The 72,089-nt window shown below is 45.8% G+C and overlaps 5 protein-coding genes across 12 annotated transcripts in view; 2 read left to right on the forward strand and 3 right to left on the reverse strand.

The window, feature by feature from the left end:
- The window catches only part of rcan3 (regulator of calcineurin 3), a 39,272-nt gene extending 37,083 nt beyond the window's left edge, over positions 1–2,189 (forward strand). Inside the window, exon 4 of the mRNA XM_076978792.1 lies at positions 416–2,189. Within this exon, the coding sequence (XP_076834907.1) occupies positions 416–567 (152 nt within the window). The 3' untranslated portion in view covers positions 568–2,189. The remainder of the gene's footprint in view (positions 1–415) is intronic.
- Positions 2,190–19,467: 17,278 nt separating this feature from the next.
- Positions 19,468–32,286, forward strand: ncmap (non-compact myelin associated protein). Of its 2 annotated transcripts, none has more exons than XM_076979011.1 (4): positions 19,468–19,733; positions 28,044–28,148; positions 29,168–29,252; positions 31,684–32,286. In XM_076979011.1, exons 2-4 carry the CDS (start codon positions 28,055–28,057, stop codon positions 31,925–31,927), a joined length of 423 nt encoding a protein of 140 aa, XP_076835126.1. In that variant the 5' UTR covers positions 19,468–19,733; positions 28,044–28,054; the 3' UTR covers positions 31,928–32,286. The 2 variants fall into 2 exon arrangements, with proteins under 2 accessions (XP_076835126.1, XP_076835127.1); XM_076979012.1 differs by having other exon boundaries at positions 28,047–28,148.
- A 596-nt stretch (positions 32,287–32,882) lies between these two features.
- jade1 (jade family PHD finger 1) lies at positions 32,883–47,301 on the reverse strand. 7 transcript variants are annotated; one of them, XM_076978100.1, is made up of 11 exons: positions 47,145–47,301; positions 45,488–45,569; positions 41,215–41,279; positions 40,898–41,055; positions 40,438–40,628; positions 39,834–40,045; positions 39,570–39,737; positions 37,917–38,033; positions 37,078–37,572; positions 35,729–35,846; positions 32,883–35,523 (listed from the first exon to the last, which is right to left on the reverse strand). In XM_076978100.1, exons 2-11 carry the CDS (start codon positions 45,534–45,536, stop codon positions 34,619–34,621), a joined length of 2,478 nt encoding a protein of 825 aa, XP_076834215.1. In that variant the 5' UTR covers positions 45,537–45,569; positions 47,145–47,301; the 3' UTR covers positions 32,883–34,618. The 7 variants fall into 7 exon arrangements, with proteins under 7 accessions (XP_076834215.1, XP_076834219.1, XP_076834218.1 ...); XM_076978104.1 differs by having other exon boundaries at positions 45,488–45,553; positions 47,145–47,268; XM_076978103.1 differs by lacking the exon at positions 47,145–47,301 and adding an exon at positions 46,958–47,096.
- Positions 47,302–59,434: 12,133 nt separating this feature from the next.
- Positions 59,435–64,495, reverse strand: asmt2 (acetylserotonin O-methyltransferase 2). Its single transcript, XM_076977874.1, is given in 8 exon segments — positions 59,435–59,640; positions 61,615–61,703; positions 61,705–61,735; positions 62,068–62,239; positions 62,668–62,792; positions 63,667–63,784; positions 63,786–63,845; positions 64,421–64,495. Coding segments are annotated over 8 exon segments (876 nt in total).
- Positions 64,496–70,782: 6,287 nt separating this feature from the next.
- Positions 70,783–72,089, reverse strand: part of pgrmc2 (progesterone receptor membrane component 2) — a 7,639-nt gene continuing 6,332 nt past the window's right edge. The window contains exon 3 of the mRNA XM_076978199.1: positions 70,783–71,991. Within this exon, the coding sequence (XP_076834314.1) occupies positions 71,894–71,991 (98 nt within the window). The 3' untranslated portion in view covers positions 70,783–71,893. The remainder of the gene's footprint in view (positions 71,992–72,089) is intronic.

Consider the following 72,089-nt stretch of genomic DNA (forward strand, 5'->3'; position numbering starts at 1 on the left):
GTGTACATCACACGTACGTCTCAACCTACACACAACTCCCTACACACACCTCCCCTACACACAACTCCCTACACACACACCTCCCCTACACACACTCCCCTACACACACCATCCCTACACACACCTCCCTACACACACTCCCCTACGCACACCTCCCCACACACACTCCCCTACACACACCTATTCCTATTCCATTGCTATGACAATGGATGTATCTACCAGCCTGAAGTGAATGAAACACAGTTACCCAGTAAGTCCACCAGGTGTCGCTTTAGCACAGTTCTTCCCAGCACCATTTACCTCTAATTCACTTCTTCTTTAATTTTCTCTAAATTCTAAAGTTTTTACTCTGAAACAGAGTAGATGGTTACAGATTGTAACTGAGTTTATTCCCGTTTGCTGTCTCCCCCTACAGGTGAGAAGTATGAAGTACATGCAGGCACAGACTCCACTCCGAGTGTAGTTGTGCATGTGTGTGAGAACGAGACAGAGGAAGAGGAGGCTCGACCCAAGATGAAGATCATCCAGACCCGACGTCCAGACAGTCCCCCAAAAGTCTACAACTAAACCGCTCGTCCCCACCACGCATGTCCTATGTCTCGATCTTGTCTCTTTCTCACTTGAGGGGGGGGAAAGGCCCCCTTCATTTCAGCACTAATAAAAAATAATAAAACACAAACAATTTAAAAGCAAGTTCCCAGGATGCCAGAGGTGCGGCTGAGGGGCGGAGCCACTCGCTTGTGTGGCTGAAGACTGGACTGAGTAGGTCTGGAAGTTCTGACACACGGACGCATCACTGTCTCATGGACCAGTGGATGTGCTGGGGGTGGCAGTGAAGTACCAGGACCCCCCCCCCCCCCCCCCCATTACTCCAAACACGTTCTCCTGCACTCCAGCATCTAGTTATTCCCAGTAGTCAAACACTATGAGCTTTTGTAATGTATTTGTGTGCACCAGTAGGGTTAGAGTAGTGAATGATTACTAGACATGGTTCCTGCTTTTCCCTGACTCGCTGAAGAATCAGACACAGGAATCAGACATTCTCCATTTCCCCATTACCACATATCAGAATGACGTTTGAACGCCGTGGGTCTGGACGTGTGTTGGAGAGAATGCGTCAGCAAACACACTGGCGTACGCACAGAGACGTGAGCGTACCGATGGCTTCATCGCAAACAGAACCCCGCAGGGCAGTGTGAGGTGGACACCTGGAAAACCCCTCCCCTTTTGAACTTGTATAGACGCGTGGAGATGTTTACTACACTAGATGTGTGTTGTTGTGATCGTTAGTAATACTATTCTAACCCTGTGTTTGATACCACTGACTGTCTGCATGCTTTCTGCAGTAGCTAATGAGCAGGTGTGTTTCCTACAGCCAGCTGAAACAGAGTGAATCTGGAGTGAATCTTGAAGTGTTGTATTTACTGAATGAGGGTGAATCTGGAGTGAATCTTGAAGTGTTGTATTTACTGAATGAGGGTGAATCTGGAGTGAATCTTGAAGTGTTGTATTTACTGAATCAGAGGATCTGGCGTGAATCTTGAATTGTTTTATCTTCTTCTTTTTCCTGCACTGTGCTTCCTGTATTCTGTTCCCGCCTGTCGTGCGGGGGCGGAGTCAGGCCCTCCCACACTCGTGCATGCGTTGCCTCAGCAGCCTTGAATGAGCATTCTGATTGGTTAACAGAACTGTGACTTTGCAGAAGTCCTTGCGGGGTGCTGGAGTGACACTCCCGTCTGCATGCTGACCCCTGACCCCTATCCTCCCCCATCCCGACATGAAGCTCAGACACCAGCAACAGCAGCAGTGGGAAACATCACACTGGAGACTCTCAAAACAAACGGATTCATACCAGCGCTCTATGTGTCCTGTGGAGAGGCCACCACGGCCGTGTCCAGCTGTCTGCGCTGCGTCTGCTCTCTGTCCTGTGTGTGAAGTTCAGTTCCTCTGCACCTATGAATTGTGTTCCTCCAGTTATGTAGTACCTACCTTAAAAAGCTTGAATCATCTCCACATATGAACAAATCATGTGTCAATCTTTCCTGACATGCTAAGTGGAGAGCGCATGTTATTTTAAACATCTCATGGGAATGAGATGCTGTAAGCATGTTGCATGAGCTTTCGCAAGACAAAAAAAAAAAGACAATACAGCTGCCGTTGCACAGAGAAAGTGAAGAGAGTCGGGACTGTGGCGGGACTGTGGTTTGTGACATGCCTCAGACGGCTGCTTCCGGCTCTCTGTGGCTGTCGTCTGCTGCTGCGTAGCCGTGTGTGTGGTGCGATGCAGATGGAGTGTGTGTGTGTGTGGAGTGTGTGTGTGTGAGGAAGCCCACCACCCAGACACAGTGAAGTGTCGCCGTAGCAGCAGACACACGCTGGAGAGACACCGCCAGATCTGTCTGCACCAGCTTTACGTCACAAATCCTTTAATGTTATTTGTTTGAGAAAAGCACCTGAGGTACCTTCTCACCAGCAGAGTAGTGGCCCCCACCAGTAGAGTAGTGGTCCCCCCCAGTAGAGTAATGGTCCCCCCCAGTAGAGTAGTGGCCCCCACCAGTAGAGTAGTGGCCCCCACCAGTAGAGTAATGGTCCCCCCCAGTAGAGTAATGCCCCCCCCCCAGTAGAGTAATGGTCCCCACCAGTAGAGTAATGGGCCCCCCCAGTAGAGTAATGTCCCCCCCAGTAGAGTAACGGTCCCCCCCAGTAGAGTAATGGTCCCCACCAGTAGAGTAATGGTCCCCCCCAGTAGAGTAATGGTCCCCCCCAGTAGAGTAGTGGCCCCCACCAGTAGAGTAGTGGTCCCCCCCAGTAGAGTAATGGTCCCCCCCAGTAGAGTAGTGGCCCCCACCAGTAGAGTAGTGGCCCCCACCAGTAGAGTAATGGTCCCCCCCAGTAGAGTAATGCCCCCCCCCAGTAGAGTAATGGTCCCCACCAGTAGAGTAATGGGCCCCCCCAGTAGAGTAATGTCCCCCCCAGTAGAGTAACGGTCCCCCCCAGTAGAGTAATGGTCCCCACCAGTAGAGTAATGGTCCCCACCAGTAGAGTAACGGTCCCCACCAGTAGAGTAATGGTCCCCCCCAGTAGAGTAGTGGTCCCCCCCAGTAGAGTAATGCCCCCCCCCCCAGTAGAGTAGTGGTTTCAATACACTGCATTACTCAGTGTTGCTGTTTCTTAGGTATCTTCTGGAAGTGGGGATTACTGATGAAGTGGTTGTATTTGATGATGAAGAATGTGTTTGCATGTATGTGAGACTGTTTGCTGTTGAAAGTTCACTTTCAGATGTGAAAGAAAGAATCAAGATTAATGGAGTGAATGCTTCACCAAACAGGAATCTGGTTCAGGGGTCGATGGTCCTGCCTCTGTAACACTGTAACTCCTCTGACAGTTACATGGTAGTTATGATGATGGTGGTAGTTATGACGACGGTGGAAGTTACGGTGATGATGGTAGTTATGATGGTGGTAGTTACGGTGATGATGGTAGTTATGATGGTGGTAGTTACGGTGATGATGGTAGTTATGATGGTGGTAGTTACGGTGATGATGTTGCATGAATGTTCTTCTGTTTGTTTTTTACTGGCTGTGCTGTTGAAAATCGGATATGTTTTCAGTGGTTACGGCTTTACAACTCTTTAATTAACACAGAAAACATTGGACTTTGTATTGTGTTAAAAATGAACTAAAACCTCTTTGTTTTCTGAGATGCCTCAACGGTCAGATCTGTGACTGTGTGTCGTGTCTGCTGAGATATAATCATCGTCTTGTCCATGTAGGTAGTAAGTGAAAAGAAATTGAAGCAATAATTCTGTCATATATCAGCGTCTCTCCTGATATGTTTATCTGAGTCGTATCTCTGTCCACTTGCTTATATTTGTGTAGGTATCACACAAATGTCATTTGTTTCACATAGATATATACATATATATGCGTATAAAAATAATAATTCCTAAAAATGTCTTGTTGGACTGTACTTCTTTGTAAAAGTCTATCGTAAAAGTTGTTTTATGGAGCACTTGCAAGAAATTAATTTTCATTGTATTTCTAAAACATTTACATTTATGGCATTTAGCAGACGCTCTTATCCAGAGTGACTTACAAAGTGCTTTGCATCTGATCACAGAATACATCCTAGGAAATAGTACGGATAGGCCAGAATTCAAGATACCATTGAGTCAGACTACTACTAAACTACAGGAGTCATTGCACACACACACACACACACACACACACACACACACACACACACACACACACACACACACACACACTGGAAGCCCAGAGGGAGGGAACATTCCACAGCAGGTGAGTGTGGGAAGGTAAAACCCCAGAGCAGCAGAAGCTCCCGCAGGCGTGGACAGGGACGGGACGTTTCAGGATGGAAGCTGATCTCAGTGTGTCCTTGTGTGTGTGAGTGTGTGTGTGTGTGTGTGAGAGAGAGAGAGAGAGAGTGTGTGTGTGTGTGTGTGTGTGTGAGTGTGTGTGTGTGTGTGTGTGTGTGTGTGTGTGTGTGTGTGTGTGTGTGTGTGTGTGAGGGAGGGAGAGTGTGAGTGTGTGTGAGTGTGTGTGTGTGTGTGTGTGTGTGTGTGAGGGAGGGAGAGAGACAGAGGGACTCTGTGTTTGTCTGAGACTAAGAAAGACAGACTGTGAGTGTGGGGGGGGGGTGTGTTTGTCTGTGTGTAAGACAACACTACAATAGCTTTCAGGTTTATTTAATTCTTCCTCATACCAGCATGGACTAGCATGCTGGGAAAAACGTTTGAGTTTTCTTTTGAAAAAAACCTTTTTGAGCTTTGTTTTGATGTCTCTCTCTCTCTCACTCACACACACACACTCACACACACACACACATACACACACACATCATTTCTCTTATTGTCTTATAGAAGGCTTTCATTTCTAATCTCAAGCACTCATTTGTCAGTACAGGTGTGTTTTCATTTGTCAGTACAGGTGTGTTTTCATTTGTCAGTACAGGTGTGTTTTCTCCAGATCTTTCTACAGACTGTCCATGCACCTGGAACCACAGCAGCAGGGATTTTAGGGCCTCTCATTTTACCTCACTTATGCTTCAGCAGGGAGGAGCTAAATCCACCTTATGCTTCAGCAGGGAGGAGCTAACTCCACCTTGTGCTTCAGCAGGGAGCAGGTAACTCCACCTTATGCTTCAGCAGGGAGGAGCTAACTCCACCTTGTGCTTCAGCAGGGAGCAGGTAACTCCACCTTGTGCTTCAGCAAGGAGGAGCTTGCTCTGTGGCAGTAGTGCCCGTCCCTTCTGGGGAGCACCTCTACAGTAAACACATTAATTTAATTACCGCCAATTGAACCGGACTCAGGTCTGTTTACCTATCCTGTCCCTTGCACAGAGAATCATGGGAGATCTTCCTCGGCAGCTCTGTGGCCCATGGCTTTCTGTGCTCAGTCACTGAACATGGCAGAGGAAGAACTTCATTTTCACAACCCTACTGAGCTTCTTCACGACTGACCTACCTGAGTGAAAGTGGAGGAGGAGTGCAGGAGGAGTAGATAGCAGTGAGACGTACAGGAGCAGGAGGAGACAGCAGTGAGATATACAAGAGCAGGAGGAGGAGACAGCAGTGAGATGTACAGGAGGAGACAGCAGTGAGATATACAAGAGCAGGAGGAGGAGACAGCAGTGAGACATACAGAAGCAGCAGCAGGACACAGCAGTGAGATGTGCAGGAACAGGAGACTGCATTGAGCTCTCCCTCCCTCTCTACCCCTCCCTCTCTCTCTTTCCCTCTCTCTCTCTCTCTCCTTCCCTCCCTCTCTCCCTTTCCCTCTCTCTCCCTCTCTCTCTCCCTCTTTCCCTCTCTCTCTCTCCCTCCTTCCCTCTCTCCCTCTCTTTCCCTCTCTCTCTCTACCCCTCCCTCCCTCCCCCTTTCCCTCCTTCACTCCCTTTCTCTCTCTACCTCTTCCTCTCTCTCATTCATCACTCTCACTCTCTCCCTCTCCTTTTGCCCTCTCTCACTCCATTTCTCATCCCCTCTCTTTCTTTCTCTCTTCTCTCTCTTTTCCTCTCTCACTTTCTCTGTTTGCTGTACCACAGGAAAAGATAAACATGGACCTCTGTAAACACTTCTGATCTAGCAGCCGGATGTTTGAATGCACAAAGGTTCCTCCGATTAGCAAGACATGCATGTGTGTGGGTGTGCAGGTGCGGCCCTGAAACGTGCTCCAGGTGTGTGGGTGTGCAGGTGCGGCCCTGAAACAGGCTCCAGGTGTGTGGGTGTGCAGGTGCGGCCCTGAAACGGGCTCCAGGTATGTGGGTGTGCAGGTGCGGCCCTGAAACATACTGCCGGTGGGACGGCACCAGCGATAGTTATCAGACAATTCAGAGAATACCAGCTGATAGACATCAGATAGGTCAAAGAGTACCAGACACCAGACATCAACACCAACCTAAAAGACAAGCAAAAACTATGAAACAACTTTTAAAAGTTTTCCCTTCTCAAACACACCTACGTGGTATGTGTAACCAGGTAATGTACTGATGTCAGGTGTTTTTGAGTTAATCACCAAGATGGCCTCTGACCTTTGCCTTTCAGACTGGATGCCTGGAGTTCAATCGTAACTCTAGACTGGGAGGCTCCTGCCTAAAATGCAGGTTTGTTTAATCGGCTTCCTTATTCATTCAGCTGAATCAGTTGAACTGGATGATATGAGTCATTTGTAAGTCTGTCCTGAGCACTCAGTGTTTGAGGCAGCTGAGCTACACCCCCTGGAACACTGAGCCGGATCTGTGAGGAAAAGCCTTATGTAACTGTAGATGTCAATAACAGGAGCTCTCAGGAGCAGGATGTAAAACACCCAGCACACACACACACACACTCACACACACACACACACTCACACTCTCTCTCTCACACACACACACAAACACACACAATTGCCCTAGACAGGGGAAGTGGGCACAAGTTTCACTTATTTTAGTCAGGCAGAAAGAAACAGCCACTGAGAATGTGACAGTGTGAGGAATGGAGAGAGATAGAGAGAGAGGGAGAGAGAGAGAGAGAGAGAGAGAGAAAGAAAGAGAGAGGGGGAAAGAGAGAGAGAGAGAGAGAGAAAGAGAGGGAGAGAGAGAGAGAGAGAGGTAATGTGACTCCATTGTGGAGACTGCAGGGTGTCCTCTGTGTCCTGTGTCTGAGAAACTTCCTCTCTTTTTTCTTTATCTCTCACACTACAAGCTGTGTGTGTGTGTGTGTGTGTGTGTGTGTGTGTGTGTGTGTGTGTGTGTGTGTGTGTGTGTGTGTGTGTGTGTGTGTGTTCATTTGTCCTGTTCTGTAAGAAACTGTAATAATAGAACACAATAAACTAATAAACTATCTGCAGTCAAACCCTGGATGTGTCAGTGCTATAGGGAGAGAACACCCCCACCTTAACATTCTGCAGGAAATTCACATTTAATTATCAATATATTGTCTAACTGACAATATATTTTGTCTATGTGCAAAATATACATATTTTGTCTAACAAAATACTCATTCTCCCCTGATTTAAGACTCTAAAAAGACTAAAGATTAAACCCAGAACTAGTTGAAGATTAAACCAATTTCCTGTAATGGAAGAAGTTGGTCTCTTCTCCTCCTCTTCTTATGCCCACCCTACTCTGAGGTCACACTCAAGACCCGCCCCACGTGACCCATCCCACGTGACCTGCCCCACGCGACCCGCCTCACGTAAGTGTACATTCATCCTTTTTGGCCTGGGGTCAAGGGGTTCACAGCAACTTCAGAGTGCACAGACTGGCCTAGAACCTGAGTCTATTGTACTGGTATAGTAATGATATGGTAATTATATGGTAATGATGGGAACACTGGGTCCATTCTGAGCAATGCTGTATTAGGTGGAGCACTAACTGTGGTGTTTTTAGAGGAGATTTGACCTCAACATCAGAATACACTCTGGTGTGAGTGGAAAAACATTCTGGCACAGTGCTGCAGTTATTAGAGGAAACCGTGAAACCAAGAAGATGGTTATAATCTAAAGACAGTTGTGTATTTGTGTGTTACTGCTGCAAATATGTATTTGAACACCTGTGAAAATCAATGTTAATATTTGGTACAGTAGCCTTTGTTTGCAATTACAGAGGTCAAACGTTTCCTGTAGTTTTTTCACCAGGTTTGAACACACTTGTAACGTACTAACTGGGAATGGACACAAATGCTGAGATGAGGTGGTTTTATTTTGCTTTTGAGGAAGTTGCTCCTCTGACAAAGGACAAAGAGGTTTCCAACAGTAATGCAGGAGACACGCTTACGAGACCGACGTGGCATATTCCAATCTGGACTACAACCGAAGTCGAGTAAATAAAACAAAAGACAATGTTACGGACGTGCACAAGAGTAAAGTAAAACAAACTCAATTACAACCTTACAACATTAATCCAGGATTACATAAACGCCAAACTAACAAAAGATACGAACGACTACTAACATCCAAATTAAACCAACGGCGAAAGTATCAAAAACTACAACACTTACAGAGACCAAGCGACAGCAGAGTTCACAGAAAAGGAAGAAACACACCGAATAGACCAACTTAGAATATTGAAAAGAACAATTAGGGAAAGAAGCAAACCACTATACTTAACGGCAGAATGAGGAGTAAGCGAGACTAGGGAATAATTCAAAACGTAACCACGAGAGATGAGTGAAACAATGTTCGACAAAGACTCAGGAAAAATTAGGTGTTTAAGTACATAGGGAATTAGGTACAAACAAGACACAGGTGAGACTCATTAGAAACGAGAGACAGAACTTGGGCAGGGAATAAAGTAAACAAAATAAAGACAAGAAGTACGAAATGAAAAACTAAAGTATAATAGATAACACAAGGGAAAGCATGATCGTTACAACACTGCAGTAGGGATTTTGGCCCATTCCTCCATAGATCTTCTCCAGATCAGCCTGGTTTGGGCTGTCGCTGAGAAACACGGAGTTTGAGCTCCCTCCAAAGATTTTCTATAGGGTTTAGGTCTGGAGACTGGCTAGGCCACTCCAGAACCTTGATATGGTTCTTACGGAGCCACTCCTTGGTTATCCTGGCTGTGTGCTTTGGGTCATTGTCATGTTGAAAGACCCAGCCACGACCCATCTTCAATGCTCTAACTGAGGGAAGGAGGTTGTTCCCCGATATCTCCCAATACATGGCCCCGGTCATCCTCTCCTTAATACAGTGCAGTCGTCCTGTCCCATGTGAGGAAAAACACCCCCAAAGCACGATGCTTCCACCCCCATGATTCACAGTAGGGATGGTGTTTTTGGGATGGTACTCATCATTCTTTGTCCTCCAAACACGGTGAGTGGAATTAAGACCAAAAAGTTCTATTTTGGTCTCATCTGACCACAGAACTTTCTCCCATGACTCCTCTGGATCATCTAAATGGTCATGGGTGAACTTAAGACAGGCCTGGACGTGTGCTGATTTAAGCAGGAGAACCTTCTGTGTCATACGCAGCCCCGTCGACAGGGAGGGACAACCGGGTCTGTTGTCCCAGGCCCCAGGGCCACGGGGGCCCATCAAAGAGCCCAGCAATTTATTTTTTATTTAAAGTCTATAATTTTAAATATAATCTTGAAATATTTCATTAATATAAAATTCTGTACTCAAAATAAGCTCAGTGGCTAAAATATATGTTTTTTACATATCTGCATATTTTCCATTAAGTGCATACACCCCTGCCTCCCACTGAAAAATGGTTTGATCCAGCACCGACTGTAGCCGGCTGGTACCTGCCCAACAGCGGGAAATACAGTGGTGGATAGTTAAAGTAAATACAGAAATCTGGAGCGCAGAAAAGAAAGGAAAAACATTTACCTGATGAATTTTAATGTTGCTTTGTGTTCCAGGTTTGACAAGGAATTTTGGCTAAAGTACTTGAAAATACTTGAAATTGTAACTATTCATTTCACAACAAATAACTGTCTGACTGAACAGTTCTCTTGTATTACGTTAACAAATACGAGCCTCTTGTTATTCCAGGACGAAACATGAGAGAATGTGAAGACGTTAAGATTGGGCGTTTTGAAAATAAAGAACCATTAAATAATGTGATAAAAAGCGAATTATTTCAAATCATTTTGAGTATATGTATAAATATTTAACTTTATTAAGTTTAACGTGCTGGGAAATATTGAAATGGACCTTTAAAGTGACGTATAAGTGCTTTAATACCACCTTATAAAGGTGTATGAACCCTGCAAACATGACTTTGTTCATTGTGCTGAGGCGCAGCGCGCACGAAGTTACAAAATTCGAGAGGTGCACGACCTCGCGAATCAACAGCGCGCGAGACCCTCGCGCACGGGCGGAGCCACTGCGATTACGTCATTTTCGCCGCGCGAGCCCTCGTGCCGCTCACGACGCGTCAAGTATAAACCAGTCAGCTATCAGAAACAGCTTTGATATGTGGCTATATTATATACTATATGACCTAACAACAAGGATTGTCTGCTACAGAGGAAATTCAAACGACGTAAGCCGGGGGGGGGACATGAAACCTTCTTGTCCCAGGCCACAGCAAGACTGTCAATGGGCCTGGTCATACATGTTAGTAGTTGGAGTCATACTGATTGTGTGGGGTGGACAGGTCTTTACGCGGTTAACGACCTCAAACAGGTGCTTCTAATTTAGTATAATAAGTGGAGTGGAGGTGGACTTTTTAGGGGTGGACTAACAGGTCTTTGAGGGCCAGAATTTTTGCTGATTTGCAGGTGTTCTGATACTTACTTAATATTTATTTGCAGCAGTAGCATACAAATACAAATACAAATCATAAATTGTGATTTCCAGATTTTTATTTTTTTACATGTCTCTCACAGTGGACATGCACCTAAAATGAAAATTTTAGACCCCTCCATGATTTATAAGTGGGAGAACTTGCAAAGTCGTAAGGTGTTCAAATACTTATGTTCCTCACTGTACAGTATTATCATATGTAGGTTGTACTGTATATTATCATAAGTATGTTATATATTTTTATATGATATACACGTAGGGACAAATTAATTAATTAATTAACTCTGTGGTGCTGGAGGAAGCAGGAGGCACGACACGCGTCTTGCAGTGAACACAGAACATTTATTTCCTCTTAACGACGTGAAGCTCCGGGTGGAGCGCGAGCAGCACAAACTCAACACTCACGCTGACACGGAACTTTAGACAAAGACGAGCACACGACACCGCGCGAACGCACATTAAATAGGTGAATTACACAGACTCACGTGACCTCGAGACAAGGCACAGGTGTAACAAACGAACACGCTCACAAACAACCCACACCCACGGAACTACTAACATGGACATAACTGCACGCAGACGACATAATGACACGCTCACAGGGAAGGGTTCCGGAGCTGTTCCGTAACAGAACCCCCCGCCAGGGGCTCGCTACTCCCGGAGCGTCCCGCGCAGCTGGAAAGCCCCGAACCAACACCGACGGGCAGGTCCGGAGCCGCCGGGATCACGAGCCTCCGAGAGCCGTCACCTCCGACGGCGGGAACCGCCGCGAACCGCTCTAGCACACCCTCCCTGGGAAGACAGGGGAAAATACATTAAACAAAGGCACAAGCACAACCACGCACACAGGAACACTGAACATAAAGGGCACAAAAGGGAACAGGGGGTTCGGGAGAAACACGGGGGCTGACAAACAAACAGGGACAGGCAGCCATGACAAGGGTTGAACCGCCTGCCCAAGCGCTAGTGGTGGCGCTATCCCTCCAGGGAATGCAGAAGGAGCGGGCGTAGCGGACGGAACCGGCGGCGGAGTCCCTCCAGTCCTCGGCGCCGCGCCTCCAGCGCGCGTTGCACCCCTCGGTGCGCTCTTGGTCTTTGCGCCCGGGGGTTTCTCCCGAGGAGCGGCGACCCTCTCCTTGGGCTTCGTCGGAACCGGGACTTGGCACCGCGTGCCGGCGGGCTTTCGCAGCATCTCCCTAGGCGCACCGAAGACCCACCTTGGCCCACTGACCGTGCCGTGTCCCTTTGGCGGTACCGGGATCACCGACGCGTCAGCCCTCGACGTCTCCATCGGCTCCACCTCTTCCTCTGAGACACTCCGGTCCAGGGACATGGGCTCCTCCGATGCGGGGTAGCACGACCAGCTCATGCTGCTCCTCACCGACGGGGAACGTGAGACCTCCACGCCCAGCGGACACCCCTTCTCCTTCAGCACGGTGTCCGCTGAGCCCACCGAGGCGCTGTCCTCTCCCTCACTCCTGCTGTTGAATCCGGACGGGGTCGAGCGGATGGACAGAGGTGGACTGGCGCTTTCCCTCCCCCTGTAACACACCGTCGTCTCGGAGTACAGGGACGGAGGGGGACTGATGTTCTCCCCCTCTCCGTAGTACACCGTAGACTCGGAGTGTACGGATGGGGGAGGGCTGACATCATCTGCCTTCTCGGGGTGCTCTTCAGCGTCGGAGCAGCCCGGTGGAGTGGGGCTGGTCTCTTGCTCCTCGTCAGACGTCTGGGGAGCCACTGACCTGGGAGAAGGGCAGCTGGCCTCACCCTCACTCTCCTCGTCGGAAAACACGGAGGGGGGGGGGGGGGGACACTCTCTTCCTCTCCGGACTCCTCGCTGCCGATCTCGCACTCGGGAGGGGTGAGGGCAAAGGCGCCTACACCCACCATGAATGGCTCACTGGTCTCCTCCTCCTCAGGGAAAACCATGAGCAGTGCGCTTGCTTCCTCTGTTGCGCTGCTGCCCACAGCCATGGGTGGCAGCTCCAGGGACGCGTGGGGGTGTCTCTCCTCCCAGACGCGAATCGCGGAGTGGCGAAAGTAGTCCGCCCTCTCTGCATCCTCCGTCTCGCGAGCGGCGCAGAGCAGGTAAGTGCAGACGGGGTCCTGCTTCATCTGCTGCTCGGTGACGAGGACTTCTTGGCGCCGGACTGGGGAAGAGCCGTGGCAACGCCGGCTCTTTCTCTTCCCCTTCGGTGCCCGGGTAGCGTATCCTGGCATACGTTGTTTTTGTTGGCTCGTCTTTATGTGACGCTGTGGTGCTGGAGGAAGCAGGAGGCACGACACGCGTCTTGCAGTGAACACAGAACATTTATTTCCTCTTAACGACGTGAAGCTCCGGGTGGAGCGCGAGCAGCACAAACTCAACACTCACGCTGACACGGAACTTTAGACAAAGACGAGCACACGACACCGCGTGAACGCACATTAAATAGGTGAATTACACAGACCCACGTGACCTCGAGACAAGGCACAGGTGTAACAAACGAACACGCTCACAAACAACCCACACCCACGGAACTACTAACATGGACATAACTGCACGCAGACGACATAATGACACGCCCACAGGGAAGGGTCCGGAGCTGTTCCGTAACAATTAGCCCCCCTATAAAAAATTCATCAAAAAAAATCCCTATGTTAAATAGAATAAATAACCCTTAACACAGCTTTTCCAAACATCCCAGTTTTATTTTGAATGATTACATTATTTTATTTTGCCCAGTGAAATGAAATTATTTCACAAAAAACAAAAACTAACATGATCAAAATTATTAGCCACCGTGATGCTAATAGTCAATTGTGTGTCCTTTTTGCTTGATAACTGTAACGCGAAGGGAGGGAGGCACGACGAGGCAATTGCATCGGAACACAAACATGTTTATTGACACACACTTTTACGTTAGCGCGAATAGCGCACATTAACTCACACATTGAAAATCAAACGTAGCAAATAGCTTCAAACAAAGACAAACACGGGACGCTGCGTGAACGCACATTAAATAGACGAACTACATAAGCCCTGAGTGATCATGAGACGAGCCACAGGTGAGACCGATGAACACGCACACTTACAACCCACACCCACGGAAATACATACACGGGCATAACTAGACGTAGACAACATGAACACACGTCCCAGGTCCGGAGCTGTTCCGTGACAATAACAGCATGCAGTCGTTTGCTGTAGTTGTCAACAAGTCTCTCACACATTTCCTGAAGAATCTCAGCCTCTTGTTTTTTGCTAATCTTTCAAGCTCCTCTAGATGTAAGGGTCTTCTGGCATGAACATTCTTCTTTAGTTCTCCCCATAGATCTTCAATGGGATTCAAGTAGGGTTGCCACCTAGGTCTGACAAAAAACAAGGACACTGTCATACTGACACAGGGTGGCGAGTGTAATCTGTTGACGGGGGGGGGGGGGCGGCGAACGTAAGTTGTTAAGCGGGAAGGGGGGGGTGGCGAACGTAAAATGTTACCGGAGGGGTTTAAAATGGACACAGCAAGAAAAAAAACAGATTTAAAGTTTGCAGAAACAGTCTGAATCGTGGTTTGAACTAACCTAGTTTTTTTTTGCCGGGACCGAATATTAAAAAGAAGAAAAACCGGGACAAACCAAAGCTTCACTTTGGTCTTTTGAAGGTAGTTCTTCACTAGAATGTTTTGGGTCATCGTCTTGTTGGAAGAGAAAGCAACAACCCACACCAAGTTTTGCTGCTGACTGCTTAAGGCAGTGGTTCCCAAAGTGGGGGGCGCGCCCCCTAGGTGGGGCGCGGAGCTATTGCAGGGGGGGCGCGGAGCTTGAAAGTAAAACGTGCACATGTGTCAATATTAGGGATGCACCGATTCCGATATTAATATCTGAAAAAATTCTAGATCGGGTATCGGGGACAATGTGACCGATCCATAAAAACAGATCTATTCACTCTAATTATATGCTTGTATTGCTTGCTTTTCGGAGTTAGTTCAACCCTAATACTCGCGCTGGTGGTATTCCACTTAGTCCGTTTATTTGCTGGTTGACCAAAATAAACCTGGGCTCCAGCAATACTTCACTGTTCATACATGAACTGGTGAGTTGTCCAAAGCTCATTTAATGCGTTACTTACAGAAATAAATTAAAGAGCAGTGGTCTGACTCGGTCTACGGCGGAAAGTTAAAAAAACAATATTCCATACGCACGCTCAACTCGCTCCCTTAAAGAGACAGTACACATATTTCTGGCCGTTACATGCTTTGTGCTCTGCGTGATGTCTGCGCTTGCAAACTAGCCGCATATGTATTGCTGTTTCTCTTATTTCATCTCCTTATTTATTTTAAATTACATTTAGAATTCTTGAACCATTTAAAATGTTTCTTGCAGTTAATTTTTTTCATGTTTGACCAAAGTTGTGAACCTATTGTTTTTGTAAGTTTTCAACACATCCCTAGTCAATATGGGGGGGGGGGGGGGGGTGTAGGGGGGGCGCAAAAATATTCTCATCTACTAAAGGGGGGCACGGCAGAAAAAGTTTGGGAACCACTGGCTTAAGGACACACACATGCTGACATACGCTAAGGACAACCTGAGAAATGCATACTGGAAGCACATCCTTTGGTAGATGAGTCAAAACTAGAGCTCTTTGGACATAGAGACATCGCTTATGTTTTGTAATTAATTATTCTTTTTCTGAAATCTAAACTGATATATTTTGTTTTTGGCATGATGCTTTCTCAAGTGACAGTTGAAAAGCTTAGCGAACAAGACCAAGTGATGATGGGATGAGCCACATGTGAGACAGATGACCACACGCACATAGAACCACACCCAAGGAAATACACATATGGACATAACCAGACATCAAGCACACACCCTCCCTGGGAAGACGGGGAAAAACGAGGCCACTTGAATCACGGAAGTCATAAGAGGGAACAAGGGATTAGGAGAGACACTGGGACAGACAAAAACACAGGCACAGAGAAAAACGGGAGGATATTCCCCGGATGCCCCCCTTGTAGCGTGGTGACCAGTACTGCAGGGGGTGCTGTAGGGGACTTCCCTCCGGAGCTCGGGTCACCCCGGCGCTCCTGGAGAGCGCGCTGGTGTTTGCCGCTGCGGGAGCGCGTGCAGTCCTCTTAGATGCCGTTGGGGAACGCGTACTGGTGCTAGACACAGTGGGAGTGCACACAGTCCTCCTAGGAGCCACTAGGGGGCACACACCAACGTTGGGCTCCGTAAGTGCGCTTGAAGTCCTCCAAGGCGCCACTGGGAGATGCAGAGGCAAAAACACGAGTATGGAAGGACTTCAGTGAGGTTATAGAACATGATGTTCAGTTGGGGAAGATTCTGGGAAACCGCCAGGCAACACAAGAGGTAAGCGGTTCCTGATCAACACAGACAGGACGGGGAGCGACTGGGATGTCATTAGGTGGTAGAAGGAATACTTTGAGGATCTTCTCAATCCCACCAGCACACGTTCCATAGAGGAAGCAGAACCAGGGGACTCGGCTGAGGGTTTGAGCACGAACACCGATGACCGCTAAAAACAGTCAGGATGTGAGTCAGCACCTCTAAAATCAGACCATGGTGCTCAATTGTGGAGTGCCCTCTCCAGGTCGGGGGTGAGTGTTTGTCTCAAGTGGAGGAGGTCAAGTATCTTGGTTCTTGTTCACGAGTGAGGGAAGGATGGAACAGAAGGTTGACGGGTGGATCTGTGTGGCAGCCCCAGGGTTGCGGACGCTGTACCAGGCCGTTGTGTTGAAGAGGGAGCTGAGCCAAAAGCCAAAGCTCTCGATTTACTGGTCAATCTACATTCCAACTCTCAGCAATGGTCACAAGCTCTGGGTAGTGATCTTAAAAATTAGATTGCAGTTACAAGTTGATGAAACGAGTTTCCTCCGCAGGGAGCTGGGCGCTCCCTTAGAGATAAGGTACAGAGTACAGTTATCCGGGAGAGACTCCGAGTGGAGTTGCTGCTCCTCCATGTAGAAAGGACCCAGTTGAGGTGGTTCGGGCATCTGGTCCGGACGCCACCTGGGCGCCTCCCTAGTGAGATGTTCCAGTCATGTCCAACTGGGAGGAGACCCCAGGGACGACCCAGGACACGCTGGAGAGATCTCTCACCTGCCTTGGGAACACCTCGGTATCCTCCCAGAAATGCTGGAAGAGGCTTTACTAAATATTTTCTTATGTTAAAAAACATTTTATAAAGCATTTAATGTTTATTTAACTCAATTTGTACTGTATTATAACTGTTCTCTTAAAAAAATAAAAAACAACATGCCTATATAACCTCTAACTTTCATATATTAGCGAGTCAACTGGCTGGGAACCATCCATTCCATCCATTATCTGAACCGCTTAGTCCCGCTAGTCGGGGTCACGGGGGGGCTGGAGCCAATCCCAACATCTCCGGGCGAAGGCAGGGTACACCATGGGCAGGTCGCCAGTCCACCGCATGGCCAACACACACGCACTCACACCTACGGGCAATGTAGCATGATCAATCAACCTAACACGCATGTCTTTGGACTGTGGGAGGAAACCCACACAGACACAGGGAGAACATGCAAACTCCACACAGAACAGCCCAGACCGAGAATCGAACCCAGACCGCCTTGCTGTGAGGCGACAGTGCTAACCACCACACCACCGTGCCGCCCGGCTGGGAACCAATTATTTCTATTTTATTTATTTCTTATGGGAAAAATTGTTTCGGATAGCGACCAACTTTTCAGAACGGATTGTGGTTGTTAACTGAGGTTCCACTGTACTTCTGATGGTCATAGTAATATTGAATGTTTCCATTCCAAGTATGACTTTCAAATCTACAAAGTTATCTGGCTGAAATTATTTGTAACACTGTCTTTTCTTTAGCTTTTGGAAGTCTGTACAAAGATATCTTTAGTTCAGCAGTCTGTACAAAGATACAATAGAACTCGACCACCTCAGTACTCGACATATTCAGAGTTCAACACAAAATTTCGAGAAAACAGTAAGAATAACAATAGAGTTGAAAAAGGCAATCATAGAGAAGTATGAAAAAGGCATTTGTGTGACAGACTTAGCATTGGAATTCAACTTGATGGTTGAGAACAGATTAATCCATTTTCAGTTATTTCTTGTGGGGAAATTTGATTCGGAACTGCATCACTTCTCGACTCTCCTTCCGGAACCAATTTGAGTCAAGTTCCGGGGTTCTACTGTATGTCTGATTCAGTTGTCTGTACATAGATAGGTCTGATTCCTGCTGCAGCTGTTTGTACAGTGTGCATTTCCACAGCTTTCATACTAAACACCAACACTGCCACTCAGTGGGCATAACCATGGTAACCACAGGGATCTGAATATCCCTGGATCCTTCACAGGGATCTGAATATCTCCGGATCCATCACAGGGATCTGAATATCTCCGGATCCATCACAGGGATCTGAATATCTCCGGATCCATCACAGGGATCTGAATATCTCTGGATCCATCTCAGGGATCTGAATATCTCTGAATCCTTCACAGGGATCTGAATATCTCTGGATCCATCTCAGGGATCTGAATATCTCTGAATCCTTCACAGGGATCTGAATATCTCCGGATCCATCACAGGGATCTGAATATCTCCGGATCCATCACAGGGATCTGAATATCTCCGGATCCATCACAGGGATCTGAATATCTCCGGATCCATCACAGGGATCTGAATATCTCTGGATCCATCTCAGGGATCTGAATATCTCTGAATCCTTCACAGGGATCTGAATATCTCCGGATCCTTCACAGGGATCTGAATATCCCTGGATCCATCACAGGGATCTGAATATCTCCGGATCCTTCACAGGGATCTGTATATCCCTGGATCCTTCACAGGGATCTGAGTATCTCCAGATCCATCACAGGGATCTGAATATCCCCAGATCCTTCACAGGGATCTGAATATCCCTGGATCCTTCACAGGGATCTGAGTATCTCCAGATCCATCACAGGGATCTGAATATCCCCAGATCCTTCACAGGGATCTGAATATCCCTGGATCCTTCACAGGGATCTGAATATCTCCAGATCCTTCACAGGGATCTGAATATCTCCAGATCCTCCACAGGGATCTGAATATCCCTGGATCCTTCACAGGGATCTGAGTATCTCCAGATCCATCACAGGGATCTGAATATCTCCGGATCCTTCACAGGGATCTGAATATCCCGGGATCCATCACAGGGATCTGAATATCCCTGGATCCTTCACAGGGATCTGAATATCTCTGGATCCTTCACAGGGATCTGAATATCTCTGGATCCAGATCTGAATATCTCCTTCCTGCCCACTAGTTAGATCACCTTACCCTTAAGTGTTCCGTTACCTCATCTCTTACATGTTAAGCACTGCAGGTGACAAAAGTGTGTGTGTGTGTTTGTATTGTGTGTGTATTATTCTGTGTGTGCATGTGTGTGTTCTGTGTGTGTGTATGTGTATTGTGTGTATGCCTTCTGTGTGTGTTGTGTATATGAGTATTGTGTGTGTATGTATTCTGTGTGTGTGTATGCTTTCTGTGTGTGTGTGTGTCTATTCTCTCTCTGTGTGTGTGTGTGTGTGTGTGTGTGTGTGTGTGTGTGTGTGTGTGTGTGTGTGTGTGTGTGTGTGTGTATTGTGCTTGGAGTGCGGCACGCCTTGTGGGCCAGGCTAGACCTGAAAAACCTGCCTCCTCTTCCCCCTCCTTCTCTCAGTCACTGCAGTCTCTGTATTCACCGGCTCGTCTCTGTGTTCACCTGCTTGTCTCCGTGGTCACCTGCTCGTCTCTGTGGTCACTGCCCCACACAGGTGAACTGCACTTCTGGACAGTGAGTGTAGTGACAGAGGACCTGTGCTTCTGTCCTTTGGAGTTATTTTTACCATCACAGACCCACCCTTTGGTGTGTGTGTGTGGACTATGTCCTCCCCCAGGGACTGAGCACGGAGGGGGGGACTAAACACTCCTGGGAGGATCAGACAGCTGTGATAAGACAGGTGAGTTGCAGCAACTCAGATTCACTTTCTTTACTTTGTCTGTTATCTGTATTGTGTGTGTGTGTGTGTGTGTGTGTGTGTGTGTGTGTGTGTGTGTGTGTGTGTGTTCATAGCTTTGATCAGCGGTGGTCCTGATAGGACTGTCCAGCTACGTGACGTATGTGTGTATGACAATGTGTGAAAATGTGTGTTGGTTCAAGAGCCAGCACTCCCTGTCAATAACACAGGCTGGTTTGAGTTCAGAGATTCTCACCTGATTGGCCAGATGAGTGACATCTCTGTGATTTTTTGTCTGATGCAACACGAGGTACAGAGTGTGCCAAATCCCCTCTGAACTGAACACACTGCCCAGATGCCATCGCATTCTCTGGCAGCGTGGTGGTGGTTAACACTGCGGTCTTGTTAGTGTGTCCATCTCTCCCCCGGGTGGGAAGTCACTTGCAGGGGCCGGTCGGTACCTCCGTCCTGGGGCCCTTAGCCGGTTCTTTATTATGTATAATTATGTAAAAAGTCACATGACCCAGAGTTACTCTGGTGGTGGTGAGATTGCTGGTAAATTTCTCAGTGGCCCTGGACTTTGGAGCAGTTTGAAAAAAGTCAGTCTGGTAAACAGTAATATCTGCTTTAGGTTTGAACTGCAGATAAATCCTAGTGTCACCCAAGAGCATCAAAACCTACAGTACAGGCCAAAAGTTTGGACACACCTTCTCATTCAATGCGCTTTCTTTATTTCCATGACTATTTACATTGTAGATTCACTGAAGGCATCAAAACTATCAATTAATACATTTATGTACTTAACAAAAAAAAGTGAAATAACTGAAAACATGTTTTATATTCTAGTTTCTTCAAAACAGCCACCCTTTACTCTGATTACTGCATTGGACACTCTTGGAATCCTCCCAGTGAGCTTCAAGAGGTCGTCACCTGAAATGGGCTTCAGGTTTGCTTTAACAGGGAGAATGAGAGAGAATGCCAAGAGTGTGCAAAGCAGTAATCCGAACAAAGGATGGCTATATTGAATAAACTAGAATATAAAACATGTTTTCAGTTATTTCACCTTTTTTTGTTAAGTACATTACTCCACGTGTGTTCATTCATAGTTTTGATGCCTTCAGTAAATCTACAATGTAAATAGTCATGGAAATAAACACATTGAATGGGAGGGTGTGTCCAAACATTTGGCCTGTGCTGTAAATCCTCACTCGGGGAGTATTCCAGAACAAGATTCTGCTCTGTCTGTTTCACATATCCGATCCTGTCTATAACCTTGTCTCAATTGTGTCTGCACATGTGTCTTCTGATCAGGAGTAAATGTGAATGTGCCATATTTTGTCAATTGTGATTTTTTACACCCCAATCGAAATTTGTCCTCCGCTTTTAACCCATCTGTGCAGTTAGAACACACACACACACACACTAGTGATTACTAGGGGGCTGTGCATCACACGTGCCCAGAGTGGTGGGCAGCCCTAGCCCGGCACCCGGGTTAGGTGCCTTGCTCAAGGGCACCTCAGTCATGGCCTTAGGTCTGGGAATCGAACCCACGACCCTCCGGTCACAAGACCAGTTACCTACCACCAGGCCATAACTGCCCCCAAAGTGAATTACACCGTCATGAAATTCTAGTGTGTTTGTCATTTTGAACACTGAAATTTAACCATACTAACATTAATACTAACACTACTGCAAATTCTGTTACCACTATTGTCACTACTCCAGATTCTATTACTACAACTGCTACTATTACACTATAATAGTACTATAATTATATTACCACTACTACTACTACTACTACTACTACTATTACAGATACTATTACTAGCTATTACTACTGCTACTACTATTATTACTACTACTGCTATTACTACTGCTACTACTACAACTATTACTACTGCTACTGCTACTACTATTACTGCTACTACAACTACTATTACTACTACTACTACTACTACTACAACTACTACTATTACTACTACTACTACAACTACTAATGCTACTCCTACAACTATTACTACCGCTGCTACTACCACTACTACTATTACTACCGCTGCTACTACTACTACTACTACAACTACAACTATTACTACTGCTACTACTATTACTGCTACTACTACTATTACTACTACTACTACTACTAATATTACTACTGCTACTACAACTACAACTATTACTACTAATGCTACTACTACAACTATTACTGCCACTGATACTACTACTACTACTACAACTATTACTATCGCTGCTACTACTACTACAACTACAACTATTACTACGGCAACTATTACTACTGCTACTACTACTACAACTATTACTACTGCTACTACAGCTATTAATACTGCTACTACTATTACTACTACTAAACTACTACTGAAACTAGCTTGAGAATGTTCTTTATGCTGGAGCTGTTTGAGAGCTCTGCTCAACTGGGCTATTGTTTCAGCCAGTACAGCTGCAGTGGGGTCAGCTTGTGGGCTGCTAGGGGTCTGTTAGGGGGGTACTTGGAGGGCAACTGATGGCTGTTGTTGCACTGTGAGCTAAAGTGATGACATTTGACACTTCTGTCCGATGTCCCGCTCACAATAAGGGGATGATGTGATATGAAAAGAAAGTATTTTTCTATAACTTTTGCACACAGCACCTGGATAACAGACTCTTATTGTTCTCTGCTTATTTTGAGTCCCAGTTGAGTGGAGAGTCATTAGGGAGTTTCAAGTCAAGTCTGAAGTGTTTTTGTACGAGATTTAAGTGTAACTTGAACTCAAGTTGCTCACTCAAGTGCCCATCTCTTGTGTGTGTGTGTGTGTGTGTGTGTGTGTGTGTTGGTTTCTACCACTATGTTTAAATATAATCAACCCTTCACACATTTGTGTGTGTGTGTGAGTGTGTGTGTGTGTGTGTGCCTACACCTTGTGCCAGCAACAAATCACCAATCTAAAGGAAGTAATGTAAAGCAAAAAAAAAAATAAACAATGTGATAAATAACATGAAAACAACATAATGTTAATACGATCACACGTGCCTACATTACATACCGGTCTCCCTCATTCTCAGCTCTGTTCAGTCAGAAACAATTAGATTATAGTACAAGTTTACTTTTTTGCCATATAGCTATATTACCAAATTATATTACTATACTGTAAAGCCTTTCATTCTGTCAATGTGAGTGAATATGACTTAAAGGATTAACGTGTGTACTGGGCAGTGTAGTGGGCAGTGTATTGGGCAGTGTAGTGGGTAGTGTAGTGGGAAATGTAGTGTAGTGAGTAGTGTAATGAGCAGTGTAATGGGCAGTGGGCAGTGTAGTGAGTAGAGTAGTGAGCAGTGTAGTGGGCAGTGTACTGAGCAGTGTAGTGGGTAGTGTAGTGAGTAGTGTAGTGGGGAATGTACTGGGCAGTGTAGTGGGTAGTGTAGTGGGAAATGTAGTGTAGTGAGTAGTGTAATGAGCAGTGTAATGGGCAGTGGGCAGTGTAGTGAGTAGAGTAGTGGGCAGTGTAGTGGGCAGTGTACTGAGCAGTGTAGTGAGTAGAGTAGTGAGTAGTGTAGTTGGCAGTGTAATGGGCAGTGGGCAGTGTAGTGAGTAGTGTAATGGGTAGTGTAGTGAGTACTGGGCAGTGTATTGGGAAATGTAGTGGGCAGTGTAGTGAGTGTAGTGGCGTGTGTGTGTGTATGTGTGTGTGTGTGTGTGTGTGTGTGTGTGTGTGTGTGTGTGTGTGAGCATGTATGTCATCAAGACTGCACAGCTTTGCCCATGATGGATTACTAAACTTCTCTTCTCTGTACAGTAAGCAGGTGTGTTTAATTTAACCTTGTTAAGATGTCATTAATCATTTATTAAAGGTCATAACAAATATGCCTCACCAGTTAAGAGCCGTCCCCTTAGCACACATTAAATATGAATTAATCACTCACACACACACATACAGACATGTGTTTTTTGAGTTGTAGCTCTGTCAGAAAATTTCTATCAAAATTGCAGTGTGAATAAGAAGGTCAAAAGTGAAAACTAGTGTAAAATCCCCCGAGGAGAGGACGTCAGGGGGTGATGTGAAATTCAGGTGGCAACTACAAATACAACTACAGCTACAAATACAGCTACAAATCCTAGCCTTGACATGTAAAAGAAGCATGTGGCAGTTGAAATATGAGTTTCTCAAGTAATAATACTGTCACGATTATACTGAGGGCTAATTATTGTTTTCTGGACTTCTGCTGGAATCTGTAGGACTTGTTGCTGACGTACACTGAATGTGGTCACTTCCTTTAGTCGCACATCGTCCTTGCCTGACTAAAAACATGATATGGCAGTTGGACAGAATTCAAAATGTTTGTAGTATCTTTTCGGGCCGTCTGACTTGTAACTGTCTTACTAGACCTCTGAATTCCCACAGTGTTAACCTAGTTTATAATGCAGTGGCAGACTCGGCAGAAACAAGCTCTTTGAACTGAAGAGTTTGTGCTAACTTTTTCAGACGAATCAGTGTTTTTTTGCCTGTTAACAGAAGCTGTAAATTAAGCAGGAGATGCTAAGGTACAGGACAGACAGCCATCTGGACCCAGGGTCTTTATGACTGTTGGCTTTTCTACCTATGAACAAATCACTTCCCCAAAATGTCCTAGCTGATGGAGAAGGACTCCATGACCCTTCCTTGTCTAACTTCTGACTTTTAATAAACGGCTAGACACACTTAGTGATTTCATAATTTCCAACACACGTCATACTATGAAATGTCATGCTATGATATAAACGCCATAACTAATATGCAAACGTAATATACTATGAGAATAACTCATGTCGTACTATGGAATGTCATATGTTATGACAAACATCATGAAGAGACTGAAAGAGGCTGATCGAGTTACTAAATCTGGATCTCCGTCAGTACTCCACATACCTGAGTGGCTGACGTACATAGAGTGACTGGGAGGCTTGTGGGTGTGGGGCAGACATTAAAAAGTAGGAGCTGAATGACAGGCTATCGTCCATTTGCACTGACGGTTGCCTTTTGATTAACATACAGGGTAGCCAATCTGACCTCTGAACTTCTGATCACCTACACATGCATGTTAAACCGCGCTAACTTGTTACTTTACTGCGTAGCTAGCCTCCAATTTGTTTAAACTACCGGTAAATACAAAGGGTATAAAAATAAGTGCCATAGCTGGTCAGAGTAAGAAGCCTAAAACCAACCACTTCATACAGAATGGGAGGATTTATTTTCACTATGTCATATTCACTATATTTCACTATGTCATATTCACTATATTTCACTATGTCGTATTCACTATATTTCACTGTCGTATTCACTATATTTCACTATGTCGTATTCACTATGTTTCACTATGTCGTATTCACTATGTTTCACTCTGTCGTATTCACTATATTTCACTATGTCGTATTCACTGTTTCACTCTGTCGTATTCACTATATTTCACTATGTCGTATTCACTCTATTTCACTATGTTGTATTCACTATGTTTCACTCTGTCGTATTCACTCTATTTCACTATGTCGTATTCACTGTTTCACTCTGTCGTATTCACTATATTTCACTATGTCGTATTCACTATATTTCACTATGTCGTATTCACTATATTTCACTATGTCATATTCACTATATTTCACTATGTCGTATTCACTATATTTCACTGTCGTATTCACTATATTTCACTATGTCGTATTCACTATGTTTCACTATGTCGTATTCACTATGTTTCACTCTGTCGTATTCACTATATTTCACTATGTCGTATTCACTGTTTCACTCTGTCGTATTCACTATATTTCACTATGTCGTATTCACTCTATTTCACTATGTTGTATTCACTATGTTTCACTCTGTCGTATTCACTCTATTTCACTATGTCGTATTCACTGTTTCACTCTGTCGTATTCACTATATTTCACTATGTCGTATTCACTATATTTCACTATGTCGTATTCACTATATTTCACTATTTCGTATTCACTATATTTCACTATGTCATATTCACTATATTTCACTATGTCGTATTCACTATATTTCTCTATGTCGTATTCACTATATTTCACTATGTCGTATTCACTATGTTTCACTATGTCGTATTCACTATATTTCACTATGTCGTATTCACTATATTTCACTATGTCGTATTCACTATATTTCGCTATGTCATATTCACTATATTTCACTGTGTCATATTCTAAGTGTGTTTGCCTCATCTGTCAATGTGCCGTTGTTATTCCAAACAAGGGAAACGTGGAGCGGCATTTTCGGACTGTTCATAAAAACTATGACATTGACTTTCCTCCGAAAAGCGAGCTGAGACAGAAAAAGGTGAAAGAACTAAAATCCCAGTTGTCCGCACACCAGTCACACCAAGACGGAGAGATGATAAAAGAGGCATTTGTTGAATCCTCTGATTCCTTGTTCCAAGACATTAAAAACAAATCTGAAATATTATCTTCAGTCAAAACTCTCCAGCTATCGAGGAATACTGTCACACGGCACTCTGAAGCCATGACAGAGGATTTGACCCAGAGACTTTGGAAGGATATTGCGGACTGCGAGTGTTTCTCGCTACAATTAGCGATACTTTATAAATATAAATAAATAAAATAATTTATTTATCCTAAAAGGAAAAGGAAAGAAGGAATACACTATATTAAATAGTAATAATAATAAATAATTATAATATAGAAGATACATTTGTTTTGCATTTTTATTGTAGGTAGATCATTTTGACTTGGTTATCTTATGAGTAGCTCGCAAGCTGAAAAAGTGTGGGCACCCCTGTGTTACAGTGAGCTCTCTCTGGTGTTAGTGTGCTCTCTCCTCTGGTCTTACAGTGAGCTCTCTCCTCTGGTGTTACAGTGTGCTCTCTCCTCTGGTCTTACAGTGAGCTTTGTCCTATGTGGTGTTACAGTGAGCTCTCTCCTCTGATGTTACAGTGTGCTCTCTCCTCTGGTCTTACAGTGAGCTTTCTCCTCTGTGGTGTTACAGTGAACTCTCTCCTCTGTGGTGTTACAGTGAGCTCTCTCCTCTGGTGTTACAGTGTGCTCTCTCCTCTGGTCTTACAGTGAGCCTTGTCCTCTGTGGTGTTACAGTGAGCTCTCTCCTCTGATGTTACAATGTGCTCTCTCCTCTGGTCTTACAGTGAGCTTTCTCCTCTGTGGTGTTACAGTGAACTCTCTCCTCTGTGGTGTTACAGTGAGCTCTCTCCTCTGTAGTGTTACAGTGAGCTCTCTCCTCTGTGGTGTTACAGTGAGCTCTCTCCTCTGTGGTGTTACAGTGAGCTCTCTCCTCTGTGATGTTACAGTGAGCTCTCTCCTCTGTGGTGTTACAGTGAGCTCTCTCCTCTGTGGTGTTACAGTGAGCTCTCTCCACTGTGGTGTTACAGTGAACTGTCTCCTCTGTGGTGTTACAGTGAGCTCTCTCCTCTGGTGTTAGTGAGCTCTCTCCTCTGTAGTGTTACAGTGAACTCTCTCCTCTGTGGTGTTACAGTGAGCTCTCTCCTCTGGTGTTACAGTGTGCTCTCTCCTCTGGTCTTACAGTGAGCTTTGTCCTCTGTGGTGTTACAGTGAGCTCTCTCCTCTGATGTTACAGTGTGCTCTCTCCTCTGGTCTTACAGTGAGCTTTCTCCTCTGTGGTGTTACAGTGAACTCTCTCCTCTGTAGTGTTACAGTGAGCTATCTCCTCTGTGGTGTTACAGTGAACTCTCTCCTCTGTGGTGTTACAGTGAGCTCTCTCCCTCTGTGGTGTTAGTGAGCTCTCTCCTCTGTGGTGTTACAGTGAGCTCTCTCCACTGTGGTGTTACAGTGAACTGTCTCCTCTGTGGTGTTACAGTGAGCTCTCTCCTCTGGTGTTAGTGAGCTCTCTCCTCTGTAGTGTTACAGTGAACTCTCTCCTCTGTAGTGTTACAGTGAACTCTCTCCTCTGAAGTGTTACAGTGAACTCTCTCCTCTGTGGTGTTACAGTGAGCTCTCTCATCTGGTGTTAGTGAGCTCTCTCCTCTGTAGTGTTACAGTGAACTCTCTCCTCTGTAGTGTTACAGTGAACTCTCTCCTCTGTGGTGTTTAGCCTATGCATTATCTGTCATGTGTCTCGATGGCTTGACTGCACCACTTTGCCATGGCATTTGCCAGAATGCCCAGAATGCCTATTAATAGGAATTTCTAAAGATTGGCATATCATGAATTATTTATATCAAACGTTCAGTGTTAGTGTCTATGGTATTTTTGTGTGTGTGGTGAGGTGTGGCTGTGTCCGTGTGTCTCAGTGTGTCTCCCAGTCTTTTGGGGTTTCAGGCCACATTCTCTTTGTTTTACAGCAGTCCTGAAGATGCCAGCTGCCACAGTCCAGCCGAGAAACAGCTCTACAACTACATACAACACCAGCAACACTACCAAGTCCACAGAACAAATTCTTATCCAAAGTATGTGTTTCAGTTTCAGTGTCTAATTTTTTTTAAACATGACAATTGCTTGTGGTATTCTTAACTTATTTTTAAAAATGTGTTAATTGCTTGCTAAGTTATTAGGTACTTGGTTGTATTTATCTGCAGTGATTCAGAGCTCAATGAAAATCTCATGAAGGGTTTCTTAATATAGACAGTAATAGAAAGTCCTGCATTTTACTTATTTCTTTACTTTTACTACTAAATTTTATTACGAAAAAAATATTACTTTATTTTTCACAGAATAAAGACTTTTGTTGAATGTTTACTTGCATTCTCACAGTAATTAAACATGAGTAGTGATTAATTCATTTCACGTTGGTCATGGCAGACACACCCTCAGTTCTGGGAGTGTTTCTGCAGCTTGTGGATGGACTGATATGTCTCTGTCGACCCAGTGCTCACAGTTCATAATTACTCTACTCTTTCTGTTGCTTAAACGTTGTTATGCTGCCCCAAACCTGCTTTCACAAAACACCAGAAGACGTCTCCTTCACCTCCAGACCACATGCCAAAGCCCTAATAATCCAGTCAGCCAGCTTTGCTGCTGTGTGGTTTCAGTCCCTTTCACACAGTTCATAGAGCCACTGGATCTCAGCACATTTCATACCCTGCACATAAATATCATTATCAATCTGTGTCAGAATAAAAAATGTTTATGATCTTAACTCCCTTTTAAAGGTGTCCCTGAAGATTAATATCTGTGGCCACACAAACTTATATCTCTTGTCACACAGATTTTCTTTTTAAACTCTACATTTTGAGTTTGTAATAGACCTGTTATAAATCGCAATGCTCCTATTAACCTTACATGTAAAATCAGTTAGAGACCATTTTTTTAAATTCGCTTATTTTATTCCTGTGAAATGCTATATTTTCATGAAATTAGCATAGGAGAAAAAAAAGATCCTTTAGTGTATAAATCCCATAGTGTAGGCAGTGTTGGTACAGATGCTCTATGACCTGGAAGCACTCTGATGGACTGTTTCCCTTCCCAGGTTCGGGTGCCATGATTGCTATTATAGTTATTGGCATCGTAATCATTCTTGCCATACTCCTCATCATCCTGAAGACATACAACAGGTAAATCCGCATTCCATATAACACAGTGACAGCCGGATACTGTGTCCTGTAATAGACCAGTACATTCCCACGGTAATTAGTCTCCTACAAAACTTATTTGGTATGTGGAGGATGAAGGGGAGTGGAGATCTCACGTGGTTCTGGTGGAGTAAACCAGTCCAAACTGGGCAGCAGCCAAGCGTGTGTGAGGACGGAGCCTGTGGGCCTTCTTCAGGTTTGACTGTACTGGTGTGTGTTAAGATAGTTCAGTTACGGTTAACTGCTGCACTAATAACTGAACTTCCTTTAAAAGATTCTATGGAAAGGAGTGTTAGCCACATAAGTTTTAGACTGTACTATAATTAGTAAACAGCCTAATGATAACTTGGTGGTTAGTTTTGCTTAAAGAGCCATAGATTTTTTAATCAAAGGAGGCAGCATTATGGATGCAAAGGCCACGCCCCCCGCAGACGTGATCACAGGCACCACGTGCTTGTGTGGCATCATCCACTACACGAACAACTCAGAAGTGAAGAACAGGACAGTTGTTTGCTGTCAAATTGTTCATTTTTTATAAATGACCAGGTAGACCCAATGCACTTGAACAGTGACTGTAGGTGCAGTAGGGTTGCAGCGGTAACCGGTTTCACGGTATACCACGGTATTAAAATGCACGGTTATCATACCGTGTGCGTTTGCTTATTACCGGTAAAAAAGCAAGCCAGCGGAGAAACTGACCCGCGCATGCGCAACTCCGCTCCGGTTCAGCTACTCGGCACACAGCAGTGAGAATGGCAGAAAGTGCATCAGACTTAACACATTTTTTAACAAAAAAAAAGCTAAACTAAAATCAGTGGCGAAAATGACGTAATCGCGGTGGCTCCGCCCGTGCGCGAGCGTCTCGCGCGCTGTCGATTTGCGAGGTCGTGCACCTCTCGAACTTGTAACTTTGCGCGCGCTGCGCCTCAGCGCAATGAACAAAGTCATGTTTGCAGGATTCATACACGTTTAAAAGGTGGAAATAAAACACTTGTACGTCACTTTAAAGGTCCGTTTCAATATTTCCCAGCACCTTAAACTTAATTAAGTTAAATATTTATACATATACTCGAAATAATTCGCTTTTTCATCACATTATTTAATGGTTGTTTATTTCCAAAACGCCCAATCTTAACGTCTTCACGTTCTCTCATGTTTCGTCCTGGAATTAAAAGAGGCTCGTATTTGTTAACGTAAGACAAAAGAACTGTGCGGAGTCGCGTGCTACGGTCACTAGTGAAAGTATAAACCTAGCTTTTTATGGTCCTTGCTTTCACTGGATGTGAAAGACGCTATTAATTTACATGCGTTCAAATTCTAACGTACCTGTTTTTGATATGTTAAAACCAGACTCGGTGTGAAAACCTTAAAATAGAAATCTCTATTGTGATGATGTCAGAAATAAATCCTCTCTTCCTGCAGTATCTGGTTATATTCCAACTTGGCAGTACAACGGACGTTTACAACAGTTGTTGATCAGACACTGACCCAGGCTGAGTTTATCAGATATTAAATAATTTAAACTTAAATAATTGTACTGAAGTCCATGATTTAGGTTTCTCAAATTTTGCAGTATTTATATAAACATGTGTACAGCTTATTTTTTTAAAGGACACATTTTGTATACAATAGTTCCAGGTTTCTACAATAAATAGTTAATTGAACAAAAATAACTTGTTGTAATTTCTTTAAGGGTCGGTGTATCTTTTAATAATATACAAACTAACTGTGATACCGTGATAACCGTGATACCGCGGTATTTTGAGAGACGGTTATCATACCGTGAAAATCTCATACCGTTGCAACCCTAAGGTGCAGGCTCGTTAATAATGCAGGTGGTGAGTGTGTGTGTGTGAGAGAGAGAGAGAGAGAGAGAGAGAGAGAGAGTGTGTGTGTGAGAGAGAGAGAAAAAGAGAGAGAGAGAGAGTGTGTGTGAGTGTGTGTGTGAGAGAGGAAATCATTCTAGGAGGGGGACACAGCGCCCCCCTCGCTGCTAAATATGTAACTACATGTCACAGCCTGAGAGACAGTGGGAAACGACCCCCCCCCCCTTCAGCTTCAGAATGTGAATAATTGAAATGATAACTTTCTCTAAATGTTATCATATTTTATTATTGTTATTTGTTGTTTGTCAATATTATTGTCATTGTTATCATTGTTGTAATGCTTTGGCAACACTGTACCCTATACAGTCATGCTAATAAAGCTATATTGAATTGAATTGAGAGAGAGAGTGTGTGTGTGTGTGTGAGAGAGAGAGAGAGTGTGTGTGTGTGTGAGAGAGAGAGAGAGAGAGAGAGAGAGAGAGAGAGAGAGAGAGAGAGAGAGAGAGAGAGAGTGTGAGTGTGTGTGTCGGTGTCAGTGTCATAAACCTCACGGGCTGCATAATGAGTCTTTCTCGTCCGCCCGGCAGGAAGACGCACGCTGCACGGGTCCTCTCCGGGTCCAAACCACGTCAACACAACACGTCATCAACCACGCACACCATCCAAATGGCCAACCTCCGCGCCCACTCCGGGGGGAGGAGCTTCGCCCAGGCGGCGGCGGAGGGCGGACTGGCGCGCGGGGACGCGGGGCGCGCGAGCGAGCAGCTCAGCACCAACAGCGGCTCCACTGTAGCAACGATACACGACACGCCGTCCGTGGGGAACACATAACACCACCCGGACTCCAGGACTCCACCTCCGAGAGGAGATACAGACCCCCACCTGGTCCAACACCGAACTCACTCCCCGGCACGCTGCGCTACACGCGGTTCTGCGGATCAGCGGGGAACCTCCGGTTCTGGGATGACTGATGATGCACGCGTGTGTGAACCGCTCGGTACCGGAGGGGAATCAAGACACTTCAGGTCTAACGTAAACGGTCTTTAGGAAGAGCTTCACGTTACTGATTAGACGGAGCAGCCCGACACTAGTGATCCATCCCTCTTAATTATAGTTTGTACATATGAACGTTTTAATTACATAATTTGTAAAAATGTTTTTTTTTCAATTAGAAAATAATAAATAAATACATCTGTTGTCTGATTCAATTTTGGAAAATGAATTCATAACTTGTGGACATGTGATCATGTCTTTTGAATTGCTTGAGATTCACTAACTGTTACAGTGCCCTCTGTTGGACAAATCCATCGCGAAGCATTTTTAAATTAACCAAATGTTTCCCGGTTAAATTTCAAAGAGGTTTATTCACAAAATAGATGCATAACAAAAAATACAGCAGCACTTGTTCATATAAAAGGTCTCTGTGTGTGAAAAATAACTTTCAGAGAACATAGTCAAGCTGCATTGCTTTGCTCTACTCTAGTGCAACATTTTAACGTCAAGCCGTGCAGGTCAGAAACCACCTCAGACCTCACCGATCTGAGACCACCTCACTGAAGTCTGCTCGCAAATAGCCTAATCAACATAAAAACACAGATAAAGCAAACTGAGTGCAAACATTCTAATGTGTACAAAGGCAACAAAGACAAAGTAGTGAAGCTTATATCTTTTCCACTGATTGAATTTTCATCAAAAGTCATTATGATTTCAGTCATTTGTGGCATAATATTCCTTTTCATTCTTTAAACTTAGTGCAATACAGACGTTACTGAACCGAGCGTGAACTAACAGGTCTGAACAGACCTGCCCAACATGGGAGACTGAAGATCTGTAGACTGTCTTTTTTTTTTTTTACTTAAAAGATTTAATTTATTTATGATTCTTGCAAGATTAAGGGGCCCTTAAGATGCAGTCTAATTTCATACAATAATATAGAAGTCTAGATATGACCTGGCAGTCTAGATATCTCAGTCCTTAATTTCAACTTCTTACACATCAAAGAGCTGAAATATGGGATCAGTCAGCAGATCCAGACCCTACCTTCCCAAAAACAGAGTCCAGACCAGGGTGCCATGTCAGGGTGGACTAAAGTAATGGGTTATTATAGCCATATTAACACCTCACCTATAAAACAAATCAACACTCATATTTCTATAAAGAATTAAAGACTTTGGGCCATTTTTCTAGATACTGTCTAGAAATTTGCAGATTTGCAGACGGAATAATGAATGGAGTTTGTCTAGTGAAAACTCTTCAGTCTTGAACTGGGCTGGTACTGGGGTTTGGTACTGGGGGCGGGTACTGGTACTGGGGGCGGGTACTGGTACTGGGGGCTGGTACTGGTACTGGGGGCTGGGAGGGGGAACATACACCTGAAAACACAGGTGCCATGTCAGCAAGAGTGCCACAATCTCTTAACAGAAATGACAACTGAAATAAATACGTTCATAAATAGAATTTCATGGGCAGCTCTGAACTAGTATTAGCTCCCCAAGAAGAAAGGAAAGAAAAGACTGAAATAGCGGGTATGAACTGTGTGCTGAAGCTCTGCTAGAGAAGGTCAGGGACACACAAAGGGCCAGATGTTCAGGTGATCATCAGTACGCGGCTGTTGGTCCCCAGGTGTGCTGGGCCGAGCCTTGCACAGTACACCCCTCTCTACTCTAACACACGGAGTCTGCTGAATGAAGGGCTTGATAGGTACTTGACTGATTTAGTCTGGTGTGCTACCTCAAGGATAAATCAAGACCAGCTCTTCTGTTAGTCACATGTCCGTTTCATTGCTTGATTCAAAGCAGTGTTCAACATGTCTCACATAAAGTGTTCAATTTCCTGAAATCACGACACCCCCTCCAAAAACACCCAACAGAAATTAAGCAAGTTATTGTTCGCTAAATCAACATCACTGTCTTTGAATAGAAGATTATCGCTCTGCCTTTTCAGACCTTGTCATACGGCATCGTACAGGGCAGAAAAGACACAGGTCAATCAGCACAGGTCAATCAGCACAAAACAAAAGCAGCAGCATCAGGAAACAGGAATTAGAAAAATAAACATCTGGCGGTCACACAGCGTTCAGCGGAGCCACATGTATGATTGAACATGGTTCAGTTTTCAAAGCTGGCCATGTTGGCAAGAACACCAATAAATAAGAATACATATAGAAACAAAGTTTATTTATTTGAAGTCCTGGATGTACGTGCTTGGATGGTCATGGTAACCGGGCTTGGTCTCGTGCTCATGGGCTCAAACATGATGTGTAAGCTGATGCATTCTGGGATGCAAAATTAGACTGGCATGGTGTTCAAATAACCAGTTTAGAAAACAAATGACTTGTGTTGGTTAATTATATTTGATTTTTTTCAATTCTGGAATGAAGATCTTACAAAGATCATTTAATGAGACATAAAACGTCGTGTGTGTATCGCACATGTGGCTCCAGTAAGTGCTGCTTTTATTTGGATTATACAAGAAAGACGACATTATTGACACCGACTTCACGACGTTTCCTTGGTAGGAGTTTCACGACGCAAGAACTCCACGTCGTAAAACCTCGGAACCATAACGCGGTGCCACTGGGTTGTGACTGCGCAGACGCTGGGTTTGGGTCTGGCACCCCTTCTGCTGTTGCTCCTGGCTGTGGTCAGTCTCCGGGGTGAGACTACGGTTCTCCGTGCCTGTTCGTAGTCGCGTTCTGATTGGAGGGGACGGGCTTGCAGCTAGCGATCTCACGGGACGAGAGTACGGGACGTCCCCGTCTTCGTCCCGCGCTCCCGCTGTTCGCTCACTTCTTTTCGGAATCCGGAAGCTTCCCCATTTTTTGATATGCCGTGCTGACGTACCGCTTGAGCCTGACCCGTCCTGGTCCCCTGACCCGTCCTGGTCCTGACCAGAGTGCACCCTCCTCAGAGAGCCATTATACCTGTGCTGGATCACCACGGGAGAACCTTTAGTTCTGGACCCTCTGCCGTCAGGCACCACCACTCCGTCAGACACGCTGTTACCATCCACGTGTTTCTGCATAAGCTCGTCCGTGACCTTTGACCCTGGCTTGTGTTTCTCTCTTGCCGGTCTCTGGTCCCAGACCCTGCTCCTCCTCTTCCTCCGCTCCTCCAGGGGGCGCTCCGTATCTGTCCCTACGGTGTCCCCAGCGTCACTCCACTGCCCCTGTCCCACCCCCCCACAGCCAGCAGGGACCGCCGCCTCTGGGCTGGACATCTTGTCCAGAAACGAAGGCTCGGAGCTGGACACCTTGGCCGGTCGGGCCTCCCGGCCATGGCCGCGTCTGGACACTCTGACCCGCAGCGTGTTCTGGGTGGCGCTGTTCTGGGCCGTGTGACCTCTCAGGGGCTGCGGACTGGTGGACGTGGACGGCGCAACCCGGAAGTAGAACATGGCCTCTTCCAGCTGCCTCGTGGACGACACGCCTAACAGACAGGGATGAAAAACACGAGGGAATAACAAAAAAGAAAGAATAAAGAAAAGAGAGAACCAGAGAAGACAGGCAGAGATGACTCAGGAATCAGCAGAGATGTTATGTAACCTGTTTGTGTGTGTGTGTGTGTGTGTATGTGTGTATATATGAATATGTGTGTGTGTGTGTTCCTGGCCACAAGGTGGCAGCAGTCTCACCAGAGAGTCTGTCTTGCTCCAGTAGACGCACGTGATGGTGAAATATCTGTTCCTGCACCCGACACACAGACCGCTTCATCTTCTCACGACGGGTCACCATGTAGGTCAGGTTCCTCACCTGACACACACACACACACACACACACACACACACACACACACACACACACACACACACACACACACACACACACACACACACACACGTAAGCCCACCAAAAACAAGCTCTGAGTGAATACAGCACACATGACTCTTCCTGAACGGGCTCCTTCCTCCAGAGGTCACATCCAGCCCGACCCGAGTACTCACGTCACTCAGGGTGTTGACACAGCTGCCTCTAATGGCACAAATCATCAACACAGTCCCACAAACTCAAACTTTAATGTCCCAACCCTGTTTGATCTTGACGGCAGACGTCTTGATGCCCTACTACACTAAAAAAAAAAAAAAAAAGTCAAATGTACAACAAAATGTACAACTCATCCTGGTTCAGGATGGAATAAAACTGATCTGAGGTGCACTGGGAAGTTCAACACTAAACTTTCACATCACCCCACAAAACGGGTTCAAATGGTGCAGAAATGCTCCACACTGCCACCAAAGCACCGACAGGAACTTGAATCAAAATGACAATCTGTCTGTCGTTCCGTAGACACATCACCCACAAGCTTCAGGACCATGTGTCTTCTGTTTCTCTTTCCTACATATAAACGCGTCGAGTTGTTGACTTTCTTCTGTTGAGTTAATCACATTCCTAATTAAAACAGCCTGTGGCACTGAAGCGACTCCAGAGAGGTTAATTGATTCTCCATTAAACTGCGTCCAGAGCTTTTAAACCCTTGGTGAATCACCAGAGTGACGAGGATGTAAGAGCCGTCACAGCTGCACAAAAGGATGAAGCGCCTTAAACCACTGAACGCAGTTTCCCAGGAGAAATGACTAAGACAGTGAGAGACAGCGAGGACTTCAGTGGGTGGACAGTGAGTCCTCCAACAAAAATTACAACACAAAATAAGAACTGCAGTCTGGAGTGTGAGGTAGGTCTGCAGGAGTGTCAGTCTGGAGTGTGAGGTAGGTCTGCAGGAGTGTCAGTCTGGAGTGTGAGGTAGGTCTGCAGGAGTGTCAGTCTGGAGTGTGAGGTAGGTCTGCAGGAGTGTCAGTCTGGAGTGTGAGGTAGGTCTGCAGGAGTGTCAGTCTGGAGTGTGAGGTAGGTCTGCAGGAGTGTCAGTCTGGAGTGTGAGGTAGGTCTACAGGAGTGTCTGCCTGCTCTGAGCACACGGCAGATACTTGTGCTTCTGGGAGGCGTGGCCTGAGTGTTGCCTGGGAGGCGTGGCCTGAGTGGTACCTACCCTCTCCAAGTCTTGGCGCAGATGGGTAAAGAGGCGGAGCCTGCGGAGGAGGACTTCCTGTTCGCGGCGCGCGAGGCTCTCCTCTTCCTCCCTCTTCGGCGTGATGAGCGGTAGGTTGAAGGCGGCTCGCCGTCTCAGCTTCCAGTACTGAAACAGGAAGTCCACCGTCTCCAGGGGCAACCCCAGGTGCTCGGCAACATCGTCGATGGCGACGAAGCGGTAGAACTCGTCCTCCAGCTGCTGCACGCGGAGCTTCCGCTCGCTCAGACCGGCCCCGCCCACACGGGGCGGGAACACGGACCCCGTCCCTACGGGCTCGTCTGCGGGCGCGCGGGACACGTCCCGCTCTCCGTCGGGCCAGTGCAGGCCCGAATGTGCAGGGCAGAAGGACTTGAACTTCACCTCATCGTCCTCGGTCAGGATGGTGGTCATCTTCAGACCGAACTGCAGACCACAGGTCACGTGGAACGCCACACGGCAACTCTTAGCAGAGCACTGAAGGGACGAAGAACACGCAAGTTACGCACCACGCTAGATGACAGCATGCGGTGTGTGTGTGTGGTGTGTGTGTGTGTGTGGATGTGTGTGTGTGTGGATGTGTGTGTGTGTGGATGTGTGTGTGGTTGTGTGTGTGTGGATGTGTGTGTGTGGATGTGTGTGTGTGTGTGTGTGTGTGGTGTGTGTGTGTGGTGTGTGTGTGAGGAGTGTGTGAGGAGTGTGGATGTGTGTGTGTGTGTGGTGTGTGTGTGTGGTGTGTGAGGAGTGTGTGTGTGTGAGGAGTGTGTGTGTGTGAGGAGTGTGTGTGTGTGAGGAGTGTGTGTGTGTGGATGTGTGTGTACCTGTATGCAGGCTCCAGTCTTCTCCTTACACAGACAGCAGATCAGAGCCCATCTGTTATTGGGGATCTGAGACACACTCGTAATGGGCTCCATCTTCTCTGGGTTCCCTATGCTCACCTACGGGGGGATGGGGGGGGGGGGGGGGGGGAGCGAGAGAGAGAGAGAGAGAGAGAGAGAGAGAGAGAGAGAGAGAGAGAGAGAGAGAGAGAGAGAGAGAGAGAGAGAGAGAGTTGGCTCTGTGCTCTTTGTACTCTGTATTCCCTGATCCTGTGTAGTGTGTTCTGTGGTTTGTACTGGGCGTGTGTCTATTAGGTTACAGTGTTCTGTGCTGTCTGGCTGGGTGTGTTCTGTGTTCTGCTAGTACACACTGTTGTCTACTGCTGCCTTCAATCCGTGTGTGACGGATGTATGTGTGTGTGTAGGTGGTGTGTGTGAGAGAGAGACACAGTGGAATGTGTGAGTGTGTGTGATGGTGGTGTGTGTGTGTGTGTGTGTGTGTGTGTGAGATGGTGGTGTGTGTGTGTGTGTGTGTGTGTGTGTGTGAGATGGTGGTGTGTGTGTGTGAGAGATGGTGGTGTGTGTGTGTGCGTGTGTGTGATGGTGGTGTGTGTGTGTGTGTGTGATGGTGGTGTGTGTGTGTGTGTGTGATGGTGGTGTGTGTGTGTGTGTGTGATGGTGGTGTGTGTGCGTGTGTGTGATGGTGGTGTGTGTGCGTGTGTGTGATGGTGGTGTGTGTGTGTGTGTGTGTGTGTGTGTGGAAGATGGTGGTGTGTGTGTGTGTGTGTGTGTGTGATGGTGGTGGTGTGTGTGTGTGTGTGTGTGTGTGTGTGATGGTGGTGTGTGTGTGTGAGATGGTGGTGTGTGTGTGTGTGTGTGAGATGGTGGTGTGTGTGTGTGTGTGTGTGTGTGTGTGTGTGTGTGTGTGAGATGGTGGTGTGTGTGTGTGTGTGAGATGGTGGTGTGTGTGTGTGTGTGTGTGTGTGTGTGTGTGTGTGTGTGTGTGTGAGATGGTGGGGTGTGTGTGTATGAGATGGTGGGGTGTGTGTGTATGAGATGGTGGTGTGTGTGTGTGTGAGATGGTGGTGTGTGTGTGTGTGAGATGGTGGTGTGTGTGAGATGGTGGTGTGTGTGTGTGAGATGGTGGTGTGTGTGTGTGAGATGGTGGTGTGTGTGAGATGGTGGTGTGTGTGTGATGGTGGTGTGTGTGTGTGTGTGTGAGATGGTGGTGTGTGTGTGTGAGATGGTGGTGTGTGTGTGTGTGTGTGTGAGAGATGGTGGTGTGTGTGTGTGTGAGATGGTGGTGTGTGTGTGTGTGTGAGATGGTGGTGTGTGTGTGTGTGAGATGATGGTGTGTGTGTGTGTGAGATGATGGTGTGTGTGTGTGATGGTGTGTGTGTGTGTGTGATGGTGTGTGTGTGTGTGTGAGATGGTGTGTGTGTGTGTGTGTGAGATGGTGTGTGTGTGTGTGTGAGATGGTGGTGTGTGTGTGTGAGATGGTGGTGTGTGTGTGTGATGGTGTGTGTGTGTGTGATGGTGTGTGTGTGTGTGTGATGGTGTGTGTGTGTGTGTGTGTGTGTGTGTGTGTGTGTGATGGTGTGTGTGTGTGTGTGTGTGTGATGGTGTGTGTGTGTGTGTGTGTGTGTGTGTCAACACCTCAGGGATCCAGAGGGCACAGCTAACGTGGACCCACTTGCTGCCGCTACGTGTGGGCTTCATGGCTCCGCCCTTCTTTGGGCACAGCTGGCATTTGGGCGAGATGCCCAGAGCGCACGTCCGACACAGCCAGCTGCCTTCAGGAACCTTCAGGATGCCGTAACACGCCTGCAGGACACGAACACAACGCGCGTGTGTGTAAGGAGGCATCACACAGTCACGGTCCCTCATTGGCTAAGCCCGACTGCTCACACGAACACACACCTGATGCACACAGATGTTGCACTTGTCACAGAACACCATTTCGTTGCCGTCTTCGCCGTCAGGTGACTGACACACGTCACACACCACGTCCTCGTCGTACTCGATACCAAGACCCTCCTCCGTCTCAATGGCGTGACTCATGTTGTCATAACATCTGTGTTCAAACTGCTCCATCACCTTCTCCATGGTGTCCTCATCCAGCGCCGGCATCCCTACACACACACACACACACACACACACACACACACACACACACACACACACACACACACACACACACACACACACACAAAACTTCAGAGAGCAGAAGAACTTTTGGGTGTCCCAGGAGTGAAGGATCCAGCTCTGTAGCCAGACTGTAATCTGCTGGGCCCCCAGGAGCAGGGCTGGACCCCCAGGAGCAGGGCTGGACCCCCAGGAGCAGGGCTGGACCCCCAGGAGGAGAGTTGGGGCCCCAGGAGCAGAGCTGGACCCCCAGGAGGAGAGTTGGGGCCCCAGGAGCAGGGCTGGACCCCCAGGAGCAGGGCTGGACCCCCAGGAGCAGGGCTGGGGCCCCCAGGATTTAGGCTGTGAATGGGCAGTAAGAGATAAGTTAAGTCCTCACCCATCTCACTGAACTCCTTGTTGGCTTCCTCCAGCCAGGCCACGTCTTCCTCACTGAGGTCATAGCGACAGGTCCCCTCTGACAGCGTGCCAATCGGCACGTAGCCCAGCATCGATGGCTCCGCCCCCCACGACACAAGAAGCTTCTTGGGCCTAGTGAACAAAATCGCCGGAGACTTTTCCGCCACAACTCTATGAGAGAATAAAGACAACAATAATTATAAATATATTTATATTACATTAACATATAAATCCTTACATTTGAATAAAAAACAAGATCTTATAAATATATTTATATACACATTTGCATATAAAACCTTTCATTAGAATAAAAAACAACTTATAAATACATCTATATACATATTTACATATTAAATCTTAGAATAAAAACAAGAATTTGTTCTTAAACAACCAAAGCAGCATTAGAGGCTGCTGGTGGGGGGTGTGTGTAGGAGACGTACCGGACTGTTGGTTTGGGGATGGAGTGTGGACTCACGGGCACCTGAACCCCCTTCTCCCACTCCTGTCTCCACGGGTCTGACAGCACGTAGTAGTCCTCCGTGTTCAGCTGGTACGAGTCGTGAAGCTTCATGGCTGTGATGAGGTCCGTCCTGAACACCTGCGAAACCAGGTCAAACCAATCAACATGAAATTATGAACCTCATGAGATCAAACGCAGTGGAGAAGTTCTAGAAGTAATGGCATGTGATTAGCTGTGAGTTCTACAATCGTGGTGAAATGACAGGCTTGGGGGCGGAGCTAAGAGGTGGGGCGTTACCTCCGAGGGTCTCTTCCCTTCTCGTCTCTTGGAGTTGGACATCTGAGACCATGATGTGCAGTTACCTAGACAACAAAGCCAAGGTGAGAACACATGGTATATGAGTGGAGCTCAGTGAGACAGACACCGGGATTAAAGTCTAAATGACACGAGAGTCCAGGAGTGGATTAAAACCTACAGACACCGGGATTAAAGTCTAAATGACACGAGAGTCCAGGACTGGATTAAAACCTACAGACACCGGGATTAAAGTCTAAATGACACGAGAGTCCAGGAGTGGATTAAAACCTACAGACACCGGGATTAAAGTCTAAATGACACGAGAGTCCAGGACTGGATTAAAACCTACAGACACCGGGATTAAAGTCTAAATGACACGAGAGTCCAGGAGTGGATTAAAACCTACAGACACCGAGATTAAAGTCTAAATGACACGAGAGTCCAGGAGTGGATTAAAACCTACAGACACTGGGTTTAAAGTCTAAATGACACGAGGTTTCAGGAGTGTATTAAAACCTACAGACACTGGGTTTAAAGTCTAAATGACACGAGAGTCCAGGAGTGGATTAAAACCTACAGACACCGGGATTAAAGTCTAAATGACACGAGAGTCCAGGAGTGGATTAAAACCTACAGACACCGGGATTAAAGTCTAAATGACACGAGAGTCCAGGAGTGGATTAAAACCTACAGACACTGGGTTTAAAGTCTAAATGACACGAGGTTTCAGGAGTGTATTAAAACCTACAGACACTGGGTTTAAAGTCTAAATGACACGAGAGTCCAGGAGTGGATTAAAACCTACAGACACTGGGTTTAAAGTCTAAATGACACGAGGTTTCAGGAGTGTATTAAAACCTACAGACACTGGGTTTAAAGTCTAAATGACACGAGAGTCCAGGAGTGGATTAAAACCTACAGACACCGGGATTAAAGTCTAAATGACACGAGAGTCCAGGAGTGGATTAAAACCTACAGACACCGGGATTAAAGTCTAAATGACACGAGAGTCCAGGAGTGGATTAAAACCTACAGACACTGGGTTTAAAGTCTAAATGACACGAGGTTTCAGGAGTGTATTAAAACCTACAGACACTGGGTTTAAAGTCTAAATGACACGAGAGTCCAGGAGTGGATTAAAACCTACAGACACTGGGTTTAAAGTCTAAATGACACGAGGTTTCAGGAGTGTATTAAAACCTACAGACACTGGGTTTAAAGTCTAAATGACACGAGAGTCCAGGACTGGATTAAAACCTACAGACACCGGGATTAAAGTCTAAATGACACGAGAGTCCAGGAGTGGATTAAAACCTACAGACACCGGGATTAAAGTCTAAATGACACGAGAGTCCAGGAGTGGATTAAAACCTACAGACACTGGGTTTAAAGTCTAAATGACACGAGGTTTCAGGAGTGTATTAAAACCTACAGACACTGGGTTTAAAGTCTAAATGACACGAGAGTCCAGGAGTGGATTAAAACCTACAGACACTGGGATTAAAGTCTAAATGACACGAGAGTCCAGGAGTGGATTAAAACCTACAGACACCGGGATTAAAGTCTAAATGACACGAGAGTCCAGGAGTGGATTAAAACCTACAGACACTGGGTTTAAAGTCTAAATGACACGAGGTTTCAGGAGTGTATTAAAACCTACAGACACTGGGTTTAAAGTCTAAATGACACGAGAGTCCAGGAGTGGATTAAAACCTACAGACACTGGGTTTAAAGTCTAAATGACACGAGGTTTCAGGAGTGTATTAAAACCTACAGACACTGGGTTTAAAGTCTAAATGACACGAGAGTCCAGGACTGGATTAAAACCTACAGACACCGGGATTAAAGTCTAAATGACACGAGAGTCCAGGAGTGGATTAAAACCTACAGACACCGGGATTAAAGTCTAAATGACACGAGAGTCCAGGAGTGGATTAAAACCTACAGACACTGGGTTTAAAGTCTAAATGACACGAGGTTTCAGGAGTGTATTAAAACCTACAGACACTGGGTTTAAAGTCTAAATGACACGAGAGTCCAGGAGTGGATTAAAACCTACAGACACTGGGATTAAAGTCTAAATGACACGAGAGTCCAGGAGTGGATTAAAACCTACAGACACCGGGATTAAAGTCTAAATGACACGAGAGTCCAGGAGTGGATTAAAACCTACAGACACTGGGTTTAAAGTCTAAATGACACGAGGTTTCAGGAGTGTATTAAAACCTACAGACACTGGGTTTAAAGTCTAAATGACACGAGAGTCCAGGAGTGGATTAAAACCTACAGACACTGGGTTTAAAGTCTAAATGACACGAGGTTTCAGGAGTGTATTAAAACCTACAGACACTGGGTTTAAAGTCTAAATGACACGAGAGTCCAGGAGTGGATTAAAACCTACAGACACTGGGTTTAAAGTCTAAATGACACGAGGTTTCAGGAGTGTATTAAAACCTACAGACACTGGGTTTAAAGTCTAAATGACACGAGAGTCCAGGAGTAGATTAAAACCTACAGACACTGGGTTTAAAGTCTAAATGACACAAGGTTTCAGGAGTGTATTAAAACCTATAGACACTGGGTTTAAAGTCTAAATGACACGAGAGTCCAGGAGTAGATTAAAACCTACAGACACTGGGTTTAAAGTCTAAATGACACGAGGTTTCAGGAGTGGATTAAAACCTACAGACACTGGGTTTAAAGTCTAAATGACACGAGGTTTCAGGAGTGGATTAAAACCTACAGACACTGGGTTTAAAGTCTAAATGACACGAGGTTTCAGGAGTGGATTAAAACCTACAGTCAGCACAGATTTTCTAAATGTTCCCCATTGTTGAAAGTGTAAGTCCTTCCATGGTTGTCCTACAGGATTACACATTAATGTGAAGGGAAAATCTCTCGCACACACGTCCAATTTAACGATGCCAATGGACCCAACATGCACAAGTGGTGAAGAGCCCAGAGTTGTTGGAGGACACCCACCCAGGCACTGGGAGAACTGGTAACACTCCATACAGGCACTGGGAGAACTGGTAACACTCCATACAGGCACTGGGAGAACTGGTAACACTCCACTCAACAACTATAATTATCAATGCATGACCTGAATAAATTAATGCCATGCTGAGAGTGAGACAGTAGTGGTGTATCAGCACACTCACATGTGTGTGTGTGTGTGTGTGTGTGTGTGTACTTCAAACTCATTATTTCCTGCAGAAAATGCTTTCTTGACAACTCAGAAAGGACATATGGTTTAGAGTATCCAAGTGTCCCGTCTGTCCTAACCATTCAACATGCAGGTGTCCTGCTGTCCTGCACTCTGCCTGATGCTAAACTACGGAGCAGCCTCGCTCTGGTGCTGATCAAGAACACTGTTGCGTAGCGGAGAGATTTCACCAAGACTTCAACACATTATTCAGTTAACTGGGTGAACTGGTAGTGAAGGTGGGGGGGGGGGGGGGGGGGGAAACCAGGTGTGAAACCCAACACACCGAGTGAAACTCCCAGACACACGCGTCTGCTTCTCCGAGCCCAGGCACAGTGCACCAGCGCACGGAGCGTCTCTCCATGAGCTGCATCATGACCACGAGCTCAGCCTGTCATCAGGACTCAGTGGAGTGCTTGTTCTGGTTCAGCCTGACAGCATGAACTCGGTGTGTTAGCACAGGAGAACCTCGCTGCACTGTGGAGAGGGAGGTCCCAGGATCTGCGCTGTTAACAGGGTTTACTAAACATAACCCAGGTAGAGATGATCTTACTCACCACACAACTCCTGGCTGACCAGACTACTGACTCCTGACTGACCAGACTACTGACTCCTGACTGACCAGACTACTGACTCCTGACTGACCAGACTACTGACTCCTGACTGACTCCTGACTGACCTGACACCACCTTGCTGGAGCTCCCCAGTGGCTGGCTGGCCCTGGTCTCTGTCCGTGTGCACACACTCCTCACACTCGCATGTGTGGACCTGCTGTGGGCCTTCACTGAATGTAAACATGAGAGACTGAATAGGCTGGACCTGGACAACCGCCAGAAGTGTTCTAGAAAAACCTCTACGTTTGATATGACATAAAGACACCACAAAATGAGGAGATACCACAGAATGGACATACCGTGACAAGACCAGTACCATACAACGTACTGAAAAACTAACATGAAGTGGCAAAAAATAAATAACAGTAGACGTTCTGAAAAACTTACATACTTGCCAAGAAGACGAAAAAGGATGAAAAGAGAAAAAGATGAAAGTAAAAGCTGTGAGTCTTACTTCCATCGTCGGACTCCTCGCTGGTGCTGGGCACACGGCTTCTCTTCATGGTCAGCCCTCACAGATCTGCACACAGCAGGTCCTGTTTAACCCCACACACAGCACAGATGGTCCTGAGTATTAGTGAATGACTACTGCTGAGACTACCCACCAGCCAAGCTGCGTTTACATGTAACGGTATGGCAACTTCACCAGCAGTTTATGCAGTGGAAAACAGTACAGTGATAATGTAAAAACTAAACAAATAACAATAATTATAATATTACATCATTATAATAACCTCAAAGTCAAAGATATAACATTTCGGTCTCAAGCAACGAGTGAAAGGTAAAATAGTAAAACTAAGAAATTTTTTAGCTATTAAATTTTTTATTAGGAACGAAAACGTCACAGTGACTTCGCGGGAAACTTTTGATTGGAACACGTGACAGTTGAGGATACAGCGACCGAGCAGATGACGCAAAACTCCAGAAACATCAAGAAATGACGCAACAATCGCCTCGTCCGTTAAAACGTCACGCGAGTCGGCACGTGCGTTCTCGAACCACATTTAAAATACAACACTGTAAAACTGTCAACACAGCGTGTCAACACTGTAAAAACACGGTTAAACACGCTGCGCACACTGTGTTGCTGTGTGAGGTTAACGTGAGCCCAACATCACACACACACACGTTGTGAAGTTAGACGCTGGATCCAAAGGAGGGTGCTAAAGGTGCCCATGCTAAAAACAGAAACAGAAAAAAAAAAACACGAGGCCACGCCCCCTGACATGGCATAGCTGACCATCACAGTGCCCGCACAAAATGAGCAACTAAATTAATTATCTGGAATTATTCGTATATTTCTCCGTGTTTTTCCAGTGCGGGTAAAATCCCAACTGCACAATCGGTCTGGATCACACGAGTAAATGCGATTAGCATTAAACCCGCAACTTAAACCCGAACATCAACAAACGTGTCCGTTCGCTCCGGCTAAGATACTTAAACTTGTGATTTTAATGATGTTGGTGAACACATTATTAAAAGTGATTGTGCGTATGTAAATTAATCACACGTTACCTCATTGGGTTCGTAATAACCGTGGAGCACCGTGCACGGCGAGCAGTGACAGACGCTACAGAACCGTCAAACTAACGTGAAGTACCGGAGGACCGTCTAACGACCCCGGGACCAGAACCGCCCCGACACGAGACACGCGCGTTCGTGCATTTCGCCGTTTGCGCCGCGCGCTGAAAGTTTTGAGCGCAAGTTTGGAGCCCCGAGCGCGAGCGGCGAGTCCTGCTGTCGCGCGCGCAGCTGCACAGGGACGCCGCGACCCGCCCGCGCGCGCACGCGCGCTCGCTCGCGCTACCGAACCGCGTCCGCCCCGGCGGAGATAGCTGCACGGTAACGGTCCCGATCGGCGCTGCGTGTGGCGCGGAAGCCCCGGGGAAGCCCGATAACGGGGTCGGAACCCGTTAATACCCACCCGGGGCAGATTTATTGCCCCCCGAACTTAATCTTTTGGCGCCATTTTAATGACGTACTACATTTGCACCGGACCATCTGCGCGCGAGCAGCTCGCGGAAATCACGGAGAAACGGGTGGCGCGTGGGGGGCAGCGCGGCCCGCCCCAACCCTCCCGAAACGCGGTAGACACCGAAACGGGACGGTACCTGCACAGACGAGGCCTCGCCGCTCCTGCGTTGGCGTTTCCGTGCCGCGAGCCAATGGTGCTGCTCACAGTTTGAGTTCGGGCGGCACGGTCGCCTCCCCGCCCCGCGCGCACCAACTTACGTACGTGTGTGTGTTCTCCTGCCATCGCCTCTGCCACCACACGGGGGCGCCCAACCTCCACGTTCCTGCCCATAATAACGTATTCAAAGTGATTTATCAGTATTCGACTAAAGAAATATAATGTACACGATCTTGTTTTACAGTCTATAACCAAATAACTGCTGCTCTCTTACACTTTTACTATGAAAAATCTATACTAATAATACTGCGTGTATTTTAATACCCGTTTTGGACAGTTGTTGAGAAAGCTAATGTTTTCAAATGTGAAGGTTGGAATCTCAACATGGATTATTTTCCTAGTCTCACATCACAAACATTGAGGTGGTATTTCAGCAGAACGGAGTCACTGCTCCTTTACAACATACTGTAGCACAAACCATCACACCTGTGCATAGCAGAGTCACAAGGTGATCTGTGAACTGAAACATTCATTTTTGGGCTGCCTGTAAGTGAAAAGTCCCATAAATGGTTAATGTGCACATACAATTCCAGTATTGTACAGATCATGTAAGTTTCTGGTGTCTAAACCAAAAAACGAGATTTAAAGGGACATGATGTATGGAGTGTAACAAGCACATAAACATTCTGCTGAAATACCACTTCAGTGTTTGTGATGTGTGACACTAATGTGTCCCTGTCCACCCCACATGCCTGTGAAGAGGGGTGTACCTTTTAGTGGAATTCTAACCCTAATCCAAAGCACCTGGTTGAAATATGAAGACTTGAATTTGTTGATCCGAGTAGTAAACACGGAGAATGTGTGTGCAGGGTTCTGCCTCTGCAAAAAGTGGCATTTGGTCATTAGTCAAAAATTGACAGGGTGTTACAGATTCTACAGTGAAGTTTCATGGATTTCACTGGCATCACACTGGACCTGCAGTGTGTATGTGTGTGTGTGTGTGTGTGTGGTCTAGCATAAAAATGCTCTTACCAAAGTCTAGATCTAAAACTGCCTACTGTCTACAGATCTAAATGGTACGTTCAGAATCAACCTTATGCCTTTTTTTAAAAAACACAAGAACCTGCAAGTGTTACTCCCTTATATGCAGAGAGGAGAGTTGGGAAAGGGCACATGGGTGTGTTTGGTAAAGGGCACAGGGGTGTGTTTGGTAAAGGGCACAGGGAAGTGTTTGGGAAAGGGCACAGGGAAGTGTTTGGTAAAGGGCACATGGGTGTGTTTGGTAAAGGGCACAGGGGTGTGTTTGGTAAAGGGCACAGGGAAGTGTTTGGGAAAGGGCACAGAGGTGTGTTTGGGAAAGGGCACAGGGAAGTGTTTGGTAAAGGGCACAGGGGTGTGTTTGGGAAAGGGCACGGAAGTGTTTGGGAAAGGGCACAGGGGTGTGTTTGGGAAAGGGCACAGGGGTGTGTTTGGTAAAGGGCACAGGGGTGTGTTTGGTAAAGGGCACAGGGGTGTGTTTGGTAAAGGGCACAGGGGTGTGTTTGGGAAAGGGCACAGGGGTGTGTTTGGGAAAGGGCACAGGGAAGTGTTTGGGAAAGGGCACAGGGAAGTGTTTGGGAAAGGGCACAGGGAAGTGTTTGGTCTGTCAACAGCAGACACAGGACTCAGTTGGGACACAGAATGTCTTCACAACTGAAGCAGCTACATTCACACACACTCGTACAATAATCCAAAACTCAAAGTTTCTGCATGAACAACTTCAAAAAGAAAATCCCAAAGACACACTCTACTTCTACTTAAGGGTCCTAATTTAATTTGTAATTTTTTTATTTATTCATCAGTGTGAGTCTTATAAAACCGCTCGTCATCAATTGAAAATCCCAGATGTAAGTTGAGATACAGTTAGCAGCTGTGCCTTTTAAACTATTTACTGATGCATCAAAATTCTATGTGAACTGGAAAACAACATACATTACGTCAATAAGTCTTCACTACTTAATTTCACTTTCAAACCTAATTTCAAACTATGTGAAGACTTTTGTGTAAAATAACAACTTTCTGTAAATGTTTTATGGCCTGTTTATGGCCTGTTTCATATTACAAATACAATGATCTTTCAAAGCTCACTGATATATAATCTAAAGCCCAGTGTAACAAAGACAGACCCCTGAGGGACCCCGTTAACAATTTTTCACAGGACCTGCGATTGCTTACAATTTGCAACAGCACAAACCATCCTATTAATAAGATCATTAAGAAACCAATGAAGTGCCTGCTCATCAAAACCAACAGAAAGCAGCCTTTATGAAAAAGCATAAGAAAGAACACTCTCCACCAGCTTTCTAAGTAAATATATTTTAAAGGTGCTATTGACATGACATCCTCACCAGATGTCAGTAACAACCCATCAAATACACACATGGAAAGAAATCAAACATAGATGTCCATAAATTATGTGTAATAATGAATAATGACACAGGGGAAAAGTGGAAGCCAGGAGAATCACGACAGCAGCTGAAATCTATCAGTCATTAAAAAGTGATCCTGCCACTTAATGCAAATTAATACCAGCAGGTTCAGTCCCAACTGATGACCTAGAAAAGACGTGTCATAACCAAGAAGTTACACAAGACACATCTGATGATGTAAAACCACTGCACTGTCTCTCAAGACCTTCACAGAACCACTGCACTGTCTCTCAAGACCTTCATAACCGTATTGTTATACTTACAGCAATAGTTACAGAAGAATTTGCAGAAATTGCCAAAAAAGCACAGTGAAGCATGCTTAAAGTTACTCAACAACATTTAGACAAGCCTGTGAAATACTGGGAGAAGAGTGAACTCTTTGGGTGCCATAAGATGCACCATGTCTGTAACTCAAAAGGCACTGTGTATTACATTTACATTTTTACATTTACCCCCAAAACTCCAACACCCCACCCACACCGTACCAACAGTGAAGGTTGTCACGGGAACATCATGGTTTGTTTCTCAGCACTGCCACAATTCATTTAACTGAAAGAAGGATGAAAGGATAAATGTTGAGAGACATTAAATTAAAAATGTTAAATCTGCTGTCACCAGGATGATGAAGATGAAATGACATGTCAGCAAGACCATGACCCCAAACACACGGAGGAAGGAAAATCAACTGGTCTCTGAGAAAGAAAATAAAGCTGCTGGAATGGCCCAGCCAATCACCTGACCTGAATCCAAATTGCCCAGCCAATCACCTGATCAGAATCCAAATGGCCCAGCCAATCACCTGACCTGAATCCAAACTGCCCAGCCAATCACCTGACCTGAATCCAACTGAAACTCTATGGAAACTAAAGCTCTGGGTTCATAGAAGGAACCACAGAACCTTCAGTGTTTGTGTGGCTGAACGGGTCAGATTCACCTCATCAGGTCATGTGACTGGTGTCTCCATACAGGACGCACCTGAAGCTTTTGCATGAAGCATTAAACACATTTCAGTGTGTTCAGTACTTTCTCTGTGTCATTTCTCATTATTACATATAATTTATGTGTGGATTTGATGGGTTTGTTACTTACATCTGGTGAGAATTTCATGTCAATAGCACCTTTAGAAAAGAAAAAATAAACTGATGTGTTCAATACTTATTTTACCTGCTATTTATATATAACGGAATGTATGTATGTATGTATGTATGTATGTATGATATATGTATGATATACAGTTGTGATCAAATTTATTCAACCCCCAATGCTGCGAAGGGTTTTATGGAATTCAGTGCACATTTGTAATTGTGTTCATAATGAAATCTTACAAGGACTTGTTAAAGAACTAAATGCAACTAAGATAGCATCAATTTTTTTTGTCATAAAGTATTAAATGGCCTTTTTGTGATTTCTTCATTGACACAATTATTCAACCCCTTTACGACTACCACTCCTAAGAACAGAGGTTCATTCCAGTGTTTTCCATCAGGTATTGAAAACATCTGTGGATGTCAACGAGCAGCAATCAAGCATGATAAGCACCAATTAGGCAGATTTAAAAGGACTGTGATACTCAGCTCCTTCTAGACATCTACTGGTGTGTTTCCAAGCATGGTGAAGGCAAGAGAATGGTCCCAGAAGACAAGAGAAGAGGTTATTGCTCTTCACAAGAATGGCAATGGATATAAAAAGATTGCGAAGTTGTTAAATATTCCAAGAGACACTATCGGAAGTATCATTCGCAAGTTCAAGTTAAAGGGCACAGTGGAAACGTTACCTGGTCGTGGCAGAAAGAAGATCCTGACCGCGACTGCTGTGCGCTACCTGAAGCGTAATGTGGAGAAAAATCCCCGCGTGACTGCTAAGGAACTGAAAAAAGACCTGTCAGATGTGGGCACTGAAGTTTCAGCTCAGACAATAAGGCGCGCACTGCATAACGAAGACCTCCATGCCAGAACGCCCAGACGCACCCCCTTGCTGACTCCAAAGAACAAGAAAAGTCGACTGCAGTATGCCAAAAGTCATGTGGACAAGCCACAAAGGTTTTGGGACAGTGTACTGTGGTCAGATGAAACTAAACTAGAACTGTTTGGGACAATGGACCAGCGCTATGTTTGGAGAAGGAAGAACCAGGCTTATGAACAAAAGAACACCTTGCCTACTGTGAAGCATGGCGGGGGGTCAATTATGCTTTGGGGCTGTTTTGCTTCTAATGGTACAGGAAAGCTTCAACGTGTGCAGGGTACCATGAATTCCCTTCAGTACCAGGAGATCTTGGAGGAAAATGTGATGGAGTCAGTCACAAACCTGCGGCTTGGGAGACGTTGGACCTTCCAACAGGACAATGATCCGAAGCACACATCCAAGTCCACTAGAGCATGGTTGAACATGAAAGGCTGGAACATTCTAGAGTGGCCATCGCAATCACCAGACTTAAATCCAATTGAGAACCTCTGGTGGGACCTAAAGAAGGCAGTTGCAGTGCGCAAGCCTAAGAATGTGACTGAACTGGAGGCTTTTGCCCATGAAGAATGGGCTAAGATACCCATAGGTCGCTGCAAGACACTTGTGTCAAGCTATGCTTCACGCTTGAAAGCTGTCATAACTGGAAAAGGATGTTGTACTAAGTACTAAAAAATAATGTCACTAGGGGGTTGAATAAAACTGATAATGATGTGAGCACAGTAAAGACATTTGTGGTTATTCCATCATAAATATTATGTTATGTTTGTCTAATTTATAAGTGCCTCTTTGATATAATTGTAAATAAGATGACTGAAATGATCAAAATCAATGTCAAACTGGCCAAAACACTTTATTTCAGTGGGGGTTGAATAAATTTGATCACAACTGTATGTATGTATGTATGTATGCATGTATGTATGTATGTATGATATATGTATGTATGTATATATGTATGATATATGTATGTATGATATATGTATGTATATATGTATGATATATGTATGTATGTATGATATATGTATGTATGTATGATATATGTATGTATGTATATATGTATGATATATGTATGTATGTATGTATGATATATGTATGTATGTATATATGTATGATATATGTATGTATGTATTAGTGGTGGGCCGTTAACGGCTTTCGTTAATTTGATACTCTTATCAGGCGATGTAAAAATTATCGCCGTTAATCTATTCTTGAAGTTGGGTTGGGAACTGGGTCAAAATGGGTAAGCAAACTATGATGACTTTCAACTTGATAGTTTAGCTCGGCTGTATTCCTAACCAAATTGCACAGTAGGGGCGAGAACGAGTTTTCAAACCTGTGAATTACAAATCGTTCGTGTATTTACATGGATGCAGCCACGAAGTCGCCAGGTTTGCTTCATGGAAAATTCATTTTTAGGAACGTAAAATGTTATCGGAGCGGAGCTTGGAGCGGTCGTTTTCTGCATGGTCCTAGCGCTAGATACGTCGCTATTTAAATATTTCTTTTTAACGGTAAGAACTGCAGAGGACCAAAACCGGCTTTTGAAAAAGTCTCCCCCAAATTACGTCCGTGAGGTTAAATGTACTAAATGTTGGCTTACATTTCAAATAGCTGAATAAACATGTTTATTCATTTAGCTGAATAAACATGTTATCAACCCCTTTTAATGTACAGTATGTAGGCTTACAAATTCATGTTTAACTGAATAAACCAGTAGCATACATTTTATTGAGCATGTTTTTTTGTTCAAGTATCAAGCAGTCATTGATGCATTTTGGAAACAGGAGATGAGCCCCTGGTCTAATGCACCCTCTGTATTAAGAAACCCTATCTCAAAAACTGACTTTTAGTCATTACTTGGGTAGCACGCATATGAGCCATTTTAATATAGATCAGGGGTGGCCAACCCGTCATAGACCAAGAGCCACTTTTCTTACTGTGTTACGGCAAAGAGCCACATCGTACATGGGCGAGTGTAATCTGTTGAGCAGGGGGGGTGGCGAGTGTAAATTATTAGCTGTGAAGACAGTCAAATGCGTGTTTTCCACTACGCCGGTTTAAAAAGTATTAGCGGCTCGCTAGGCTTGTAAACTAACTGCGCACCATGAAAATGTAGCAGTGTGTCGCCCCGTTTGTGCAGGTGAGCCCGCGGACCGGCTGGGGAGATTAATCTAGATTAATTTCAAGATTTCAGTGAGATTAATCTAGATTAAAAAAATTAATCTATGCCCACCCCTAGTATGTATATATGTATGATATATGTATGTATGTATGTATATATGTATGATATATGTATGTATGCATGTATGTATGTATGTATATATGTATGATATATGTATGTATGCATGTATGTATGTATGTATGTATGATATATGTATTTATGTATATATGTATGATATATGTATGTATATATGTATGTATGCATGTATGTATGTATGTATGATATATGTATGTATGATATATGTCTGTATGTATGTATGATATATGTCTGTATGTATATATGTATGTATGCATGTATGTATGTATGATATATGTATGTATGTATATATGTATGATGCATGTATGTATGTATGTATGATATATGTATGCATGTATATATGTATGATATATGTATGTATGTATCAGTGGCGGATGCTGGTCTTTCAAGGAGGGGAAGCTCAATTTCGGCTTGAGTGATAGAAGTCAGTCTCCAAACACAAGCAGCTACAACAAAAACCACCAGAAATAGAAGCTCGATTTGTCACTAGTCATTTTTAACGAAGAAAATTCCGCTAAGGGGATTAGGAAAATCTCCGGTTCAACTCAGAACAGAATGAAAAAAAAAGTATTAAATTAAACACTCCCACGGAGGTTTACGCCAAAAGATAGCTGATTCGCTCATTTCGCTGTCAATCAAAAAGGGATTCAACCTCAGACAGATCATCCAATCATTATGCAGAAGCTGAGCGTCCGGGCCAGCCGAGGCCGGCCCACTGCCCCATAGACCCCCAGAGACGCTGAGCGTCCGATGGGTGGGACAAAGCCCAGCATTTATCCAATGGCTCGTCTCGTTTCGCTGCACTCTTTGCTTCGCTATTGAACTCTATTAGACGCTCAGCGTCCACGCCGTTTAAAGCACCGTGAAGCTGCGGGAATGAGTGAGAGGAAAGCCGCGTCGTTACCAGCAATAAGAAACTGATTCTGAACACAAGTTTAGCGCGTTGTAGCGCATATTTAGTCAATGACATGTACACACAACAGTATATGTTTGATCACTTATTTTTGACATTTTAGGGGAAGCTGAGCTTCCTTTGCAGTCTTAGAGCAATCGCCACTGGTATGTATGTATGTATGTATGATATATGTATGTATGCATGTATGTATGTATGATATATGTATGTATGTATATATGTATGATATATGTATGTATGCATGTATGTATGTATATATGTATGATATATGTATGTATGCATGTATGATATATGTATGATATATGTATGTATGCATGTATGTATGTATAATATATGTATGTATGTATATATGTATGTATGTATGTATGTATGTATGATATATGTATGTATGTATATATGTATAATATATGTATGTATGTATATATGTATGATATATGTATGTATGTATATATGTATGATATATGTATGTATGCATGTATGTATGTATGATATATGTATGTATGTATGTATGTATGATATATGCATGTATGATATATGTGTGACGGGCAGGTGTGAGCAACAAAAAGGAAGCGATCACGCCAAGTCTCAGGGAAAAAGGGTGGTTTAATATAAAGTGTGCAAACCTAAAACCCGTGCAATAGATCCGAATTAAGGATATAATGACCAGCGGTCAACTGGTACAAAGACAAGGCATATATAGACAGACAAACGACCATCAGGTGGGAACGGATCACGGGCTCCGCCCACCTGAGGGGCGTACACGACGTCACAAGACAACAACAACACAGCCGCTGTGGACAGAGGCGGCCGGTAGGGGGCCGCCTCACCGTGACAGACCCCCCCACCAAGCCGCACTCCCCTCCACTGGGTGTGTGGCACACAGCGGCTGCACAACAACACGAAGGGGCAGGAAGGCAAGGACAGGCAGGGAAACACCTCCTGCAGTCCACGAGCTGAAACACAAAACACATAACATTAGTCAGCTCACCTCCCTGGGCGGGACCCTGGACCGACTGGGCCGTCAACAAGACAAAACCACGCCCCGGTCGGTCACAGGGCCCTCACGCCCTAACCGGCGTTTAGCCAGAGAGCCCCACAAAAGTGTGCGTGCGTGCAGGCTACTCCCTGGGGCACGGTCCTAACCACCTCCTGGACCTACCTCTCATCTCGGCGCACCTCGACCCTGGGCAACCCTAACCGGCCAGGGAGACCGCCCCTCACGGGGGAGTACATAGCAAGGCGGACTCCTCCACCCCACCGGAGGTTCCAGGGGGGAAACACTCCTTCCCTATGTGGGCCGGCTACACCCCAAGACTTCTTGGTACCGCCGAGCATGAGGGGGGACCTCTGTCTTCAGCAGGAGCTCTTCAGACAGGAGCCCTCAGGTCCCCATACATCCGGGGAGCCCTCACCCTCCAGGGGGGGCTCTTTAAGACCGGGCTCCCGTCACCCCATCACATAAGGGGGCTCCTGCCTACTTAGGAGATCCCACAAGGTCCAGGAGGGCCGCTATTCACCACCAGGAGCAACCTGCAACACATGACATACACACACGCACACATACACAAAACACTCACGCGCACTACCCTGCTCAGGGCCTCCCTTGGGAGCGACGCCCTCCGTACCACACCCCGTGGCACGGGACCACAGCCGGTCCACCCCCAAACACACATTCAGGGGGAGGAGCATGCGTGGAATTACATAAAACAAAACAAAATCACGCAACACGCTAGGACAAAACAAACACGCAAGGACTAGACAAAACAAACGGTGCAAAACGGCAAACGGACAGGATCCCACACATGCGCGCTCTACTCAAACAAACAATGGTGACGCGCCGCTCGAGTCCGCAGTCGCTCCCCACATCAAACACTAGACACACGGGGGAGCGAGGCGACCTTGACGAGCGGCGACCGCGTCACACATAAAACATTCAATGAGTAACACACGCGAGCGACGCACACCGATCCATACGTCCGTTCACTCACACACACCTACACACACGTGTAATCACACAACACGAAGTAACGTGTAACCGCCCTGGTCACCGCCGTGCTGCACACACACACAACGTTTCAGCACGGCAGGGCTCTTCAACAACAAACAAAACACCACGTAGACAAGCACTTACCACGAGACATGACCACGAACGAAGGAGAAAGAAAAAGAGACTCGGCGGCTTCCGAAGGGTGGCTGGTCATTCTGTGACGGGCAGGTGTGAGCAACAAAAAGGAAGCGATCACGCCAAGTCTCAGGGAAAAAGGGTGGTTTAATATAAAGTGTGCAAACCTAAAACCCGTGCAATAGATCCGAATTAAGGATATAATGACCAGCGGTCAACTGGTACAAAGACAAGGCATATATAGACAGACAAACGACCATCAGGTGGGAACGGATCACGGGCTCCGCCCACCTGAGGGGCGTACACGACGTCACAAGACAACAACAACACAGCCGCTGTGGACAGAGGCGGCCGGTAGGGGGCCGCCTCACCGTGACAATATGTATGTATGATATATGTATGTATGTATGTATGTATGATATATGTATGTATGTATATATGTATGATATATGTATGTATGTATATATATGTATGATATATGTATGTATGCATGTATGTATGTATGATATATGTATGTATGATATATGTATGTATGTATGTATGATATATGTATGTATGTATATATGTATGATATATGTATGTATGCATGTATGTATGTATGATATATGTATGTATGATATATGTATGTACGTATATATGTATGTATGATATATGTATGTATGTATGATATATGTATGTACAGTTGTGATCAAATTTATTCAACCCCCACTGAAATAAAGTGTTTTGGCCAGTTTGACATTGATTTTGATCATTTCAGTCATCTTATTTACAATTATATCAAAGAGGCACTTATAAATTAGACAAACATAACATAATATTTATGATGGAATAACCACAAATGTCTTTACTGTGCTCACATCATTATCAGTTTTATTCAACCCCCTAGTGACATTATTTTTTAGTACTTAGTACAACATCCTTTTCCAGTTATGACAGCTTTCAAGCGTGAAGCATAGCTTGACACAAGTGTCTTGCAGCGACCTATGGGTATCTTAGCCCATTCTTCATGGGCAAAAGCCTCCAGTTCAGTCACATTCTTAGGCTTGCGCACTGCAACTGCCTTCTTTAGGTCCCACCAGAGGTTCTCAATTGGATTTAAGTCTGGTGATTGCGATGGCCACTCTAGAATGTTCCAGCCTTTCATGTTCAACCATGCTCTAGTGGACTTGGATGTGTGCTTCGGATCATTGTCCTGTTGGAAGGTCCAACGTCTCCCAAGCCGCAGGTTTGTGACTGACTCCATCACATTTTCCTCCAAGATCTCCTGGTACTGAAGGGAATTCATGGTACCCTGCACACGTTGAAGCTTTCCTGTACCATTAGAAGCAAAACAGCCCCAAAGCATAATTGACCCCCCGCCATGCTTCACAGTAGGCAAGGTGTTCTTTTGTTCATAAGCCTGGTTCTTCCTTCTCTAAACATAGCGCTGGTCCATTGTCCCAAACAGTTTTAATTTAGTTTCATCTGACCACAGTACACTGTTCCAAAACCTTTGTGGCTTGTCCACATGACATTTGGCATACTGCAGTCGACTTTTCTTGTTCTTTGGAGTCAGCAAGGGGGTGCGTCTGGGCGTTCTGGCATGGAGGTCTTCGTTATGCAGTGCCCGCCTTATTGTCTGAGCTGAAACTTCAGTGCCCACATCTGACAGGTCTTTTTTCAGTTCCTTAGCAGTCACGCGGGGATTTTTCTCCACATTACGCTTCAGGTAGCGCACAGCAGTCGCGGTCAGGATCTTCTTTCTGCCACGACCAGGTAACGTTTCCACTGTGCCCTTTAACTTGAACTTGCGAATGATACTTCCGATAGTGTCTCTTGGAATATTTAACAACTTCGCAATCTTTTTATATCCATTGCCATTCTTGTGAAGAGCAATAACCTCTTCTCTTGTCTTCTGGGACCATTCTCTTGCCTTCACCATGCTTGGAAACACACCAGTAGATGTCTAGAAGGAGCTGAGTATCACAGTCCTTTTAAATCTGCCTAATTGGTGCTTATCATGCTTGATTGCTGCTCGTTGACATCCACAGATGTTTTCAATACCTGATGGAAAACACTGGAATGAACCTCTGTTCTTAGGAGTGGTAGTCGTAAAGGGGTTGAATAATTGTGTCAATGAAGAAATCACAAAAAGGCCATTTAATACTTTATGACAAAAAAAATTGATGCTATCTTAGTTGCATTTAGTTCTTTAACAAGTCCTTGTAAGATTTCATTATGAACACAATTACAAATGTGCACTGAATTCCATAAAACCCTTCGCAGCATTGGGGGTTGAATAAATTTGATCACAACTGTATGTATGTATGATATATGTCTGTATGTATGTATGTATGATATATGTATGATATATGTATGTACGTATATATGTATGTATGATATATGTATGTATGATATATGTATGTATGTATGATATATGTCTGTATGCCGGTATCATGTTAGCATGCTCTGCTGGGGGCTCCACAGTCTGAGACAGAACCATGCCTTCATCTTGCAGGCCAGGGGCCTCACTTCAGTCCTTGAGGGCCATGCCGGGCCCGGTAACCTACGCTCATTTCAGAGCCAGAATGACATCGTAGGACGTTGTGCTCACGTGCACGTCTGTGAAGCCAGCCACCGTGAGCATGTGTGTGTAGTGAGAGGGCATGTGATCCCGCCCCTCCGTCTGAACAAGCGTGTTCAGAGAGAAGAGCTGAGCTGTGATTGGGCCTCTGTGATTCTCCAAAAGCAGAGCTTCAACCAACAGAACGCCCCCACCTACGCAGAGAGCGAGAGAAAGAGAGAGAGACAGAGGAGAGAGAGGGCGAGCAGGCATGTGTAACTAAATAGATTTATTACATTTATTTTACCTGAGAAATAGAGGGAAAGAGTTTCAGAACTACGTGGTTTTACTAAATTGACTAACTTAAAGAATGAGAGAGAGAGAGAGACAGAGAGAGATGGCAGTTCAGACAGTTCTGTAACTTCACAGCTCCGAACGAATGCATGAGAGAAAGAAAGAGTGAGTAAGAGAGACACGTGAGGAAGTGTGTGCAGTTAACACCGTCTGACTCTGTGTTCAGTGCTCAATTGGACGCCCTCCTCACCTGACTGGCCTCCTCACCTGGACGGCCTCCTCACCTGGACGGCCTCCTCACCTGACTGGCCTCCTCACCTGGACGGCCTCCTCACCTGGACGGCCTCCTCACCTGGACGACCCCTCACCTGACTGTCCTCCTCACCTGGACGGCCTCCTCACCTGACTGGCCTCCTCACCTGGACGGCCTCCTCACCTGGACGGCCTCCTCACCTGGACGACCCCTCACCTGACTGGCCTCCTCACCTGGACGGCCTCCTCACCTGGACGGCCTCCTCACCTGGACGACCCCTCACCTGACTGTCCTCCTCACCTGGACGACCTCCTCACCTGACTGTCCTCCTCACCTGGACGACCTCCTCACCTGGACAACCTCCTCACCTGACTGGCCTCCTCACCTGGACGGCCTCCTCACCTGACTGGCCTCCTCACCTGACTGGCCTCCTCACCTGGACGACCTTCTCACCTGACTGTCCTCCTCACCTGGACGACCTCCTCACCTGACTGTCCTCCTCACCTGGACGACCTCCTCACCTGGACAACCTCCTCACCTGACTGGCCTCCTCACCTGGACGGCCTCCTCACCTGACTGGCCTCCTCACCTGGACGGCCTCCTCACCTGACTGGCCTCTTCACCTGACTGGCCTCCTCACCTGACTGGCCTCCTCACCTGGACGGCCTCCTCACCTGGACGGCCTCCTCACCTGACTGGCCTCCTCACCTGGACGGCCTCCTCACCTGGACGGCCTCCTCACCTGACTGGCCTCCTCACCTGACTGGCCTCCTCACCTGGACGGCCTCCTCACCTGGACGGCCTCCTTACCTGGACGACCCATCACCTGACTGTCCTCCTCACCTGGACGACCTCCTCACCTGACTGGCCTCCTCACCTGACTGTCCTCCTCACCTGGACGACCTCCTCACCTGGACGACCTCCTCACCTGACTGGCCTCCTCACCTAGATGGCCTCCTCACCTGACTGGCCTCCTCACCTGGACGGCCTCCTCACCTGACTGGCCTCCTCACCTGGACGGCCTCCTCACCTGGACGGCCTCCTCACCTGACTGGCCTCCTCACCTGGACGGCCTCCTCACCTGACTGGCCTCCTCACCTGACTGGCCTCCTCACCTGGACGGCCTCCTCACCTGGACGGCCTCCTTACCTGGACGACCCATCACCTGACTGTCCTCCTCACCTGGACGACCTCCTCACCTGACTGGCCTCCTCACCTGACTGTCCTCCTCACCTGGACGACCTCCTCACCTGGACGACCTCCTCACCTGACTGGCCTCCTCACCTGGACGGCCTCTTCACCTGGACGGCCTCCTCACCTGACTGGCCTCCTCACATGACTGGCCTCCTCACCTGGACGGCCTCCTCACCTGGATGGCCTCCTCACCTGGATGGCCTCCTCACCTGACTGGCCTCCTCACCTGGACAACCTCCTCACCTGGACGACCTCCTCAACTGACTGGCCTCCTCACCTGGACGGCCTACCTAACCTGACTGGCCTCCTCACCTGGATGGCCTCCTCACCTGGACGGCCTCCTCACCTGACTGGCCTCCTCACCTGGACAGCCTTTTCATCTGGACGGCCTCCTCACCTGGATGGCCTCCTCACCTGGACGGCCTCCTCACCTGAATGGCCTCCTCACCTGAATGGCAGGCTGTGTGAATCTTCCTCAGCAGCTTCAGGCACTTCTCCTCCTTCCAGTCATGGATGATCCTCGCTAGGACGTACAGAAGCAGCAGGGAGGTCTTCTTCAAAAAAATAAACTTTACACACGCACACACACACACACACACACACACACACAAAATCACACATACACAAACATCTTTGTGCTAACATTGCTAATCACAATTTATCACAATACTTACAATAAACATATTATACAAATAAATAAAAGCAACACGATATATAAAATCACAAACATTTAAAACTTAAATATAACTATTTATACATTCCATTAAAATAAATCCAGATAATTAACTCTATAACTATGGAACCACTCCGATAATGGCTACAGGAAGGAGAAGACATGCAGAGACTATCATGTGGCTGAGACCCTGAGGTGTAAGACATGTTGTTCACCGATGTCACTCACCTTCCACAAACTGCAGAGTGTGATCACTTTGACAAAAGTGTTTCTGGGCCATTTGTACCACCTTCAGAAGGTCCAGAACCGTAACTGTAAAAGCAGGGTAGGTCTTAGCAAGCTCACAGGCCAAGGCTCCTGAACCTCCTGTGTACAGGTGAGGGGCACTCGTTAGCCAGCGCTACCTGTGTACAGGTGAGGGGCACTCGTTAGCTAGTGCTACCTGTGTACAGGTGAGGGGCACTTGTTAGCCAGCGCTACCTGTGTACAGGTGAGGGACACTCGTTAGCTAGTGCTACCTGTGTACAGGTGAGGGGCACTCGTTAGCCAGCGCTACCTGTGTACAGGTGAGGGACACTCGTTAGCCAGTGCTACCTGTGTAAAGGTGAGGGGCACTTGTTAGCTAGTGCTACCTGTGTATAGGTGAGGGGCACTCATTAGCCAGTGCTACCTGTGTACAGGTGAGTGGCACTCGTTAGCTAGTGCTACCTGTGTACAGGTGAGGGGCACTCGTTAGCTAGTGCTACCTGTGTACAGGTGAGGGACACTCGTTAGCTAGTGCTACCTGTGTACAGGTGAGGAGCACTCGTTAGCCAGCGCTCACCTCACCGCATCCACCAAGCTGTTCCAGAGAGGGTAGATGGTCTGAGACTGGTAGATAATCATGTCATGGAGAGATTTAGGACTAGATTTTGCCAAGTACAGATTCACCACATCAGTGCTGCGGTAAAAAGCTGGAACACAAGAGACATATCACAGTGCTTCAGAGAGCATGTGGCAAATTAAAATGATACACGGAGAGACCTAAAATGTCCATTTATGTTTTGTTCGAATTAAAATGTAATGTAAAATGTAAATGTGCTGTATTTTGTCAATTGTGATTTTTACACCGCAATCGAAATTTGTCCTATGCTTTTAACCCATCTGTGCAGTTAGAACACACACACACTAGTGATTACTAGGGGGCTGTGGATCACAGGTGCCCAGAGCGGTGGGCAGCCCTAGCCCTAGCAGTTGGGGTTAGGTGCCTTGCTCAAGGGCACCTCAGTCATGGCCTCAGGTCTGGGAATCGAACCCATGACCCTCCAGTCACAAGACCAGTTCCCTACCACAGGACCATGACTGCTGACTTAACTAGCTCTAGGGGACAACTAACTGATATTGTCTTTTGTGTCCATTATTTAGTACTCATTCCTGAATTATTTTTGAAGTCTAAAAAGGAAGAGTTTGATCTGGAATTAAACAACATCACTTTTAGAATACCTCTGTCTGTGTAGTGACAAGCCCAGGAATATTATCTCAGACTTTAACGTACAGAGCATTTCATTCATGAAGCAGTCGATCTGGCTTGCTTTCACTACGATATCTACATTTCACAGGTATATCTATATCCATCTCTACATCTACATATAACCTTAAAGAACTATTTTATTATGCAGTTCATAAAGTCCATTAACAGTCACCTCATCTATACCCAGTGTTAGCTCCACCTACAATAAACTCACATGTGCCCAATTTTAGATCCACCTAAAATAAATACAGCTCCACCTACAGTAAGCTCACCTGTACACTGTCAGCTCCACCTACAGTAAGCTCACCTGAGCTCACCTGAGCCCTGTGTCAGCTCCACCTCCAGGATCTCGAGGCTCACAAGCACATCCAGGAGCTGCTCCATGCTGTGTTCACTGGTGCCAAGTTCCTGTGACACCTCACCTGCAGTCAGGGGGCAGGGGCTTCTGGGAGTGCTAAAGCAGGTCAAACACACCCAGCTCACACGCTGAGATCACCTGTAGAGGAAGAGGACGAGAGGAGGAAGGCAAAGGGGCAGAATAAATTATAATTTTTTTTTAAAGCAGAGACCTGATGACCTGGTGACTTGAAGACCTGAAGACTTTCTGACACTCACCGAAAACAGGCATGAGGTTACTACTTCTTAAAGCCATGTGCACAGGTCCATGGTTGAGCTAGGTGTCGGTGCAGAGGCCATGTACAGTTATGTGCTATTATACATGTATGTTATATGTACTTCAGGTTTGGGCAGACATGGTGGTAGTGCAATCAGTTTGCTGCTCTGGTCTGACTCTGCTATGACTGGCAATGAGGAAAATGCATCAGAACATGTGAGGAAGCTCTAAGCCACAGCTAGAGGAACTACAGCGGAACACAGCTGAACACAGCTGCACAGAACTGCACACAGCTGCACACAGCTGAACACAGCTGCACAGAACTGCACACAGCTGCACAGAACTGCACACAGCTGCACAGAGCCGTGACCTTTATCACAACACTACAGATATGCAAAAATTACAGATATGCAAAAAACTCCCAGCATGCACTACCCCAGAAGATATGCACGTCAGACCTTGGACACTCTGAAGCCATTGATGTATTTGAGGAGTTTGAAAGGGTAGTCCAGTTCACTCTGAGACTTGGCCATGGTGGAAACCTGCTGAAATGAACAATAAAAAAAATCCATTGGTGGCCTCTACCAGTTCAGGATGCCCCTGTGACTGAGTGGCTCTGTGGCTCAATGAACATTGTATAGAACTGCAAATGTGGGGGTTTCTAATCATGTGTCTGCTGACTAAATACAGTATATACACCATTAATGTAACAGTAACTGTCAACATAACCAGTTTCAGCAGTATTCTTTTTCACTCTTCCAAACACTATATTCTGAATAAAATCTGGGCATTCTGTTAATTTGCAAACAACCCTTAACTGTTCACTCTTGTACTCAGAGTCATATCTGTGCAACTGAACGGGAAACGTAATATGCAAATTAAAAACGCTCAGTACCACGACTGCAATTACAAAATTGGGGTTTTAAATATGCACCTTCGCAACTTCGTCGGCGATGTCAGTCGGTCTGTCACATATGGCCATTTGGACACGTTGGTAACTGCGCCTAAAGTAACCGGGCCTCCTGACGGACACGCAGACCCGTTACTCCTGGCTGGCGTGAAGACTGATCTATATTATATTATTAGGTCCATTAGAGAAAACAGTGCGACATTTGCACTTACCGAAGGGAGCGGTGTGGACGGACACGTCGTGTACATCTGTAGCGCTCTTACACGGTTAACAGACCTGTAAAGCCACCGGTAGATGGCACACGAACCTACACCGACGAGATGGGACACGTTATTCCGGTATGGTCTCGCCGTTCACGCGAGAGACATGGTGCAGGTGTCATTTAACCTGGGACACCACACACAGCCCAACCCAGCACAGTCGTATGGGGGGGACACACACACCACACACAGCCCAACCCAGCACAGTCGTATGGGGGGGGGGCACACACCACACACAGCCCAACCCAGCACAATCGTATGGGGGGGAAGGGGGGGGGACACACACACACACACACCACACACAGCCCAATTCAGCACAATCGTATGGGGGGGGGCACACACCACACACAGCCCAACCCAGCACAGTCGTATGGGGGACACACACACACCACACACAGCCCAACCCAGCACAGTCGTATGGGGGGGGGGGGGGGGGGGACACACACCACACACAGCCCAACCCAGCACAGTCGTATGGGGGGGACACACACACCACACACAGCCCAACCCAGCACAGTCGTATGGGGGGGGGGGGGGGACACACCACACACAGCCCAACCCAGCACAGTCGTATGGGGGGGACACACACACCACACACAGCCCAACCCAGCACAGTCGTATGGGGGGGGGCACACACAGCCCAACCCAGCACAATCGTATGGGGGGGGGGGGGGGGGGGGGGGGACACACACACACACACACACACACCACACACAGCCCAATTCAGCACAATCGTATGGGGGGGGGGCACACACCACACACAGCCCAACCCAGCACAGTCGTATGGGGGGGGGGGGGACACACCACACACAGCCCAACCCAGCACAGTCGTATGGGGGGGACACACACACCACACACAGCCCAACCCAGCACAGTCGTATGGGGGGGGGGGGGGGGGACACACCACACACAGCCCAACCCAGCACAGTCGTATGGGGGGGGACACATACCACACACACCCCAACCCAGCACAGTCGTATGGGGGGGGGGGGGGGGGGGGGGGACACACCACACACAGCCCAGCCCAGCACAGTCGTATCAATTATGAAATGATGAAAATATGCTGTTGATGGAAATTAATATGAACAACTCTATTTTTTATGTGTAGATTTCTTTTTGTAGAGAGGTCTATTATTGTAGAGGTGCTTAATTGTGCAGATGTGACCAGCGATGATCTCGCCAGTACACTTCTGCATTCTGCTGCTGTAATGTCCTGAAGAGCATGGAGGCACCATCCCATAATGCTCTGTTCTCCATCAGTTCTTTTGGGGGATCAGCAGCAGGTTGCCATGGCTGCAGCATGACACCTGTTGCTTGAGTCCTGTAAACAGAGACGTCATGGTAGTTATGAAGCCACTGGTGTCATACACTAACTTGAAGATTTCTACATCCTCATTTCAGGCATTACTACACAAGCTTTACTTGTACACATTTGAGGTGTTCATGTTCTATGTTTACTTGTACACATTTGAGGTGTTCATGTTAAGTTTACTTGTACACATTTGAGGTGTTCATGTTCTACGTTTACTTGTACACATTTGAGGTGTTCATATTCTACGTTTACTTGTACACATTTGAGGTGTTCATATTAAGTTTACTTGTACACATTTGAGGTGTTCATATTCTACGTTTACTTGTACACATTTGAGGTGTTCATATTAAGTTTACTTGTACACATTTGAGGTGTTCATGTTAAGTTTACTTGTACACATGTGAATTTGAGGTGTTCATATTTACTTGTACACATTTGAGGTGTTCATATTTACTTGTACACATTTGAGGTGTTCATGTTCTATGTTTACTTGTACACATTTGAGGTGTTCATGTTAAGTTTACTTGTACACATTTGAGGTGTTCATGTTCTACGTTTACTTGTACACATTTGAGGTGTTCATGTTTACTTGTACACATTTGAGGTGTTCATGTTCTACGTTTACTTGTACACATTTGAGGTGTTTATGTTCTACGTTTACTTGTACACATTTGAGGTGTTCATGTTAAGTTTACTTGTACACATTTGAGGTGTTCATGTTAAGTTTACTTGTACACATTTGAGGTGTTCGTTAAGTTTACTTGTACACATTTGAGGTGTTCATGTTAAGTTTACTTGTACACATTTGAGGTGTTCATATTCTACGTTTACTTGTACACATTTGAGGTGTTCATATTAAGTTTACTTGTACACATTTGAGGTGTTCATGTTAAGTTTACTTGTACACATTTGAGGTGTTCATATTTACTTGTACACATTTGAGGTGTTCAGGTTCTATGTTTACTTGTACACATTTGAGATGTTCATGTTAAGTTTACTTGTACACATTTGAGGTGTTCATATTCTACGTTTACTTGTACACATTTGAGGTGTTCATATTAAGTTTACTTGTACACATTTGAGGTGTTCATGTTAAGTTTACTTGTACACATTTGAGGTGTTCATATTTACTTGTACACATTTGAGGTGTTCATGTTCTATGTTTACTTGTACACATTTGAGGTGTTCATGTTCTACGTTTACTTGTACACATTTGAGGTGTTCATGTTTACTTGTACACATTTGAGGTGTTCATGTTCTACGTTTACTTGTACACATTTGAGGTGTTTATGTTCTACGTTTACTTGTACACATTTGAGGTGTTCATGTTAAGTTTACTTGTACACATTTGAGGTGTTCATGTTAAGTTTACTTGTACACATTTGAGGTGTTCGTTAAGTTTACTTGTACACATTTGAGGTGTTCATGTTAAGTTTACTTGTACACATTTGAGGTGTTCATATTCTACGTTTACTTGTACACATTTGAGGTGTTCATATTAAGTTTACTTGTACACATTTGAGGTGTTCATGTTAAGTTTACTTGTACACATTTGAGGTGTTCATATTTACTTGTACACATTTGAGGTGTTCATGTTCTATGTTTACTTGTACACATTTGAGGTGTTCATGTTAAGTTTACTTGTACACATTTGAGGTGTTCATATTCTACGTTTACTTGTACACATTTGAGGTGTTCATATTAAGTTTACTTGTACACATTTGAGGTGTTCATGTTAAGTTTACTTGTACACATTTGAGGTGTTCATATTTACTTGTACACATTTGAGGTGTTCATGTTCTATGTTTACTTGTACACATTTGAGGTGTTCATGTTAAGTTTACTTGTACACATTTGAGGTGTTCATGTTCTACGTTTACTTGTACACATTTGAGGTGTTCATGTTAAGTTTACTTGTACACATTTGAGGTGTTCATGTTTAAAATATTTTCTCTACAAATCCACTTGTAAGATCCAACACCCTCCAACACCTCACAAACGTCTGTTAGGCTTATAAGCGGTTATTAAATATTAGCCATTCTTGAAGTAGCATCTTTAAGATATCTGGAAATTTGACCTATTTTTCTTATGCAAAGCCCTTCTGTTGATCTTTGGCTTAAATTATGCAGTTTATTTTTAGAAATCCCAATAAAGGTTTTTAATGGGATTTATATCCAGGAGCAGAGAGGTTGCTCAGTGACGTTCCTGAGACAAGCGGTTTACTTGGCTGTAATGCTAAAGGACTGTTATAGCTGTAATGGACAGTCCAATCAGACATCTACACTAAAATTGCTCCATTCTCCTTCACACCATCAGCTTATTGCACTAAATCCACAGGCCCAAAATATTTCAGTAGATTCGGAGATCCTTTACATCTCCTAATATCTTGATTTTTTTTTCTGGTTTAATTTCACTTCATGCTCGTGGAAGGGGAAACTCTGTCCATGAAGTCCTGCTGTGTTCAGTCTGTGCCAGTGCTGCTCAACGTCATCTCCACGTCTCTGGCGGTGATGGTCTTACCCACATGAGCTTGTTCTGATGTCCTCCTCCTCCCTCTGGAGGTAGCAGCAGCTGTGACCTTTAACCTTCTTTCAGCATGCCTGCTTTTGCCACATTTCTTTAACAAACATGTTCAGCCTTTACAGATTAGCTGTAAAGTTATTAAACAAGTAAAATTTGATTGAGCTTAAATATTTTTAATATTTGTAAGAAAGTATATACCACCTCTGTATTCCATGTGGAAGCGTGTTGCTACTGTGGTGTTGTAGTGTCACTGGGTCTAGTGGACTGCATGTCCAATACCGTCCGACCCAAACAGACGGAGGTACAATTGGGTGGGTCAGAATCATCCACAGGTGTGTGTCAATGCAACTAGACCACACACTCCCACTCCATTTTTTTTGTGCAAACGTATGTATTAATAAGATGAATCTCTTATGTGAGCTCTGATCAGAGGATGCCCAAGCCGCACCACTAGAGTAAACACTCAGCTTTAAAATGTGCAAATGTTTTTACACCCAACTTACTGGCCTATATTTTCCCAAATGCTACTTTTTCATAATTCCTTAAGTGTGTCAGTGATGTGAACTGACCAGCGGTCTCATTTGAAAGGCTAAATGGAACACAAGCCTTTGAATAAACAAATGAGGCGATTAATTTTATTATCCAAATTTATTTGTTTATGCATCAACATGTCTTCTTTCTCTCTGCAGGTGCAACGTTCACACAGTCCCAACAGTTAAATACGTGATGAGGGCAGACCAGCGTTAGCCCTCTATATGCTGCGCATGCTTCAGTAAAATGGTACATTTATTTACACAACCCACTTCTGCCCCGTAATGGACTGTTTTTAAACATTCACTCCCCAAAAAAACAAACAAAACAAACGGATTCTACACCACCGCCCCATCCACATAAATGGTGTCACTTCATTTTGAAAGTCCATCAGAGAAAACAAAATGGTGGCTGTGAGGGAACAGGAGAGAATATGACGGACGTGTGGCCAACAGCACAGGAGCACAGAGCACGTAACTACATGTATGGCAGTAACACTGAATACTGTGTAAAGTCTATGTACAAGGGTGAAGAGGGCACCGAGCCGGCAGGTCTGGGACGTGGCCCCTTTCTCCATCTAAGGGTTCAGGAAGGAAGGACTAAGAGTTGAACAGCATACAGCGTGTAAAAGGGGGGGTGGTTTACTTCACCCCGCCCACTGCGTCTAGGGTTTCTTGCTTTCTCTTCGCCTTTCAGGATATTTGTTTTGACATATAAAAGAACACAAATAAGGCACAATTTCTACTCAGACTGTTTCATTAGGGGGGGGTGTGTGAAAGGTTTGAGACACAGGTAAAACAGTCAATAGGTTTTACACGGTCAAAACAGATTTTCCCTTTGTGTTCCAACCAGCCATTCTAATTAATACGGTTCAAAAATAGTTTTAGAATAGATCCTCTTAACATGCCCCTGCAGTGCCCACAACCTACCCCACACAACCTACCCCACAACCACAGCGTGACAGTAAGACATCTGAGAGCACACCCGCCCACGCTAAAAGAACCTGCCCCCCCACCCGGGCTCTGAACCTTTGGATTGGCTAATGGTAATCTGAATGGTTGACAAAACGAGGAAAAAAACCCCAGGAAAACATGAGCCTTAATGTTTACACGCATCGTAGCAATACACTGAGCAATACACAAAACCAAATGCAACCCAAAAGCATCAGAACATGCCAGGTGTGTTGCCCCGCCCAGGTGTGTTGCCCCGCCCAGGTGTGTATCCAACCCATTCCCACCACACATCTGAATGCAGTTAGGCTTGTCTGGGTTTATCAACAGTGACATCCCCACAGAAAGTCAATAAAAATGTGAGAGTTTGATATTTCAGTGTGTTTCATGAAATTCTTTTTTTTTTTTTTATATATATCTTTTCAACAATTTCAGTCCATCTTCCAAACACACAGATGTGCAGGCTGCATTAAAAGCCCCAGGGTTGCTTAGAGTTTAGGGCATGTGGAACAAGCACACAGGGCCTAGGGCCTAGGGCCTAGGGCCTATGACTCCGACACAACTGGAGGGCTCAGAGACAAGTGAACACTTAACTTTGACACTTTTCCAGTAGGCAAGTAGGACAGGGATGTGTAGTGTTAAACAAACAAACACTAAAGCAGGAAAGCCAAAGCAATCCCAGGCCTAGAAACCCTCCCACAAGCATCTGTGAAATCCCTCCCACAATCCCTTGCTTCTTTGACACACCCAGTTCAGCTCGTGAAGAGGGTGGCTGCTGGGTGAACCAGGTGCGCTGGCACAGGTGGGACGGTGGCACGTGGCCCCAGGGACACAAGAAACATGGGAGACGTAGGGAAGGCAACAGCACGGTGGATTTTCACGAAGGTGAGAAGACACCTGGAGGCAAGGTTTGGCAACATCACCAACCTTCTCCTAGTGACCTACCATTAGATTCAGTTCCAAATCTTCTACACCTGATCCAACTAATTCGACCTCTTCAGGTGTGGACCAGACAGATAAGGTGTACGTGATCTAGGTTAGATCGGACCTCTCCAGGAGGAGTTGTGACTGCTGGGTTAGGTTTAGTGCTCCAATCAGGGAAGGGGCGAAACATCACCACAGCCACAGCAGGAGTTCACCTGTCTTTACCTGTAGACAGCAGGGAAAAGTGGGCGGAGCTTTGTAGCACTGAGAGAAGCTGTCTGCTGTCACAGTTGCAAAGCTCCCTGGGGCTTTTTGAAATCAGAGGTGGGGAGAGGTGGGTGTGGACGCGGGGGGAGCTGTCGCAGGGTGAGGGGTGGCGGGGTATCAGGGGGGAGCTGTCGCAGGGTGAGGGGTGGCGGGGTATCAGGGGGGAGCTGTCGCAGGGTGAGGGGTGGCGGGGTATCAGGAGGCTTGGCTGGAGAGCAGCGGTCTGAGCGCTAGGCTTTGGTCGCGGTCGCCGATCAGTCGTGTTTCAGATGGTCCTTAACGTCCTCCTCGTCCGTGTACTCTGACGGCTCGTCCCCCGGCTTCAACAGACGGCCTACGTAGTCGTACTTCTCTGCACAAGACACAAAAACGCGATTACTGCACAACCATAACGGGATCCAACAGGACCAGGAAAGGTACAACAAAAAGCACTCGGGATTCGACAAAGTG

This window comes from Brachyhypopomus gauderio, chromosome 17 (assembly GCF_052324685.1).
Source record: "Brachyhypopomus gauderio isolate BG-103 chromosome 17, BGAUD_0.2, whole genome shotgun sequence".
NCBI lineage: Eukaryota > Metazoa > Chordata > Actinopteri > Gymnotiformes > Hypopomidae > Brachyhypopomus > Brachyhypopomus gauderio.

Bases quoted from the DNA above. Each gene is read 5' to 3' on its own strand.
- ncmap (XM_076979011.1), top strand. From the start codon at position 28,055: ATGCCAGCTGCCACAGTCCAGCCGAGAAACAGCTCTACAACTACATAC. The intron at 28,149-29,167 runs GTATGTGTTTCA...TTCCCTTCCCAG, and splicing joins AGAACAAATTCTTATCCAAA to GTTCGGGTGCCATGATTGCT. The intron at 29,253-31,683 runs GTAAATCCGCAT...TCCGCCCGGCAG, and splicing joins ATCCTGAAGACATACAACAG to GAAGACGCACGCTGCACGGG.
- jade1 (XM_076978100.1), bottom strand. From the start codon at position 45,536: ATGAAGAGAAGCCGTGTGCCCAGCACCAGCGAGGAGTCCGACGATGGA. The intron at 39,738-39,833 runs GTGTGTGTTCGT...CGTGTCCTGCAG, and splicing joins GCAACATCTGTGTGCATCAG to GCGTGTTACGGCATCCTGAA. The intron at 35,847-37,077 runs GTAGGTACCACT...TGTGTGTGTCAG, and splicing joins TGCGCCAAGACTTGGAGAGG to GTGAGGAACCTGACCTACAT.